Raw genomic sequence first — 72,089 nt, forward strand, 5'->3', positions numbered from 1 at the left:
ATGAATTCCAGGTGAATTCCTAGGATTTTACGTTCAATGATAATGAACGCTTAAAAATGGGTTTTCAGAAAACAAATCGGTTTTAATTTGATCAAAATATTTTCTCGTTCAAGCTCGAGTTTTGATATCATCGAATTCCATGAGTTTGTAATTCTCAATCTTTAAAAGTCAATCTCAAGGATTGAGTAATATCAGTCTTAAAAGCTGATTTTTTGATCTTTAAGGAGATTATCCTTTCTGGGGATCTGATTCATTAGTCTTATAAGCTAATTTACATGGAGCCCCCCATTGTACGAGACAGATCCTCTCATGGTTAGGATAAGTCTGACCACTTGGCGACCCTGTTTGATGCTGAGGTCCGTGGATTTCCAGCTGATTTTCGAGAAAACTTTTCAAGGTTTTCGTAGATTCTACAACTGGTCTGGACGACAACGTCCTGACCTAAATCAAAAAGCGCGTGTCTTTTTCTCGGAAGACTTTACTTCCTTTTAAATTTCATTTATATTACAATAAACTGGGTAAAACTAATTAATATTGTCCAAATCAAAAGTATCTTCAATTATTTTTACAATAATATGTGATATATGTTCTAAATAACTTGGTAAATTTTTCCCACACTTGGCTTTTATTTTCCTTTCTTTGCCTTTTTATCTTCCTCTATTCTATTTTAAATGAATTTTAACATTTTGGGTTGTTTCTCAATTTATGTCCTTTCCGAGGTATCAATAATTTCGGTGTTAACACCTAGTTTTATAGTTCATAAATATGTATAAACATGATGTTGAATTCATTTATTTGAAAATTTTGAAAAATTTTACTAGAATTGGTTAGTCAGTATATAAGACTAGGGCTGTTCTTTATTATCAGAGAGCACTAGATTCTAATACAACTACTACGTTACTGTTATAATAATAATAATAATATAGATATGGATAGTCAATTTTGGTGTATACATATAGTCAATTTTGGTACACAAAGTATGTATTTTTATATTGAGATTTTAGGCTATAAATACTCATGAATGCAAGCATTAAACTTGCACCATTTCACACACTTACAAAGTGTTTCTTTCTTTCTCCATTATCATCTTTGTTCTTACACTTTATTATTAGTATTCTTAATCAAGAATCAAATCACTAAAGGTAGTTATAAGCCTACTGAATTATAACATCAAGAATCAAACCACTAAAGGTAGTTATAAGCCTACTGAATTATAACACGTTATCAGCACGATAATCTTAATACTTGTTGGTCCCTTAATAACAACAGGAGTATTGTAGAGGGGGGGTGAATACAATTCTTTTCTTAATTAACTAGTCAGTTAATCACGTTTAGTATTCTGTAGTAAATAAGATAGAGTCACAGGTAATTTTCAACTGTTATTCTTTATTGATTAAATCAGAAAGAATCACAACTATCCTTGGCGGAAATGATAGTTGGTTGATACAGATTACCTAGATTATAGCTAAGAGATAAACTAAAGCTATTACACGGTTTTGACTCTAACAGATAAACCCACACCACTGCTTTTTACAATAGTGGATACTACAATATATATAGTAGTTCTATTAACTGTGTAATTAGTCTATTGTCCACTAGTACATTGGATGCTTTGTACTTGTGGGGACAATTGTGTCAGAAGGCGTGCTTTCCTTCTTTCCTCTTAGGTAGCTATTTGCTGGAACACACCCATTCGGTTTGGCACTACCATTTGATTTAAACAAATGGAATGTTGTGTTCCCTAGGTATGATTAAAGTATAACACATGTCTGCACATGCGTTCCACTTCTGCATTCCCACGTGGTCTTGTAAGGTCACTTGTCAGCCGCCGACTCCTGTCCTTTTCTGTTCAACTTTGTCTTCGACTTCTGTTGAATAGTGCGTTGATGTAGACCACTCTGGGAAACTACCATGCTTGTAATGGAGCATGGCTGTCTTGTGTTGTATGCTAATATCCAGACTTACTGGTCCTTCATATGCTGAGTCACTTGATATTCTTGATTTGCTGGGTGCACATCCTGTGCTGATTCGAAGAATACATATCTACCTTGTGCTGATAGACTAGGCAGCATACTAAACACTCGACACAGCTATATTAGCTGACTATACATAAACAAACGTGTGCTGGCTGCACATAACACTTTAGTGCAAATAAATATTGTTTTGTCATAATTAAATCCTTAATTATTTTGGGGACTCAACAATCTCCCCCTATTTGATGATGACAAAACCTATGACTTGAAGAGAAAACACTAAAGCCAGCAATTAGGGACCTAGAGAGAGTAGACAGTAAATTCGTCCCTTTAAGTTTGTTTTGGGATCTTTTGATGAGTTATCTATATCTTATAATTTGATATGATTTTGAAGAATAACTCACTTTACTTACATTACAACAGATATATACAATAATTACAAGATAATTCAAAAATAAAAGGTAAATTACAAAGATACAAGTTGAGCACATAGGAGACTATCTATCTTTATCCCTTTCTCTTTCTCTTTCTTCATCAGATAGCTCCTCTTGTTTAATCTTCCAGGCTTCAGGGAACAGGAGAGGTAATTCAGCAGGGTCAAAAATAGGGATGGAAGGAGGTAGAACAATTCGGCTACTCCCAGTTGGTCCTTCACCAGTAGGTTGCTTCCTTTTAGGCTTTTGAGCAAGAAATTCATCAACATCAACTACTGGTGCATTCCCAAACTTAGTTGCCTTCTTGAACAGCTGTTGGAGTTCAGTCTTAAGAGCACTCTTGATAGCACTCTCACCTTTACCAATGAAATACTCCAAGATTTCTATCCATTCACTGAATCCAAGAGTTCTCAAGTCATCAAAACTAATCCTTTCTTGAACATTGTTCTCCCTGACAACATTAAAAGCCCTTTTTGTCCCCCTGTTTACCTTGATAATTCTGCAGGGATTAGATCTTCTATTTATCACATTACCATACCTGCTCTTATAGTAAGTATCAGGAAACTCAATATTGTGATCAGGTACTACAGGAGCAGTGGTAGGTACTTCCTTAGCAGTTTCTATCTTATCAAAAACCTTATCCTGTTCTTTGACAATGGCTCTGGCTAGTTTGAGGGACTCAGCCTGTTGCTTTCTGTCAGCAGCCAATCTGTCTTCAATATCCTGAAGCCTTGAACGTTCAGCAAGTTCAGCATCAGCAGCTTCTCTGGCTTCCCTTTCAGCAGCTAAACCCATCAGATAATCATCATATGAAATGTTCAGGGATCTTACTGCTTCAACCATCTTTCTACCCTCTTCAGTACTAAGGGCAGCACAATACTCCCTTATATCCATACCCATCTGGAGAGCATCTTCAAAATGAATTCTTTCATCAGTAGTGGAGAGCCTGAGACCACTGTTATTCAAGTACACCCTAATGTCAACGCCAAAGTTTAGTGCAGCAATATAGTGTGGCTGATCAAGAGGGTGATGCAGCAGCCTGACTTGACGAATTCTTTCATTAAGTTCAATTTGTCTTTGTTCAAGCAACTCTGGAACAGTGATCTGAAGTCTGTAGGCATCTCTTTCATCTGGATTCATTTTTCTGATGTTTGGCTCACCATGGGTTACTGAGTCATCTTCCCAAGTGATATGTTTGTCATGAACCCTTGGGGAAGATGGAGGATACATAGATGATTCATAGCTGCCAGATGAACTAACTGGATGCTGATTGACCCGGTTATCCTGTGTTCTGTCAAAGTAAACTTGAATCTGGGGAGGAAGAGGAGATAGAACAAATGTTTGGCCGTCTCTTCCCCAGACTGTGAAGTGAGCAGGATCAACCGTTTCATCACCTACTTGTTTAGCACCCAGCTCAACCGACTTTGCTGGGTCTTCAACACTTGTACTACCCAGCAGCACACTTCTGGCTGGGTCTTCTATCACAGCACTCCTTGCTGTGTCTTCAATGCCAGCTGACTGATTAGTATCAGCTGGCTCAACCACATCAGTACCTTCATCAGCTGCCTCGAATAGGGGTCCTTTCCTCAGGGGCTGATTGTCCCTAGGAGCAGATTTCACCCTGTATTTGTCAATAGGCATGGGTTCAGCTGATGGTTCTTGTGTTGGTACTGGTTGAATAGGAGGCAGGTAAGGAACAATAGCAAGATGCTCCCCCTGTCTAATAGCATCATCATCATTAAGGATGATTGTTTCTGCTGGCTGTGTTTGATGTGTAGCTGGCTGAGCAGCAGATGCTGGTTGAGGAGTAGAGCTGGGTTCTAACATAGCATCAACCCATTTCATGAAAATATCAGCTCTAACTCCACCAGTTGACGCAGTAGAATCAAGGTAATCCTTCATCTCAGCAGGAGTCATGTTCCTGATTCTTTCTGCTCTCTGTGCATACAGCTTTGCCTTCTGTTTGTCGAATTTGACCATGAACTTGGCATTTCTTTTTCTTGCCTCTTTTCTGTGTTTATCAAAGGCAGTCAGGTCATCATCGACTTCCAATGCTTTTGGACTCAGCCATCTTCTGTGCATAATCTTACGACGTTTAAGATCAGCAAAGGCCTCAAACTTGGCATTGAAGGCATCATCTAGTTCCTGCTGTCGCTTTTGATGTCTCTCTAACTTCCTCTTCATTTTACGTTCAATAGATTGAGACATCACAAAAGCTTCAGCTACAGCCATATCAGAAACATCACTGGGCTTACTGCCAGAACCAATATCATCCACTGGTGTGGCAGACACACTGGGTTGAGTACCACCAGTTGCCTGTGCACCACCAGCTTCAGTATGAGCGTTGCTGGGCTTAGGGCCAGTGTCTTGACCATCACCATCACCATCTCCATCTCTCCTGGGTTGTTTAGGAGCCTTTTCATGTTCATGCTCCCCCTCAGACTGTTTTCTCTTTTTAGATTTCTTTTGAGACTTTTTCTCCCCCTTTTTGTCATCAGCACGGGCAGTAAGGTGAATAGAAGGGGAGACAGTAGCATCAAGATCACTGTCTGACTGAGGAGCAGAGAAGGCAAAATTGTTCCACTCAGCAACCTCTGGAGTAAGATGGGCACCAGGATCCACACCAAATTGTCGTAGCAGAAGATTGGAGGATCTAACTTCATTCCTTGCTACACCCATAGCCATTTGTTCAACGATGGCCCGAACATCACCTTGCAAAGCAGCCATTCGTTGCATGTTTTCAACCATCTGAACATAGGCAGCAGCAGGAATCATGTTAGCCATTTGAGCTTCCTGCGATTCCAATCTCTCGTGTAACACCCTGTTCTCCTCATTTAAGAAAGTATTTCTGCGGTTAGCAGCATCCAAATCAGCTTGGAGTCGGGTGATATTTTCACAGTATTCATTGTGAGAGATGATTCGCCTTTGAAGCTCCTCTTCATCTTCATGGTGCTTTGTGATAGCTTCGACTGCCACATCAGCAAAAGCACACAGCTGCTGGAGTTTAAGATCAATAGGAGTTGTAACAGCCTCTCCAGCAGATCTGACAGCAGCAGAAACACTATCAACAATAGCTCTGCGGATAGTTTCCTCCAAATTTGGTGTGATCCCTTGCAGTGTCTTATAGACAGCAAAGGTGGAAATATCAGCAACCTCATCTGCATTGAACTTTAAGTATGCAGAGGTTGAAGGTTGGTCAGCACAAGCTAACAGAGGAGTATCACCGTGGGGTGGTGGAGATGGAAGGTCAGGAGCTGACTCATCATCATGATCACCATCGTTTTTACCTTCGCCCGAAGGCTTAGAACCACTGATATCCTTGTCAGCATTACTATCAGCATTGTCATCAGTAAGATCCACTGGTTTGTCTTTGGAACCAGTCACGTTATCATGAGTGACTGGTTCGCCCTTACCAGTACCTTCATCAGCATCCTCATCAGAAGAAGATGAGGAGGAAGAAGCTGAGGAAGAAGAAGGTACTGGCGAATCAGGGACATTTTGCATAACACACTTACCAGTAGCAGGATCGATGACAAACTTGAGAGGCCTCCATGTACCAGGAAATGGCGAAGCAGCTGGAGCCATACCAAAAACATGATAGTAAGGCTGTTCATTGATTTGCTCCAGCAGGGCTATCCTCTCATAAATTTCTTCTCTAGCTGGTCGATCAAGCTGAGATAATAGCTCAACCATCTCTTCACGAGGTAATCTGCTGGCTGAGACTATCGCAGATTCGGGATCAAGGGTCAGCTGATCGACCAGCATAGCAATCTTGGGAGAAATCGAAGCTCCCTTGAAAATGAAGTTAGGAACAACTTCATCTGGATCTGGTACCTGCACAACATATGGCTTTGTTTCCTCAGTAACAGAAGCCTTAGTCGAATCAATCGTTGTGTCAGCAGAGGTACCAGCATCCTTAACATCAGCAACCTCAGCGGTTGGCTCAGTAGCAACCAAAATCGGACCAGTAGGATGACGAACTGCCGACTCTGTAAGAACTTGACGTTCCATAGAAGAAGAATCAGAAGAATCAGCAGGCTCATCAGGCATTAATGCAGGGTCCATTCTTGGCTGGGTGACAGGTTCATCAAGAAGAACATCCTTGACAATATTGTCAATAACCTTCTCAAGAACAGGAGGTTCTTCCATGATAACATCTTCCACACCAGCAGCAGCAGAATCAACAGTACTAGCATCAGCACCACCAGTAACAGAATCAGTGGCACCAACACCAGTAGCAGAGGCAGCAATATCACCAGTAGGAATAACAACATCTTTATTTTGCTCCCCCTCTGCCTGTTCATCTACCCTGCTAAGAACTGAAACAATAGAACAAGTTATGTTAGCAACTGTAGAACCAAATAAATTTGACTCAACAATTGCATCTGTTTTTGGTCTCTGGGGACAGACTTTTGATTTGGTCAGCCCTTCGAATGAGACAGAAGAAGGTGTCTGTAAGTACAGCGGTGACTCTGCTGACTCATTGGCAACACATGTTGACCCAGATAGTGTAAGAGATCTGGCTGGTAATGATGTAGGAGTGCGACTCTTAACAGTATCCGAGTAACATACTGGCTGTGCAGTCACCTGAGCTGGTTCAACACGATGAAGACCCAGCTCAAGCCTGCTTTGGGGGTCAGTTATGTTCTCTGCTGGTTGTACTGTCAGCAGAGAGTATTGCAATAAGTTCATTTCAGAAAAATGTGGAAGTGCCTGGTTAGACGAGTATGGGTTGCTACTCTTCTTGACACAAGTTTTAAAACCAGTCAGCTTGGGAGCCAGGGTTATACCGTTAACTCCCTCAACATTTTTCAAGTCAGCAGTTAAAAATATTTCAATTAAGTTAGATTGTTCTGCTGTTTGGTCTAGAAACGCACCAGGTTCCATAGCTACATCCTTTGCAGGAGCAGCAGCTGAGACTGGTGCAATCTCCCCTGTGGTTCGCTTGGAGCCAGCTTTAGCACGCTTAGGTTTGCCTGTTACTAAGAAATAGATGAGCAACGGATTCCAACACTAGAAATGGGTAGTCAGTATATAAGACTAGGGCTGTTCTTTATGATAAGAGAGCACTAGATTCTAATACAACTACTGCTTTACCAGTATATGAGACGGTGGCTGTACTAGTTGAGGTAGCTGGCTGCTTCCTTCGCGTTGCTGGCTTTCGCTGAGGACCCTCCCCCTCAGCTGGTGCAGAACCAGAGGCAGTCGATTGGGTGGCTCCACGACGAGCAGCAAGATACTCGTTCATTGCTGGTGTCAACTCAGCATATGGAGCAGCAGGTACATCCTTTGGCATACCCCCTTGTTTTACTGGGACCTCAAATGATTGATCAGCAATTTGCTGATAAGCTTCACCCAGTTCACTTTCAAATACCAGGCTTAAGAATCGTGGAAATGGAATCAAGTTGGTTCTTACTCTAGCAGTCACCATTTCCCTTAGCCTCAAATAAATTTCAAGGGCGTAATCGATGTTCCTGTTGAACAACAACCCATGACCAAGCTTGAGCTCAAAATCTGAGCATTGGTCAAAGCTTCCTGACTTTTGACTCATGCACTGAGTCATCAACCCAAAGAAGTAGTACCACAGAGGTGGCATATGCTTTCTCAACGGTGTATGTGCCACTGGTCCAGCAAACCCAATGGTCTCCAACACCTCCCTTCTTAATTCGTCACTAGTAGGTGAAGCAACAAATGGTCCACCGGGCAATTGAAGAGCACGTCTAATAGCTTCGACGGTGACAGAGCAATTTAGGGTTTCAGTCACCATGCCACGAATACATGGAACGTTGCCGGGAGTGGTGGCAACAGTGGCAGTATACCAAAATCGTGCCAAACAGGCAGCATAGAATCGGGAAGGTACACCGGTGATGGCTCTTGCCAGAGGTGATTGACGGATGTATTCGATGAGGGCCTCATACCCTTTGTTAACCTTCGATTTGGGAATAGAGAGGGCATGTGCAGCATTGCCTCTAGATAGGCGAATCAGGGAGTGATCAGGTGCATTGGGAGCCCTAATCAGGTTGGGGTGGAGATTGAACAGTGGTCCTTGAACGACGTGTTCTTGAACCACCGGTTCCTCCGGTGCCGGTGCCGGTTGTGGGGCAGGTTGTGGTTGCTGTTGTGGTTCGATTGATTGAGGTTGTTGTTGCTGTTGTTCCTCTTGCTGGCTTGCAGCACGTGGTGATTGCTGTTGTTGTTCTGCCATTGATGAGTGTAGGATGAAGATTTGAAGATTGAAAAGATTTTGAGAGTAAAAGTGTGTGTATTTTGAAAAATGAATAACCGAAGGTTATTTTGTAAGATGAAACACACTTTTATCCGTTGTGAGTGGGTGAAAAAGTGAAGGAGAGAGAAGATTACTGTCATCTGCAGGCGCGTGAGCAGATGTGACAGACTGGCACGTTTTCAAAGGGAGACAGACGGTTGACATGACATTTATACGGCTTAAACACTCATTACTCCCATACAGCATTAAATGCATCAGATTTTATTTCAAACAAATTGATTTAAAACCTCAAAAATAATTTTTTGTATTAAATACAAAATACTTTTGTTACATTTAATATGTCATGAATTTAATTTAAATCATTGGAAGTAAATGAGTTTCCAGTTTTAAGGAATCGTTAAATTTGGAGAGCTATTTATTATTTCATTTAAAACATTTAAGTAACCAAAATATAAAAGACCTTGCTGTGCTGGTTGTTTGACATGTAGGCAGTAAGTAAATAAATGTGACTTACTGGTTTGCCCTACACGTTGTAGAGCCAGCACACCAACAAAAGTTGTCTTTTATTTAAAGCTCAAGCATACCCAGCTCAGAGATGAGATAGTTAAAACGTTTCTCATCTAATGGCTTTGTAAATAGGTCTGCTAATTGCTGGTCTGTAGAAATAAAATGTAACTCAACATCCCCCTTTTGAACATGATCCCTTATGAAATGATACCGAACATCGATGTGCTTAGTCCTTGAGTGCATCACAGGATTGTTGGTGATAGCAATTGCACTGGTGTTGTCACAGTAGATTGGAGTTTTTGTAACATGAACACCATAGTCCTTTAGCTGGCTTTGCATCCACAGTACTTGAGCAGTACAACTACCAGCAGAGACATATTCTGCTTCAGCAGTGGATGTGGACACAGTATTTTGCTTTTTGCTTGTCCAGCTGACTAGCCTACTACCCAGTAACTGGCACCCACCAGTAGTACTTTTCCTGTCTATTTTACACCCTGCAAAGTCAGCATCTGAATACCCAATTAGTTCAAAATCCTGGTCTTTGGGATACCAAAGACCACGTTTAGCAGTACCTTTTAGGTATCTGAATATTCTTTTTACTGCCAGCAAGTGTGACTCTTTAGGATCAGCTTGATATCTGGCACAGAGACATGTGGCGAACATAATATCTGGTCTGCTGGCTGTGAGATAAAGTAGGGATCCAATCATACCTCTATATTCAGTGATATTGACTGGTTCACCATTTGGATCAGCATCTATTTTAATGGATGCTGCCATTGGAGTCCCTATGTCTTTTAAACAGGTCAGACCAAATTTCTTTAACATATCTTTGATATATTTATCTTGGCTTATGAATATTCCATCATCAAGTTGTTTGATCTGCAATCCTAAAAAGTATTGCAGATCTCTTTGTAAACTCATTTCATATGCCTTTGACATACGTTTTGAAAAATCTTGACAATGTTTTTCATTTTTAGAACCATAAATAATATCATCCACATATATCTGTACCAACAAGAGATCACCATCTATCTCTTTTGAGAATAGAGTGGTATCAATTGTTCCAACTTTAAAACCTATACCAGTGAGATACACATGAAGTGTCTCATACCATGCTCTTGGAGCCTGTTTAAGGCCATAAAGAGCTTTGTCTAGCTTGTAGACATGGTCTGGATATTTACTGCTTACAAAACCAGGAGGCTGTTTGACATAAACTTCTTCTTGCAGCTTCCCATTCAGAAATGCAGATTTAACATCCATCTGAAATACTCTAAAGTTCATCCTAGCAGCATATGCTAAGAACAATCTGATAGCTTCCATCCTAGCCACTGGTGCATAAGTTTCCCCATAATCCAATCCTTCTTCCTGTCTAAACCCTTGAGCAACCAATCTTGCTTTGTTTCTGATAACGACACCATCTTCATCCATCTTGTTTTTAAATACCCACTTAGTACCAATGATCTTCTTTGTCTTATCCTCAGGTTCAGGTACCAAGGTCCACACTTTGTTCCTATCAAACTGAGTAATTTCTTCTTGCATTGAACCAACCCAGCTAGGATCTTGAAGTGCTTCCTCAGGACACGTGGGCTCAATGGTAGACACAAAATTAACATGCATACAAAAGTTACTGGTAGCATGCCTCCGTGTTTTAACACCACTCGCAAGATTACCAATAATCTGCTCAATCGGATGCTCCCTTGTCCATTTGGTGTTATGAACAGGTGAGCTGGTTGTAGAACACACAGCATCTTGATCATCAGCTGGTTCAGATGAGTGAGCAGCAACAGAAGATTGCTGATCAATATCAGTAGAAACAGTACCAGCTTGTGATCTCTCAGAACCAGCAGACCTAGGCTCAAGTTGCAGCACTTCAGTAGAGCCAGTAGGTCCAATTGGTTTAGACACAGATGGAACAGAATGTTCCATTTCATCATCAGAGAACCCAGCAGCATGGATTGGTGAGGGTTGTGCTGCTGGCTCTTCATCATCAAGAGCTTGCTGAGTAGGCTCTTCAAACAGTAACACTTCATCTTCACGATCAGTAGATGAAGCAGAGGCAGTTTCATCGAATGTAACATTGATGGATTCTTCAAAACAACCTCTTCTTTTGTTGTAGACCCTATATGCCTTTGACATGTTGGAATATCCAAGGAATATACCTTCATCAGCTTTAGCATCGAATTTGCCCAGCTGATCCCTATTATTTAGAATGTAACAGGGAGTGCCAAATACATGAAGAAATGAAATTGAGGGCCTTCTTCCTTTGAGAACTTCATAAGCAGTTTTCTGATGTCTTTTCACAATAAGAGATCTATTCTGGGTAAAACAGGCAGTATTCACAGCTTCTGCCCAGTAGGAATTCTTCAACCCAGACTCAGCCAACATAGATCTTGCTGCTTCAATGAGAGTTCTGTTTCTTCTTTCTGCAACACCATTTTGCTGAGGTGTTCTCACAGCAGAGAAATTTTGGGAAAGACCTTTGTCAGCACAAAATTCTTCTAATGTAGCATTTCTGAATTCTGTACCATGATCACTTCTTAGTTGCTTCACCAGTTGCCCATTCAAAAGCTCCATTCTTTTGATAAAATTGATGATTTCATCAGCAGCTTCACTCTTTTGCCTTAGAAAGAACACCCAAGTGTATCTCGAGTATTCATCAACAATAACCAGTGTATACTTCTTCCCACTACAGCTGGCCACATTCACTGGACCAAATAGATCCATATGAAGTAAGTGAAATGGTTTCTCAACAGATGAGATTTGCTTTGATTTGAACGAGGCATGGTGATGTTTTCCCTTTTCACAACCAGGACACAATCTGTCCTTCACATAAGACATTGTGGGTAGCCCAGACACCAAACTTCTACTGGATAATTTGTGAATATCTTTGAAGTTGAGATGTGAGAGTCTCTTGTGCCATAACCACTTCAGGTTGTCTGCTGCCTTTGAATAGAAACAAGTATCAGTTGTTGTGACTGCTGTGTTCATGTCAATTTGATACATGTTTTCATGACGTTTTGCAGTCAGCAGTGGCTTCCCTGTCTTATCAAAAATAGTACCAATTTTCTTTCTGAATTGGACTATCTTATTCTTGCTTGTCAGTTGGCTTATGCTGAGTAAGTTATGTTTAAGCCCAACTACATATGCAACATTTGAGAACGTGACATTCCCATTTGTCAAAGTACCAAAACCCTTTGTGTAACCCAACGAATTATCTCCATACGAAACAACTGGACCATCCTTTTCCTGATAGTCCATCAGCAGGGACTTACTTCCGGTCATGTGTCTCGAACAACCACTGTCGAGATACCAGATTTGCTTGTTTTGAATGCCCTGCACAATAACTTAGAGATTAGTTCTTTTTGGGAACCCATCCAAGGATGGGTTCTGAAGGAGTCACCTTTGATGACTTCTTCTTTTCTACTGGCTTGCTAGAAGAAGCAGCAGATGGGGTTTGGGTTTGAGTACACTGGTTAGCCAGGTGAGCTTTGCTGCCACATTTGTAGCATTTTCTCACTTTTGGCTTTTGTGGCTGGTCATTCACAGATCTAATAAGGGCAGTAGGATCGGGTCGACTTTTAATTACTGCCTCAATTAGCTGGTCAAGCTTGGCTGTCATTATCTCAGTGATAGACAGCTCATCAGTCGAGTCAATTTTTGCTTTTCCCTTATGGGCAGCTTTCCTTTTGGAACCAGTACCATGACCATGGCGAACTGTCTTTTCTTTATCATTTGACAAGTTAGCGTGGGAAGTTGCTGGCTTGTCTTCTGATGCTGATGAACCAGTAGGTATCTTAACTGCTGCCTTAGATTTGCCAGTATTTCGTTTCACTGGCTTGTCTGCAGCTACTGGGTGACCAGTAGATTGGTCATCAGCTGGCTTAGCACTGGTAGAACTCGAACACGAAGGGGAATCAGTTGGTTTAACTTTTCTCAAATTGTTTTCAGTGATTTCCCTTTTAATACGTCTTTCTTTCGGAGTCATGTAGTGGATGCTTGAGGGGTCAGTAGTCTCATCAATTGAGTTACTGGCTTCTCTTGCTCTAACTTCATCCTCCAAAATTTCTTTCATGGCAGGTGGTGGGGACACAGTAGGTCTAACAAATTTGTTTGTCACAACCTTTTTACCTTCAACTATCTTGGCAAAAGTATTTGGCAAGACAGCTTCAGGATCAGTTTCAAGAGTCGGGTCCATGAAAGTAACTTCTGCAATAGCAGCAGCAGCAGCATAGTCACCAGCAAAGAAGGCTTGAACTTGGGCAGGCACCTGCTCATTAACACATTTAGCTGTGCGTTGAGCAGATGTGCACCATGAAGCAACAACTCTTTTGAGATTGTCCAGCTGGGTCTTGACTTCTGCTGCCTCAACGTGAAGAGTTTCTAAAGCAAAGTTTTGTTTTTCAAGTTTGGAAATTGTATCTTTTAAGATCTTAATTTCATCATTTTTGCCTTTGAGTTTTTCATTTAAAGATTTGTTATTAGATTTCAAACTCTCTTCACGTTTGCAGCTTCTGCATAAATCAATTCTTAGGTAGTCAAACATTTCAGCTTTTTCATCATCAGTATAAGTTCGAAAATTATCAACCTTATACATCATTTCAGTTTTCCATTGAGGAGAGTCTCTGTTTTGATCAGCTTCCCTCATATCAGCCAAAAACGTACTACTACCATCATCCTCATCAGACTCCTCGACCTCTTTGGCCATCAAACACAGCTTTTTACCAGTAGCATAACCAGCACCATCATCATCAGTATCACTATCAGAAGATGAGGACGTGCTGGCTTCATCCCAGTCATGATGTTCAGCAACTAGAACCTTTTCTGGCTGTTTACCCTTCTTGTCAGTCTTTGCACTTTCCTTCATCTGAGCTTTCATAGCTTTGTACTTGTTTTTGTACTTATCAGCTTTTGAGAAAGTGTTAGCATGTGACGTGGAAGGTTTCTTGGACATGCATTCAGCAGCAAAATGTCCAACCTTCCCACAATTAAAGCACTCAGATTTAGGACCCTTGACTGACTTGCTGTTGTACCTGGCATTTGGCTTCTTGCTCCATTTGTATGACTTGCTGGTTCTACTACGATTGAACCTTTTGAACTGCCTAGCCAGCAGAGCCATACCTTCAGCAAACCCTTCTACATCACTTTCATCTGTACTGCTTTCTTCAGACCCAGTACCACTTTCCTCAACACTATCAGCTGACTCTTGTTCTGCCAGTAACTTTTGAACCAGTAAAGCTTTTTGAGCTTTCTTCCATTTAGCAGCAGCAATAAGAGCAGCATCATCATTTTTAGATGATTTTGAAGTGGTGGGGGCAGACCTAAAGTTTTCCTTCATGTTAAGTTCAAACTTGGCTTCTGCCTTCTCATGATTCCAAAGGGAACTGTAGAGAGAAGACAGGTTAAAGTTCTTTAGGGTCTGTGTGGTTCTTAATGGGTCAGTAACAGGTTTCCATTTAGATGGCAGTGCATCAATGAATTTGTTCACTTGTTCAAATTCAGTGTAGGTTACATTTAAAGTGGTCAGGTCTGCTATCAAAGAGTTAAACCTAATGAAGGTTTGCTTAAGGGTTTCATTCTTATAGGCAAAGAACATTTCATATTCTCTTTTAAGAGCAATCATCCTGTTCTGCCTAACTTCTCCCATACCCTCATAGGTGACATCTAGGTAGTCAAGCATAAGCTTAGCATTTTCTTTTCCCTTGATCAGTTTGAACAGTGGGTTAGGCAAAGTTATGGCTAACAAGGTTCTGATTTTAGGGTCAAGACCAACTCGACGTTTATCCTCATCATCCCATCTAGAGGGAGTGAGAATAACCTCTCTGCCAGGGATGGCAGGAGTGTCAGCTGTTGCTGGTGCACTACCAACTGTCTCAGTGGGAACAAAAGGGCCATTTTTGGCAATTCCAGGCATGAGTGAATCCACAGACTCAAGATGGAGCATGAACCTTGCCTTCCAGGTTTCATACTCATCTTCATCAAACTTAGGTGGTCTGTTAGACGAGCCATTCTCAAGGTAAGCTGAGTTTGAATACGAAGCCATAAGAGAATTCAGATCCAAGATATTAATTATCAAGACTGATGCTCTGATACCAGTTGTTGGTCCCTTAATAACAACAGGAGTATTGTAGAGGGGGGGTGAATACAATTCTTTTCTTAATTAACTAGTCAGTTAATCACGTTTAGTATTCTGTAGTAAATAAGATAGAGTCACAGGTAATTTTCAACTGTTATTCTTTATTGATTAAATCAGAAAGAATCACAACTATCCTTGGCGGAAATGATAGTTGGTTGATACAGATTACCTAGATTATAGCTAAGAGATAAACTAAAGCTATTACACGGTTTTGACTCTAACAGATAAACCCACACCACTGCTTTTTACAATAGTGGATACTACAATATATATAGTAGTTCTATTAACTGTGTAATTAGTCTATTGTCCACTAGTACATTGGATGCTTTGTACTTGTGGGGACAATTGTGTCAGAAGGCGTGCTTTCCTTCTTTCCTCTTAGGTAGCTATTTGCTGGAACACACCCATTCGGTTTGGCACTACCATTTGATTTAAACAAATGGAATGTTGTGTTCCCTAGGTATGATTAAAGTATAACACATGTCTGCACATGCGTTCCACTTCTGCATTCCCACGTGGTCTTGTAAGGTCACTTGTCAGCCGCCGACTCCTGTCCTTTTCTGTTCAACTTTGTCTTCGACTTCTGTTGAATAGTGCGTTGATGTAGACCACTCTGGGAAACTACCATGCTTGTAATGGAGCATGGCTGTCTTGTGTTGTATGCTAATATCCAGACTTACTGGTCCTTCATATGCTGAGTCACTTGATATTCTTGATTTGCTGGGTGCACATCCTGTGCTGATTCGAAGAATACATATCTACCTTGTGCTGATAGACTAGGCAGCATACTAAACACTCGACACAGCTATATTAGCTGACTATACATAAACAAACGTGTGCTGGCTGCACATAACACTTTAGTGCAAATAAATATTGTTTTGTCATAATTAAATCCTTAATTATTTTGGGGACTCAACAATACTAAATATGGTTGGCTCTGCCACCAAAATGATATATGGTCGGTTATACCACCAAAATGATATATGGTCGGTTATACCACCAAAATGATATATGGTCGGTTATACCACCAGAATGATATAGGTCGGTTATACCACCTGAAAAATATATGGTCGACACTGTCGCCAAATTTTCATTTATGTTTACTAATATTTATATTTTTGTTATATAACATTTATTTATGATTGCTTACACATGGTCGACACTGTCACCTACTTATCATTTATGTTATATTAAATTTATGTTTAATGTTTATATACTTATGAATATAAATTGACTCTAATTTATCATGATGTTTGTTTTAATTTTTGATAATAGAAAATGTCGAATCTGGAAAAGCTTAAATTTACTCCTTTAGAATCAACTGGAAACAACTACATGCCATGGGTTATAAAAGTAAAAATGCATCTTAAATCAATGGGCATTCTTGAAACCATAAATGAAAACAACACTTGTTCTGAAAAAGAACAAGCTACGGCATGTTGCTTTATTCATCAACATATTGATGAATGCTTACAAAATAATTATGTGACTGTAGAAGATCCCCATGTTTTATGGGAAGGTCTCAAAAGCAGATTCAATAATCAAAGAGAAATTTTACTTCCAGCTGCAATGGAACAATGGAGAACATTAAGGTTCCAAGACTTTAAGAAAGTAAATGAATACAGCTCAGCTCTGTATAATACATGTTCACAACTTAAATTCTGTGGACATGAAATTAGTGATGCAGACATGATGGAGAAAACTTTCTCCACAATGAATGCTGCAAACATCACAGTGCAAAGAAATTTGAGAATGCTAAAGTTCAAAACATATCCTGAACTTAATTCATATCTCTTAGTTGCAGAGCAAAATGATGAGCTATTAATGAAAAATCAGCAATCCCGTCCTACTGGTACACTTGCAATCCCTGAAGCAAATACTGCAAATAATTATAAACAGGGACAAGGACGCGGGCAAGGTCGTGGTTATAATAACCATCACCATCATCATGCCAAAAGCCATAACTATGGTAGAAACCATCCTTATGGTAATGGTAATGGGCGTGGACGTGGTCGTGGTCGTGGCCGTGGTGGTCAAAGAAATAGTAATCCACGAAAATATAAATATCAACCACAAAACAAGCCCATTAAACAAGATGTTGAAGAAAATTCTTCTAAAAATTCTGAAGAATCTTGCTACAGATGTGGTAGAATGGGCCACTGGGCTAATACTTGCCGAACATCTAAACATCTTGTTAAGATGTATCAGGATTCGCTGAAAGATAAAGAAAAGGAAGTAAACTTTGTGGATAACGTCGATCCAACAGTCACTGAGAAACCATCTGATTTATATGAAGATTTCTTGAATGTTTAAGTTGTGTGTCTTTCGAAAAATAAACGATTTAATATCGTCTGTCTTTGTCATTATGTTTGCTAAATGTTTCAGTACTATCTATTTGCGTTTAAAATATTGTGTAATATTAATGTACTCACTATTTATTTCTTATATATGAAGTTCAATATGAATTTTGCTGGAATACAACATCAATCAAGTGGTGGAGATCTCTGTATAGCAGACAGTGGAACTACACACACTATACTTAAATCCGAGAAATATTTTATTGATCTAAAACCAACGGAAGGAACTATACATACAATATCAGGACCTGCTAACTTGATAAAAGGGATAGGAAAGGCAAATTTCATACTACCAAATGGTACAAAATTTTTAATAAATGATGCCTTATTTTCTCCCAAGTCAAGCAGAAATTTATTGAGTTTCTCCGACATATACCTTAACGGGTATGATTATCAGTCAGTGACAACAGAAAATGAGAAATATTTAAGTATCACTGACAAGAGTCATGTGGTTGAAAAACTGCCAAGACTTAGTTCTGGATTACATTATACACATATAAATGTACCAGAAATACATATGGTAGTCAACGAAAAATATATTGATCCTGGTGTATTCAGTTTATGGCATAACAGATTAGGCCATCCAGGATCAACAATGATGAAAAGGATTATTGAATGTACTCATGGACATCCACTAAAGGATAGAAAAATCCATCATGATACAATGGTTCCATGTACATCTTGCTCTCTTGGAAAATTGATAACTAGACCCTCACCACTTAAGGTTGAGAAAGAATCACCAATGTTTCTTGAAAGAATTCAAGGTGATATATGTGGACCAATTCATCCACCATGTGGACCATTTAGATATTTCATGGTTCTAATAGACGCATCTAGCAGATGGTCTCATGTTTGTCTGTTATCAAGCCGTAATGTGGCATTTGCAAAATTTCTTGCCCAAATTATTAAATTGAGAGCTCATTTTCCTGATTACACCATTAAAAGGGTGAGACTTGATAATGCTGGTGAATTTACATCTCAAGCATTTAATGACTATTGCATGTCTATAGGAATTGTTGTTGAACATTCTGTTGCTCATGTGCATACACAAAATGGTTTAGCCGAGTCATTGATTAAACGTTTACAGTTAATCGCTAGACCATTGATAATGAGAACAAAACTCCCTGTATCTATATGGGGTCATGCAATTTTACATGCTGCTGCATTGATTCGCATCAGACCAAGTGCAAGTCATAAATATTCCCCCCTACAACTTGCTTTTGGTCAAGAGCCAAATATTTCCCATCTTAGAACATTTGGTTGTGCAGTGTATGTTCCAATTGCGACACCACAACGTACAAAAATGGGTCCTCAAAGGAGGTTGGGAATATATGTTGGATATGAAACATCTTCAATATTAAGGTATATTGAACCTATGACAGGTGACGTTTTTACAGCACGTTTTGCTGATTGTCATTTTAATGAAACATTGTTCCCTAGATTAGGGGGAGAAATGAAAAATAAAGAAAATGATGTTTCATGGTGTGAACCTCAATTAAAGTATCTTGATCCTCGCACAAAAGAATGCGAGACAGAAGTTCAAAAGATAATGCATATACAAGAACTTGCAAATCAATTGCCTGATGCATTTACAGATACAAAAAACGGTGACAAAATCATATATACCAGCAGTAAATACTCCAGCTCGAATTGAAATTCCAAAAGCTGGCAATAACGTCACTCATGAATCTTTGCCACGTCAGAAACGTGGAAGACCAATTGGTTCAAAGGATAAAAATCCTCGAAAAAGAAAATCAGCTGATAATGAAGTAAAAGAAAGTGTTCAAGAAGAACCACAAATCAGTACTCCTACTGCAGAGGAGATTGATGATGTCAATACAGAAATTGCAATCAATTATGCATATTCAAAAATATTATGGAACCGAAATGAAATGAAAAATCTTGATGAGAAATTTTCATTTAATGTTGCATATGACATCATGAATAATGATGATGATCCAGAACCAACATCTATGGTTGAATGTCAAAATAGACATGATTGGGCTCAATGGAAAGAAGCAATACGAGCTGAATTAGAATCACTCAATAAAAGAAAAGTTTTCGGATCCATCATTCTCACTCCTAAAGATGTGAAACCTGTAGGATACAGATGGATTTTTGTCCGAAAAAGAAATGAAAAAAATGAAGTTACAAGGTATAAAGCTAGACTTGTAGCTCAAGGTTTTTCTCAAAGACCGGGAATTGATTATGAAGAAACTTATTCCCCTGTTATGGATGCAATTACTTTTAGGTACTTAATCAGTCTGGCAGTTTCTAAAAATTTAGAAATGCATCTCATGGATGTTGTGACTGCTTACCTATATGGATCACTTGATAGTGATATATATATGAAGATACCTGAAGGATTTAAGGTACCAGAAGCATCAAATGCAAAACCCAAAGAAATGTATTCGATTAAATTACAAAGATCTTTATATGGGTTAAAACAATCGGGACGTATGTGGTATAACCGATTAAGTGATTACTTGATAAGCAAAGGGTATACAAATAACCTTACTTGCCCTTGTGTTTTCATTAAGAAAACAACATCCGGATATGTGATCATAGCTGTTTATGTTGATGATCTTAACATCATAGGTACAAATAAAGAGATCTATGAAGCCATTCAACTTCTAAAGAAAGAATTTGAAATGAAAGATCTCGGAAAAACCAAGTATTGCCTTGGTTTACAAATTGAGCATATGCCTAATGGTTTACTTGTACATCAAACAACATATACTGAAAAGATTTTGAAACGTTTCAATATGGACAAGGCAAAACCATTAAGTACTCCTATGGTTGTTAGATCACTCAATGTTGAAACTGATCCATTTCGTCCATGTGAAGATCATGAAGATATTCTTGGACCAGAAGTACCATATCTTAGTGCAATTGGAGCTCTTATGTATCTTACAAATTGTACAAGACCTGACATTTCTTTTGCAGTTAATTTGTTGGCAAGGTTCAGCTCTGCTCCTACCAAAAGACACTGGAATGGGATCAAACACATATTTCGATACCTTCGAGGAACTACTGATTTAGGATTATTTTATTCTAACGAATCAAAACAAGATTTGGTTGGTTATGCAGATGCAGGTTATTTATCTGATCCACATAAAGCTAAATCTCAAACTGGATATGTATTCCTAAATGGAGGTACTGCAATATCATGGCGTTCTTAAAAACAAACACTTGTTGCTACATCGTCAAATCATGCCGAAGTGATTGCATTACATGAAGCTACTCGGGAATGTTTTTGGTTGAGATCAATGACACAAATCATTACTGATTCTTGTGGACTAGAACGCGATAAAAGTCCAACAATTATCTATGAAGATAATGCAGCTTGCATAGCACAGATGAAAGAAGGGTATATCAAAAGTGACCGAACCAAACACATACCTCCTAGATTCTTCTCATACACTCAAAATCTCATTAAGGACAACGAGATTGAAATGAGATATGTTCAATCCAGCAAAAACTCTGCTGATCTTTTCACGAAAGCACTTCCAACTGCTATTTTCAGAACACACGTTCATAACATTGGCATGAGACATGTTCAAAAGATGTAACAGCTGAAGCGATGTCTACTTGAGGGGGAGTCAACTCCATGCTGCACTCTTTTTCCCTTAGCTAAAGTTTTTTCCCACTGGGTTTTCTTTAGCAAGGTTTTTAACGAGGCAGTAATCTATAGTTGATCTTCAACAAAATAAAATTGCTATCCAAGGGGGAGTGTTATAATAATAATAATAATATAGATATGGATAGTCAATTTTGGTGTATACATATAGTCAATTTTGGTACACAAAGTATGTATTTTTATATTGAGATTTTAGGCTATAAATACTCATGAATGCAAGCATTAAACTTGCACCATTTCACACACTTACAAAGTGTTTCTTTCTTTCTCCATTATCATCTTTGTTCTTACACTTTATTATTAGTATTCTTAATCAAGAATCAAATCACTAAAGGTAGTTATAAGCCTACTGAATTATAACATCAAGAATCAAACCACTAAAGGTAGTTATAAGCCTACTGAATTATAACAGTTACTAGTATTTTTAATGGTAACCAAGTGTTTAAATTTAAAATTTTAAAAATCCGAAAGAATTTAACCCCTTCCCACACTTAAGATCTTGCAATACCCTCATTTGCAAGAAATCAATAATAATTTAAATTATTGAGGGTGATTAGCGTAGAAAAATGATTAAATTTTACCAAAGTTTCCAAACATATTGGCATTTGTTTGTTGAATGATAAATGGTGCACATCATTTGTTCATTCCGTCTTGTTGTTACATCACATTTTTTTTTAGTTTTGTCGTCAAAATTAGTAGCTTTTGCTGAACTTAATGCCAGTCTTTGAAAGTTCGCTGTTTTACCCTGTTGTGTACAATTGACAATATACATACATACAAATAATAACATGCATAGTAATTTGAAATGGGACTTAACATCCCACTTTCAAATCAAATATGAAATATTAGTACAACATAATAAAAATGTTAAAACTTACATAAAAGTATCACAATATTATATGTTTAAACATAAATAAATAAAAATAATAAAAAGATAAAAATCATAGAAATCACCAACGGGAAGTATATCAATCTGGATAGGGGTTCCAGTTCATGTCGTCGGTCGGGTTCCACGGTTGGTTATAGGTGTTCTGATAGGCCTGGTTAGGGTCGTAGAGAGTAAATGGTGGTCGCATATTGGGCTGGTGTGGAGGATAGTAAGTAGGTCGGGTCGGTACGTAGTTATTTGGTACCTGAGGTAAAAGCTGGCTCATGATCTGATGCTGATGATAGTGCCAGCTATCATGCTTTCGTTGCCTGGAATGCTCGTAGACATTCTCGGCATGCCACTGCTCAAACTGACTATATCTAGCCTCGTTTGTCATTTCTACCTCATCTATACACTGATAAACGTCAGTAACACCCTCCCTAATGACATCCCTAATGTCATCCGGTTCGTCCATTTCCCCATCTGAACCTCTCTCTACCTGTGGATGATGACCATCAAATGGTACTGCCTGATTGCGTCTGCTCTTTAATACCTTTGCACCCTGATAGACTTTGAATCCTAAAGTCTCAACCTGTTCCCTACACACCATCAGTGGACCCCCTTGATCCCTATCTACACCCAAATACTCTCCAATGAGAGTAACAAAAATACCTCCTCCTATTATTCCCTCGTCCTGTTTACTGTCACCATTTTGGACAGATAAAAACCAACACAGTAGGGAATATTAACAAAGCTTCTAGTGTTTCGAATACACTTAAGGTAAAATAAATCGTGTAAGGTCATCTTCTCCTTGTTTTTACCTCTTTGTGTAATCGAATTAGCTAAAAATCTATGTATAACACGAAGCTCTGCTTTGTTAATATCTAAATAGGAGTGTCTTCCTCCCAGCATAAAAACATTATAATTTGACATACGCCTCCAGACAGCGTCCGCGTCAAAATTCATATCTACCCTTTCACCATGATAAATCAAATTTGTACAATCAGGTAGTAGTAATTCACCAGGAGTGTAAATCTGTAAAGCCCTGGCCATGTCCAGCATGGACATCCTATACATCCTACGGCCAAGTAAAAATCTAAGAAAATTCCTATCATCTAACCTAACTACATCCGCATCAAGTGATATAGTACTCATAAGCTCAACACACCACTCTTTATATACAGGCCTATGAATGGTGAATAAACGTTCGCAATCGAGAAAAGAAGAGCTGTCATACCTTTGGATCAGATGTTGTCTAACTGAGTTAACTAGTTGGACCCTTTCCAAAGGCTCCAAATCTATTACCCTCGGTACTTCTACATTTTTCATTACCAGTTTAAATTTGTTACTTTGGTACGTCGGGTAATCTCTCCAGCTTCGATCAAATCTCAAATTGGGATGCAACTGTTCTTCATGAATCGTTGGGTGTTCTATTATTGGATGAATCGGAAATTGTACGTAGGCATTAACATATTCTTATTGCGGATCATAGTATGGTATGTGTTGATCATTATGATATTTTTGTTCCTGTTCAGGTTCTGGTTCATATTGTGGCTCATATTGCATTTCTGGTTGTGGTTCTGGAACAGGTTGCCTAGATGATGATGATGCACCATCAGTATTGGTATTTCTCTGCAGAATACATTAAACAAAATTTGTGCATCCAAATATGCATTAGTGTTAGCAAAATAACAAATTAAAACAATTACAATAACATGTTTAATCTATATTAAACTCATGCTCATTTTCACATTTTTATCAATTCTACACTTTTTCAAATAAGCATATATGAAAATATTTACAAAGTTCATAAGCATTCTACTCAAATAACATGTCAAAATAATCATTACTAGCAATTAAACAAGTTTCAAATGGCATTTACATCAATTTAATCAAGTTCATGAATTTTAAACCAAAAAAGTCTACTTTAATTCTCAAAAATCATGTTTAGGATCAAAGTTTGAATCATTTAGCTACCTAAACATATTACACTACTTAATTTAGCAATAATTCATGACAAAAATCGGCCATAATCTGTTTATATCAAAAAGTCCCAAATTGCTCAAGAACACAAACCCTAAATTTCTAAAAATTTTGAAGTTTTTGGCTTCAAATCGTGTTAAATAGCATCAATTCAGGTTATACATGCATAAATACTAACAATTTAATTCTAATTACACTAGAAATTAACAAAAATAAATTAGGTAAAAATTAGCTCATGTAATGACCCGGACTTTTTCGATCAATTTATACTTATAAGATTAATATTTACATAAATTAAACCTTACCAACATGATAAGCAATCCAAATTGTTGAGACTTATGTTTTTGAAAAGAGTTTTATACAACGTTTGACCGTCTAGTTGACCGATGATATCACGAACTATATAACATATGATAATTATACGTTTGTGTATATATATGTATATATACATATTTAACATGATCTAAGGATGTTGTAATACCTCATTTTGTATTAATAACAATAAGTTATAAGTATATTTTGAAACTACTAACTTAAGTTTTCAAAACAATAACCATACGTAACGTTATTTGACATAAATACTTATGACCTATAATGTTTATACATATATCGTATATGTAATGTATTTAATCACTTTTAAGGACTTAAATACATAAAAAAATATAAGTGTATTCACAAAAGATAGCTATATTTGAATCCTCGTTCCGTTTTCACAAGATTTCTATACGTATATCTAGAGTATATGTACTCGTATCATACCTAGCTTCTATACATATTTACTATTGGTATATACACATCAAATCACCACCAACCAGCCCTTGTTCATGCCTTATGTATAAGGTAACTACTTTGTTATCTAGTATGACTAATTATACAAGAAAACAACCTAAAATCTTGTCTTTGTTCATCATAAATCACGCCACCACCATCATTTATACATGCATCCATTTTCAATTTTTGATACATCATTTCTCTAGCTAAACACACACACTTATTAGCCTCATGTATCTCTAAGAACTCCAGCAAAAATCCTCTCAAGAATCACCTTAAACACCACCATAACAAGATCAAACAAAAACACTACAAAAATACAACTTTCAATTCAAGTTTATGTCTTAAGTTGCTTCCAAACTTTCATCCAATTCCATCACTCTTTTGGTTCTAGGTTTTTACTCCTCTTTTACAGCAATCTTGTCCAAGTAACTTGAGGTAGTAACTTTGTTCATAACCTTATTCGATTCATATATATATAGCTATCTTATTTTATGGTATACAATTTTAACAACAAGAACATAGTTTGAATGATTTCAAATTGTTTGCAAACTAAATAGATCCTTCTAACTTAATTTTTAAAATACTTCAAGACCTGTAATATATCATAAATATATGCTAATTTAACAAGGTATAACTTGGTTTTTCAAAGAACACCTTAAAAACTGAAATTACGACGTCGGAGTACAATCGGGGGCTGTTTTGGGTTGGATAATTAAAAACTATTTTGAACTTTGAATTGGAGGCTTATTTTCTGGAAAATTGATATTTACTATGAATATGTTAACACATAAAAAATTTCATGATTTAACTCAAAGTATAAGTATTTTTAGAAAAATAATCATTTAAGGTTGTTTACATGATGGAAAATGATCAACTTCATGAGTTTCACTAAAGTTTGACCTATGACCTGTGATTTCGAATACAAACTAAGGTATTTACAGTTCATATTCTTAAAGAAGGACTCGATCCAAGGAAGTGGCAAGTTGAACCAACGAAAACGGAGTTGTAACGAAGAAACTATGACTAAAACAAGATCGGATATCCAAAACTAGTTTAGCCACGAAAATAATTGGAGAAAAATTAAATAAATCACATCTTTCTAAAATAACATGATATTTTATATATATGTACTCATAATTTAATTTTATATATTTCAGGATCACCCGTAAACAACACGAGAAGATTAATCATAAGACCTCATGTACGTACGCAACACTTCATTTGACAACACCGGTACTTTATGTACGTAACACGTCATTTGACAACACGGTACCATGGGTCAAGATTAATCCCGACCAATACGATTACGATGGGGGTTTTATTTATTTCGATGGGGGTTTTATTTATTTATTAAACACCTAAATATGAACCATTAAAAAATTGAATTGCTAACTACGGACTAAGAAGACATTAAAAGTATTATAAGTATATATATGTGACGATTGTTTAAAATGAAAATATATTGATAAATTATATGGATAGGTTCGTGATATCAACCGGAGACCAAGTCAAAATATATATATCTTCAAGGCAAAAGTGAGTATATAGTCCCACTTTTAAGCTCTAAATATTTCGGGATGAGAATACATGTATTTTATGTTTTACGATATGGACACAAGTAACTGAAAAATATATTCTACGTTGAGTTGTACCACTGGCATACTTCCCTGTAGCTTGGTAACTACTATTTACAGCGGTATTGGACTGGACAACCCCAACCGGACTGGACGACCAGTATTCAACGGTTGCACAGTACTTTGTTTCGTGACTATACTTGGTACGGTGTAGTAAGATTTCATAATAAAGGGAATATGCGACGTGATTAAATGTTAAGTATGGTTACCAAGTGCTCAACCACTTAGAATATTTTTATTAAAATGTTTATATATGAAATCTTGTGGTCTATATATATATATATATTGCTGCCGGCATTAAACCTATATCTCACCAACTTTATGTTGACGTTTTAAGCATGTTTATTCTCAGGTGATAACTAAAAGCTTCCGCTGCAACATGTTGAATTTAAGCAAGATCTTGAGTATGCATATTTGTGTCAAAAATAAAACTGCATATCCGAGGAATTGTAATGTAAAATATGCTAGAAATCGTATTGTTATCATCACATGTAAAGTTTGTAAGTCTAAGATTATCGCTAAATGATAATCATCTTTTTATTGTCTAAAGCTTGTATTAAAATAAGAGTTATGGTTTGTAATGTAAAATAAATGCAGTTGTTCTTTTAAAAATGTCGCATATAGAGGTCAATACCTCGCAATGAAATCATACGTTATCTAACTCGTTCTTATGGTTAAGGGCGGGTTATGACATGTGGTATCAGAGCGGTGGTCTTAGCGAACCAGGTTTGCATTAGTGTGTCTAACTGATAAGTCGTTTGGATACATTAGTAAGTCTGGACTTTGACCGGGTCTGATTTAAAAACCATTGCTTATCATTGTTGGTTAAAATTTATATGTAAATATTATGTAGTACTAATGGGTTAGTTGTTGTGTGATAGATGTCGGGCTCAAAACTTGTTATCACATTCAGCGACTCCGAACCAGAATCTTCAGATGGTGTTCCAGTCATTAACCTATCCGATGACGAAAATAATATCTTTGGGGAAGACTCACAAATTCCGGATGAACCGACTATAGAGAACCCGGAAAGTGAACCCGAGGAGGAAAGTGAACCCGAGGAGGAAAGTGAACCCGAGGAAGAAATACAGGAAATTACAAAAGACGAGTTCGAACTAGGAAAGAAACGAAAGGCTAATGAATTAGAAAATTCAAATCCCGAGTTTAGTAAGGATGATGTGGCACCAACTCCACTAGACACTACCACCCCTATTCCCGCTATTCCTATTCGTTCTATCCCGACATCCAGTTCTTCAGCCCCACAGCCAAAATATAGGCAGACAGCCAGGATAAGAGTTAAGCGATTCTTTGAACCTAAACGTCCTAGAAAATAGACCAAACGATGCGCTGCCGTATTAAACCATGGGATCATATAATGTTTTGTATAATATTATTAGTGTGGTTTGCTTAATGTTCGATGTAAGATAAGCATATGTAAAATAGTGAAGTATGAAATGCAATAATTTTCCATGGTTAAGTATTATTTAGATGGTAGTAATTGGTTCTGTACTAAGCTATTAAGTATGGACATTAACGGGTAGGTACTACCCTAGATATAATTATAAAACGCTAATAAGAAGAAAAGGATTTTATAATAATACCTGGTTCATATTATTAATAAGCTATAATGTACTGTAAATATACACTACATCTATAATATTCCATGTGAATAATTATTTTCTTTTCATTCTTATAGAAGAATATGGCGCGATTGAATCGAATGACGGAATAAGAAGTCGAGGAATTCATCAACCAGCGAGTGAACGACAGAATGTTATGGGTCGAGGCTGCAAGAGCTGCTGCAGTTAACCCAAATCCTCGTGTAGGATGCACCTACAAAACTTTTCAAGCTTGCAAGCCCTCATCATTCAGTGGAACAGAAGGACCGATCGGTTTAACCCGGTGGATAGAAAAGATGGAGACTGTGTTTAAAATCAGTGGTTGTGTTGAAAAGGACATGACCAAGTATGCATCGTGCACTTTACAAGATAGTGCACTTACGTGGTGGAAAAATTATGTGAAGGCTGTAGGAGGAGATGTAGCTTATGATACTCCATGGGAAGAATTCAAAATAATGTTAATCAATGAGTATTGTCCAAGGAACGAGGTTAGGAAGCTGGAAGATGAATTACGAAGCCTGAAGGTTGTTGGTACTGAAATCATCAACTACAATCAGCGATTCATGGAATTAGTTTTGCTATGTCCTGAATTGGTTCCAACCGAAGAATGGAAGATTGAAATGTACAAAGATGGTTTGCCCAAAAAGGTCAAGGCAAATGTTACAGCATCGAAACCTAAGACAATTCATGAAGCTGTAACCATGGAAAACGAGCTAATGGATCAGGTCATCATGGATAAGAAAGTATCCAATACTGATGTGAAGGTATCAGGTAACAAAAGAAAGTGGAATGGAAATTATGATCGAGGTAACCAACAACAATCTTTTAAGAAACAAGAAATCACGCAAGGTGCGGGTAGTAGTTTAAGCTTTGATTACAAAGGACAAAATCCTTTATGTAACCGATGCCACAAACATCACTCTGGCTACTGTAATGTGGTATGCAACAAATGTAATCGAAAGGGTCATCTTGCTGAAGATTGTAGGGCTCTCGTTACAAATACAAATGGTACCAAGACTCCTGCCACCAATGCAAATAGAACTGCTTTGGCTACCATTACTTGTTATGGGTGTGGAAAACAAGGTCACTATAAGAGCCAGTGCCCGAATCCAGAGAAGAATATCGGACCTGCACGTGGGAGAGCATTTATTATTAATGCTAGAGAGGCATGTGAAGACCCGGAGCTTGTTACGGGTACATTTACCATTAATAACTTATCAGCATCTATTATATTTGATACTGGTGCCGATAGAAGTTACGTGTGTAGAAATTTTTACACTAAATTGAATTGTTCATCATTACCTCTAGATGCTAAGTACATGATTGAGTTAGCTAATGGTAAACTAATTAAAGCCGATAAAATTTGTCGTGATTGTAAAATAAATTTAGCCGGTGAAACATTTAAAATTGACTTGATACCTGTAGAATTAGGAAGTTTTGATGTAATAGTCGGCATGGACTGGATGTCCAAAGTAGGAGCTGAAGTTGTGTGTGCCAAGAAGGCAATTCGCATTCCTTGTAAGGATAAAATGCCGGTGATGATTTATGGAGAGAAGGGTAACTCAAAGCTAAAACTCATTAGCTGTTTGAAAGCCAAGAAGTGTTTAGAAAAGGGATGTTATGCTATTCTAGCACATGTTAATAAAGTCGAAAAGAAAGAAAAAGAGAAGTGCATCAACGACGTGCCTGTGGCAAGAGATTTTCCTGAAGTTTTTCCGGAAGAGTTGCCGGGATTACCTCCATTTAGATCTGTAGAATTTCAAATAGATTTAGTACCAGGAGCTGCACCAGTTGCCCGTGCTCCATATAGACTTGCACCGTCCGAGTTAAAAGAACTTCAGAGTCAGTTAAAAGAATTACTGGATCGTGGATTCATACGACCAAGTACTTCACCGTGGGGAGCTCCGATTCTATTTGTTAAAAAGAAAGATGGATCTTTTAGGATGTGTATAGATTATCGTGAATTAAATAAGTTAACTATCAAGAATCGGTATCCACTACCGAGAATTGACGACTTATTTGATCAACTGCAAGGATCATGTGTGTACTCAAAAATTGACCTAAGATCGGGCTATCATCAATTACGCGTCAAAGAAGAAGATATACCGAAAACTGCTTTTCGGACACGTTACGGTCATTACGAATTTTTGGTCATGCCGTTTGGATTGACGAATGCGCCAGCTGTATTCATGGACCTCATGAATCGAGTTTGTAGTCCATATTTAGATAAGTTTGTTATTGTTTTCATTGATGACATTCTTATCTATTCCAAGAGTGAGCAAGAGCAAGAGCATGAGCAGCATTTAAGTTTAATATTAGAGTTGTTGAGAAAAGAACAGCTATACGCTAAATTTTCTAAGTGTGATTTCTGGTTGAAAGAAGTGCAATTTCTTGGTCACGTTGTTAGTAGCAAAGGAATTCAGGTTGATCCAGCAAAAATTGAAGCCATTGAAAAATGGGAGACTCCTAAGACACCAATGCAGATACGCCAATTTTTGGGTTTAGCCGGTTATTATAGAAGGTTTATCCAAGATTTTTCCCGAATAGCTAAGCCGTTGACAGCGTTAACGCAAAAAGGGAAGAAATATGAATGGACTTCTAAGCAGGAGAGTGTATTTCAATTACTGAAAAAGAAGTTGACTACGGCGCCTATTTTATCATTACCAGAAGGGAACGATGATTTTGAAATATATTGTGACGCTTCGCGACAAGGTTTTGGTTGCGTTCTTATGCAACGGAAGAAAGTTATTGCATACGCATCCCGACAATTGAAGATTCACGAGCGGAATTATACGACGCATGATCTAGAACTGGGAGCAGTCGTGTTTGCATTGAAGATATGGAGACACTACTTGTATGGGGTTAAATGCACTGTGTTTACTGATCATAAAAGCCTTCAACATATTTTTGATCAGAAACAGCTGAACATGAGGCAACGTAGGTGGGTCGAGTTAATAAACGACTATGATTGTGAAATTCGTTATCATCCCGGGAAAGCGAATGTGGTGGCTGACACACTAAGCAGAAAGGAACGAGAACCAATTCGAGTACGAGCGATGAACATAAAAATTCGCATGAATCTCAACTCACAAATCAAAGAAGTTCAACGAGAAGCACTTACTAAAGAAAATATAGGAAATGAAATAATGAAGAAGTATGAGAAGCAACTCGTTTTGCGGGAAGATGGAATTCGATATTTTGCAAATCGTATTTGGGTACCGAAGTTGGGTGGATTAAGGAAGTTGATATTGAACGAGGCACATAAGACAAGATATTCGATACATCCTGGAGTTGGAAAGATGTACCAAGATCTTAAGACACATTATTGGTGGCCTAATTTAAAGACAGACGTTGCAACATATGTTGGGGAGTGTTTAACTTGTTCCAAAGTCAAAGCAGAACACCAGAAGCCGTCAGGATTACTTCAACAACCAGAAATCCCAGAATGGAAATGGGACGGTATTACCATGGATTTCATCACGAAGTTACCAAAGACTGCCTGGGGATACGACACCATTTGGGTAATTGTTGATCATCTTACCAAATCTGCACATTTCTTGCCTATAAAGGAAACGGATAGAATGGAGAAACTATTACGATTGTATATAAAGGAAATTGTTTCAAGGCATGGAATACCTATTTCCATTATATCCGATCGTGATAGTAGATTTACCTCAAAGTTCTGGCAATCACTACAGGAGGCACTAGGAACTCGTTTGGATATGAGTACCGCATATCATCTGCAAACTGACGGGCAGAGTGAAAGAACAATTCAGACTCTTGAAGACATGCTCAGGACATGTGTAATCGATTTTGGAAACGGATGGGATAAATATCTACCATTAGCAGAATTCTCGTATAATAATAGTTATCATGCGAGCATTAAAGCTGCGCCATTCGAAGCATTGTACGGAAGGAAGTGTAGATCTCCTATTTGTTGGAATGAAGTAGGAGATCGACAATTAACTGGTCCCGAGATCATACACGAAACGACTGAGAAGATAGTACAAATCAAGGAGAGATTGAAAATAGCCCGTAGTCGCCAAAAGAGCTACGCCGACGTCCGAAGGAAACCATTAGAGTTTCAGATCGGTGACATGGTTATGCTAAAGGTGTCACCTTGGAAAGGTGTAATACGTTTCGGTAAAAGAGGTAAACTGAACCCAAGATATGTAGGCCCGTTCAAGATCATCGAACGCATTGGACCGGTAGCTTATCGACTCGAGTTACCGCAACAACTCGCCGGAGTACATAATACATTTCACGTCTCGAACCTTAAAAAGTGTCTTGCAAAGGAAGACCTCACCATTCCTCTTGAAGAAATTCAAGTTGACGAGAAACTACAATTCATAGAAGAACCAATCGAGATCATGGACCGTGAAGTTAAACGGCTCAAGCAGAGCAACATACCGATCGTTAAAGTTCGTTGGAATGCACGAAGAGGTCCCGAGTTTACTTGGGAGCGAGAGGATCAAATGAAACAAAAATACCCGCATTTGTTTCCCGATGACGCAAAATAGGTACGATTTTAAATTTCGGGACGAAATTTATTTAACGGGTAGGTACTGTAATGACCCGGACTTTTTCGATCAATTTATACTTATAAGATTAATATTTACATAAATTAAACCTTACCAACATGATAAGCAATCCAAATTGTTGAGACTTATGTTTTTGAAAAGAGTTTTATACAACGTTTGACCGTCTAGTTGACCGATGATATCACGAACTATATAACATATGATAATTATACGTTTGTGTATATATATGTATATATACATATTTAACATGATCTAAGGATGTTGTAATACCTCATTTTGTATTAATAACAATAAGTTATAAGTATATTTTGAAACTACTAACTTAAGTTTTCAAAACAATAACCATACGTAACGTTATTTGACATAAATACTTATGACCTATAATGTTTATACATATATCATATATGTAATGTATTTAATCACTTTTAAGGACTTAAATACATAAAACAATATAAGTGTATTCACAAAAGATAGCTATATTTGAATCCTCGTTCCGTTTTCACAAGATTTCTATACGTATATCTAGAGTATATGTACTCGTATCATACCTAGCTTCTATACATATTTACTATTGGTATATACACATCAAATCACCACCAACCAGCCCTTGTTCATGCCTTATGTATAAGGTAACTACTTTGTTATCTAGTATGACTAATTATACAAGAAAACAACCTAAAATCTTGTCTTTGTTCATCATAAATCACGCCACCACCATCATTTATACATGCATCCATTTTCAATTTTTGATACATCATTTCTCTAGCTAAACACACACACTTATTAGCCTCATGTATCTCTAAGAACTCCAGCAAAAATCCTCTCAAGAATCACCTTAAACACCACCATAACAAGATCAAACAAAAACACTACAAAAATACAACTTTCAATTCAAGTTTATGTCTTAAGTTGCTTCCAAACTTTCATCCAATTCCATCACTCTTTTGGTTCTAGGTTTTTACTCCTCTTTTACAGAAATCTTGTCCAAGTAACTTGAGGTAGTAACTTTGTTCATAACCTTATTCGATTCATATATATATAGCTATCTTATTTTATGGTATACAATTTTAACAACAAGAACATAGTTTGAATGATTTCAAATTGTTTGCAAACTAAATAGATCCTTCTAACTTAATTTTTAAAATACTTCAAGACCTGTAATATATCATAAATATATGCTAATTTAACAAGGTATAACTTGGTTTTTCAAAGAACACCTTAAAAACTGAAATTACGACGTCGGAGTACAACCGGGGGCTGTTTTGGGTTGGATAATTAAAAACTATTTTGAACTTTGAATTGGAGGCTTATTTTCTGGAAAATTGATATTTACTATGAATATGTTAACACATAAAAAATTTCATGATTTAACTCAAAGTATAAGTATTTTTAGAAAAATAATCATTTAAGGTTGTTTACATGATGGAAAATGATCAACTTCATGAGTTTCACTAAAGTTTGACCTATGACCTGTGATTTCGAATACAAACTAAGGTATTTATAGTTCATATTCTTAAAGAAGGACTCGATCCAAGGAAGTGGCAAGTTGAACCAACGAAAATGGAGTTGTAACGAAGAAACTATGACTAAAACAAGATCGGATATCCAAAACTAGTTTAGCCACGAAAATAATTGGAGAAAAATTAAATAAATCACATCTTTCTAAAATAACATGATATTTTATATATATGTACTCATAATTTAATTTTATATATTTCAGGATCACCCGTAAACAACACGAGAAGATTAATCATAAGACCTCATGTACGTACGCAACACGTCATTTGACAACACCGGTACTTTATGTACGTAACACGTCATTTGACAACACGGTACCATGGGTCAAGATTAATCCCGACCAATACGATTACGATGGGGGTTTTATTTATTTCGATGGGGGTTTTATTTATTTATTAAACACCTAAATATGAACCATTAAAAAATTGAATTGCTAACTACGGACTAAGAAGACATTAAAAGTATTATAAGTATATATATGTGACGATTGTTTAAAATGAAAATATATTGATAAATTATATGGATAGGTTCGTGATATCAACCGGAGACCAAGTCAAAATATATATATCTTCAAGGAAAAAGTGAGTATATAGTCCCACTTTTAAACTCTAAATATTTCGGGATGAGAATACATGTATTTTATGTTTTACGATATGGACACAAGTAACTGAAAAATATATTCTACGTTGAGTTGTACCACTGGCATACTTCCCTGTAGCTTGATAACTACTATTTACAGCGGTATTGTAAACGCGAATCCTGTTGATAGATCTATCGGGCCTGACAACCCCAACCGGACTGGACGACCAGTATTCAACGGTTGCACAGTACTTCGTTTCGTGACTATACTTGGTACGGTGTAGTAAGATTTCATAATAAAGGGAATATGCGACGTGATTAAATGTTAAGTATGGTTACCAAGTGCTCAACCACTTAGAATATTTTTATTAAAATGTTTATATATGAAATCTTGTGGTCTATATATATATATATATTGCTGCCGGCATTAAACCTATATCTCACCAACTTTATGTTGACGTTTTAAGCATGTTTATTCTCAGGTGATAACTAAAAGCTTCCGCTGCAACATGTTGAATTTAAGCAAGATCTTGAGTATGCATATTTGTGTCAAAAATAAAACTGCATATCCGAGGAATTGTAATGTAAAATATGCTAGAAATCGTATTGTTATCATCACATGTAAAGTTTGTAAGTCTAAGATTATCGCTAAACGATAATCATCTTTTTATTGTCTAAAGCTTGTATTAAAATAAGAGTTATGGTTTGTAATGTAAAATAAATGCAGTTGTTCTTTTAAAAATGTCGCATATAGAGGTCAATACCTCGCAATGAAATCATACGTTATCTAACTCGTTCTTATGGTTAAGGGCGGGTTATGACAGCTCAAGAACACTAAAACTGAAAATTTAAAGAGTTTAGGGGTGAAATTTTTACCTTCCTTGAAAAACTTCTGAAGAAAGACATGATTGTAGTTGATTTTAGGACGAAATTTGGTTGAATTTGATGAAAAATTGGTGAAATTTGAGGTGTTTATGTGTATGTGTTCGTGAATGTGTGTGTAGAAATGAGGAGCAGCAGCAGCTCGACTGCCTTTTTGATCCTGTCCAGTATTTTGCCTCCATGCGATCGCATGGAGGTGTAGCCTAAATCCCAGGCGATCGCATGGATCCCAGGTTTTTTTTTTTAAACATTCACTTAATAAAACATAAATTAATAAATTTTAAATTTTTTTTTTTTAAGAATGAGGGCGTTTCGGATCGTTTTCCTAGTCCGTCTCTCGACAAAATTTTAAAATTTGTCACTTTTAAAGCGTTGTTTTAAAAGCAAAGATTTTTGGATTTTTTAATGTTTTTGGCATACTTTAATTCAATAAGATTAAAAATAATGATAACAAAATTTCTCGTCCCTCCCTTGGGTAAAGCAATTTCGGTTCAACGACCTACTCTTCAACTCACGACGAATTTTTAGATATCAAATTTTTAACTTAATGAAATAAAGTAAATTTTTGTTTTTAAATTCACACCAAACTTAAATTTAAAATGCATAAAATTAAAAATTCATATAAATTTCATTAATATTCTTATACATTAATTTTACAAACTTATATTGAAAAAATTAATTTTTAAAATATTTAAAAATTTAAATATTTTGATTTAAAAAGATTTACAATATTAATTTAATATTTATATATTAATTTTAAAAACAAGGTAAAAATTAAAATTAAAAATCTTTTTGGTCTTTTATCCCACTTTAATCAATCAAATATTATCAAAAATATACGCCCCTCTTTTCGGTAAAATAATTTCGGTTTCATAAACTAGTTTTACTCCTGACGAAGTTTTGAAATATTTTGGGTTGATCGATTAAAGATATTTATACCTTAAGAATAAACGGTAAATTACGTAGTGATGTAATAAATTTTTGTATGATATCAATAATTTCGGTTTCGCATACCTAATTTTATTGAATATCAATTTAATACTTTATAGCGAACGATTTAGCGTTTATTATCAAAAGGTTAAAAGCAATAAAATAAAAATAAAAACTGTACATACTTACCTATGAGATAGAATTCTCAGAGACCTGCTATAGCCGACTCATAGGAGAGTCGTGTGATTTGGTTTTCCATAGCTACATAAGCGTAACCTCAATTCTTCAATAACTTGTCTTCTAAACATATGAACGGTCCTTCTCTGCATAGAGTAACAAATTCGGTATTTGAATATGTTTGATTGTTCGAACATTTACCTTCGTGTGACCATTTTCCGCATTTATGACATATTTCAAGGTGTCGTGCTCTTCTTTTTGTTGCGGATTTTGATTTTCCTTTACCAAAATGTATCTTATGATGATTGTTCCTGAGTTCTTTTCTTACTCCGTCCATTTTGCCTCTTATGAATGATACCAATCACTCGGAAGGGTGTCATTATTACTCTTAGTAATCATAGCGTGTAGTAGTAGACAATGGTTCAGATCAAAGGAATTCTTCATCTCGTAAAACCTAAAAGAAATAAAAATTCAAAATGGTGGAAGAAGACTAGTTCTTTAGGGTCTGCTAGGGAAAGACCATTCGGATTCCATTTTCGAGAACTACACGAGAACAGAATATCTAACTCTAACAGAAATACATATTACCCTAAAAAGATTCGAATCTTCTCACACTTAGTTAGCTGTGGTGTCGAAATTGTGATTAACTTCATCTTCAACTTCCATTGGATTTTCTATGTAATGTTTAACTCTGTGACCATTAACTTTAAATTCAATCCCATTTGAATTTATTAATTCTACTGTTCCGTACGGGAAAACTCTTTTGACTATGAATGGTCCAGACCATCTTGATTTCAATTTTCCAGGAAATAGCTTGAATCGTGAATTGAAAAGAAGAACTCTGTCTCCTTCCTTAAATTCTTTTAAACTTCTGATTCTTTTATCATGCCATTTCTTCGTTCTTTCCTTATAGATTAACGAAATTTCGTATGCTTCATGTCTTAATTCTTCTAATTCATTTAATTGACTTAACCGTAGACGTCTGGCTTCATGTAAATCAAGATTACATGTCTTCATAGCCCAAAATGCTTTGTGCTCAATTTCTACTGGAAGGTGACATGCTTTTCCATAAATGAGTCTAAAAGGTGTGGTTCCAATTGAAGTTTTGTAGGCTGTTCTAAAAGCCCAGAGTGCATCCTCCAATTTCATGGACCATTCCTTCGGATTTGATACTACGGTTTTCTCTAGAATACGTTTTAATGCTCGGTTGGTATTTTCAACTTGTCCACTTGTTTGTGGATAATAAGCGGTTGAGATTTTATGAGTTACTATATATCTTTTGAGAACTTTCTCAAGTTGATTATTACAAAAATGAGTACCCCGATCACTTATTAAAGCTTTCGGTGTTCCGAACCTTGCAAAAAGACGTTTTAAAAAGTTGACTACAACTCGTGCATCGTTAGTCGGGAGAGCTTGTGCTTCCACCCATTTAGATACATAATCAATGGCAACGAGAATATAGAGATTATTATGAGATTTTGGAAATGGACCCATAAAGTCAATACCCCAAATGTCAAATACTTCACATACTTGAATGACATTTTTTGGCATTTCATCACGTTGACTTATTTTTCCGGCCCTTTGACAAGCATCGCTGGATTTACAAAGAAGGTGTGCGTCTTTGAAAATTGTAGGCCAATAGAATCCAACATCGTAAACTTTTCTTGCTGTAAGTTGAGGCCCATAATGCCCTCCTGTTGGTCCTGTGTGACAATGGTTTAAGATTTGATTGGCTTCATCTCCGAATACACATCGGCGTATTATTCCATTGGGACAACTTTTAAACAAATGTGAATCTTCCCAAAAATAGTGTTTTATATCACTAAAGAATTTCTTTCGTTTTTGGTACGACAACCCTTTTTTAAGGAATCCACATACTAAATAGTTAGCATAGTCTGCAATCCATGGAATTTCATTATAATCTATCTTCAATAGATATTCATCAGGAAAGTTATCTTGTATGGCTGATTCATTTAGAACTTCTAATTCGGGATTTTCAAGACGAGAAAGATGATCAGCGGCGAGATTTTCTGCTCCCTTTTTGTCTCGGATTTCAATATCAAACTCTTGTAAGAGTAAGATCTAACGGATTAATCGTGGTTTGGCATATTGTTTTGAAAATAAATATCTAAGAGTAGAATGGTCAGTATAGACCACCGTTTTAGCTAGAACTAGATATGAACAAAATTTGTCAAAAGCAAAGACAATAGCAAGGAGTTCTTTTTCAGTAGTTGTGTAATTCGTTTGTGCTCCTTGTAACGTCTTACTAGCATAATAAATAGGTTGAAATCATTTTTCAATCCTTTGTCCTAAAACGGCTCCCATTGCAAAATCACTTGCATCGCACATGAGTTCAAACGGTAGATTCCAATTTGGAGTTATCATTATCGACGCATTAGTGAGTTTTTCTTTAAGAATATTAAAAGATTTGATGCATTCATCCGAAAAGATGAATGGAGCATCCTTTTCTAGTAGTTTATTCATAGGAGTGGCAATTTTAGAAAAATCTTTTATGAAACGTCGGTAAAACTGGCATGCCCTAGAAAACTCCTAACTCCTCTAACATTGGTGGGATGTGGAAGTTTAGCAATTACATCTACTTTAACTCTATCCACTTCAATTCCTTCCTTTGAAATTTTATGACCAAGAACGATGCCTTCTCTAACCATGAAATGGCATTTCTCCCAATTAAGAACTAGATTTGATTGCTTGCATCTAATAAGCATTCGTTCAAGATTAACTAGACATGATTCAAATGTATCATCGAAGACTGAAAAGTCATCCATGAAAACTTCCATGCATTCTTCTATCATGTCGTGAAAAATTGCCATCATGCACCTTTGAAAGGTTGCAGGGGCGTTGCAAAGTCCAAATGGCATGCGTTTGTAAGCAAAAGTACCAGAAGGGCACGTGAATGTGGTTTTCTCTTGGTCCTCGGGTACTATTGGAATTTGAAAGTATCCCGAAAAACTATCAAGAAAACAATAGTAACTATTCCCGGCTAAACTTTCCAACATTTAATCAATGAAAGGTAAGGGAAAGTGATCTTTTCTGGTGGCGTCATTTAATTTTCTATAATCAATACAAACACGCCATCCTGTTATAGTCCTAGTAGGAATAAACTCATTTTTTTCATTTGTGATGACAGTCATGCCACCTTTCTTAGGTACGCATTGAACTGGGCTTACCCATGGACTATCAGAGATTGGATAAATTAAACCTGCATCTAGCAGTTTAATAATTTTTTTCTTAACAACATCTTGCATATTAGGATTTAGTCTTCATTGGCGTTGCACATAGGTTTTATGACCTTCTTCCGTAAGGATTTTATGTGTGCAATACGAAGGACTTATGCCTTTAATGTCATGAATATTCCATGCAATAGCTGGTTTATGAGCTTTTAGCACAGAAATGAGTTGAGATTTTTCATTTTCAGTAAGAGAAGATGATATTATTACAGGTAATTCAGATTCACTATGTAAATAAGCGTATTCCAAATGGTTTGGAAGTGGCTATAACTCTAATGTCGGTGGTTCTTCTATCGATGATTTGTATCGATATCTGTCTTCCTCTTTTAGCATTTGAAGTTCTTCTGTTGTTGGTTTGTATCCATTAGCCATGAGTGTAGCTAACATTTCAGTTTCATCAATTGGTTCAGTTCCTTCTCCTAAAGAACATTCTCCTGTTCCTTGTAATTCTGGAAATTCTTCTAACAATTTTGCATGTGAATCTATAGTTTGAATATAATAACACGTATCATCTGCAGATTGCGGTTGTTGCATGGCTCTATCAACAAAAAAGGTAACACTCTCGTCCTCTATACTTAGGGTCAGTTTCTTACCGAACACGTCTATTATTGCTTTAGCCGTGTTTAAGAATGGTCTTCCTAATATGAGAGGAACTCGAGAATCTTCTTCCATGTCCAGAATAACAAAATCTACTGGAAATACTAAAGTACAAACTTTAACTAGCATGTTTTCCGTTATCCCTCTAGGATATTTTACTGATCGATCGGCTAGTTGTATGCTTATTCGTGTTGGTTTCAATTCTCCGAGGTCTAGTTTAGCGTATAGTGAATACGGCATTAAATTTATACTAGCACCTAAGTCTGCCAATGCTTCTATTGAACTAAGACTACCCAGAAAACATGGAATTGTGAAACTTCCTGGATCTGATAATTTTTCTGGTATCTTATTCAACAGCACTGCAGAACAATTAGCATTCATAGTAACAGCCGATAGTTCTTCCATTTTCTTTCTATTTGTGATTAGATCTTTCAGGAATTTAGCATATCTTGGCATTCCTGAAATTACATCAATGAAAGGAAGATTTACATTTATTTGTTTAAACATATCCAAGAATTTGGATTGCTCGGCTTCAAGTCTTTCTTTTCTCATTTTACTCGGGTAAGGAAGTAGTGGTTGTTATGGTTTAACATAAGGTTTAGCCTTAACTGTGTTATCTTCATTAACCTTTTCCACTACCGGTTCTTTTTCCTTATCTTGCTCAGGTTGTTATTCTTGTAGAGTAGGAATAGAGTCATCAAAAATTACAGGTATTTCAGGTGGTTTAAGTGTAATACCACTTCTTGTGGTAATGGCTTTAGCTGTTTCATTCCGGGGGTTAGCATTTTTATCGCTAGGTAAACTTCCCGGTTTTCTTTCACCTATTAACCTTACTAGGTTACTCACTTCTTGTTCCAAATTTTGAATAGAAGCTTGTTGATTTCTAAATTCTTGAGCATTTTGTTCATTGGTTTGTTTCTGAGATGCGAAAAATTGAGTTTGAGATTCAACTAGCTTCGACATCATATCTTCTAAATTTGGATTTTTATCATGGGTTTGTGGTGGTTTGTTTTGAAAAATAGGTCTTTGCTGATTGTAAGTATTATTGGATACTTGTTGATTGCTAGGACCTTGTTGGTTGTTGTATGGAAAATTTCGGTTATAATTCTGATTTTGATTGTAGATTGGTCTTGGCGGTTGATAATTATTCTGATAATTATTTCCAGGCCTTTGGTTTATATATGAAACATTCTCTCTTTATTCCATTGTTTGTTCAATACTGAGATAATCTTTTGTCAAATGTGGTCCTCCACACTGCTCACAACTAATTCGTATTGAGTGAATATCTTTAGTCATCTTTTCCATTCGTCTCTCGACAGTATCTATCTTTGCAGACATGGAATCAAAGTCATGGCTAGAATCGGCTCTAGCTGCTTTAGATGATCTAACGATATCTGTTTCTTGATGCCACTCATGTGAGTGGGAAGCAGTGTTATCAATAATTTTGTAAGCTTCACTTGTGGTTTTCTTCATAATGGAACCACCAGCTGCTATGTCGATGTCTTTTCGTGTAGTGATGTCGAATCCTTGGTAGAATATTTGTACTATTTGATAAGTTTCTAAACCATGTTGCGGACATCCTCTCAATAACTTTCCAAATCTTGTCCACGCCTCATATAGAGTTTCATTTGGCTTCTGCGTGAACGTAACAATTTCTCCTTGAAGTCTAACGGCTTTAGATGCCGGAAAGAATTGTTTAAGAAATTTTTCAACAAAGACATCCCATGTATCAATCGCCCCTTCAGGTAACAATTCTAACCAATCTTTGGCTTCTCCCTTTAAAGTCCAAGGAAATAACATGAGATATATCTGTTCATCCTCAACTTCTCTGATTTCGAATAGAGTACAGATCCTATTAAAGGTACGAAGATGTTAGTTTGGATCTTCTTTCGGCGCACCACTAAATTGGCATTGATTAGTTACCATGTGTAGGATTTGTCCTTTAATTTCATAATCTGGCGCATTAATGTCTGGTTGAGTAATTGCGTGACCTTGGCCAGTGCGTTTAGCTCGTATTCGGTCTTTCATACTTAGAGGTTCCAGATTTTCCATGATTGAATTTGTTGAATCTGAATCACTAGAAGATTCTGACTTAATGGTTTCTTCCTCGACAATCTCTGGATGAGTGATTTGTGGTTCAGGAGGAATGATTAGTGGTTCAGGATCTCTGAATTGTCCCTGAATATCCTCCGAATTCTCAATTGTGAGGTCTGGTTAAAAAAATGGATTATCAAAATTTTGAATTGGAGTACTTGGTCGACTGGATGACGATTCTAAAGAAAAATCAACGGCGACAATATTGGCTAGATGTCTTGATCGAGTTACAGGTGGTGAACGTTTTGCTCGGTGCATTCACTGAATATCCTATTAGTTATAAAAATAAAAATTATATAAGTTATCAAATTAATAGACTTTTCTGATTTTGCCCACGTTTCGAATAGCCAATAGATGCAGCAGGTAGCCAGGACCCTTTAAATCGGAAGCTCACAACTCGCCACTAACAAATCCAACTATTACTACCAACTATAACCACTTAAAATAATTTTTCGTTTTGAAATTTTAGAGAAGAAATAGAAAATTCTATGTCCTAAAAACTAGAGCGTCGAGAAATAAAAAAGAAAAAGAGCGCGTCGAAAAACGTCGAAAAATAAAAGGTTGAAAAATAAGCGTCGAAAAACAAATGTCGAAAAACAGTCGAAAAATAAAAATAAGAAAATAAGCGTCGAAACTTAGAATTCTAAAAAATAAAAATTAAAACTTACGTCTAAAGGTATTAAAGCTTAAAGGAATTCTATATCCAAAACGGCAATAACTTAAAAAGTACTAAAATCTTAAAACGGCGTCGCAAAATTCTAAAGCATCTAAATCTTAGTCTAAAGAAAAAGCACTTAAGGGATTTTACGGCAAAGTCTAAAAATCTAGAAATATAAAATAACTATGGCAAAAATACTAAGTTACGAACTAATTACGAACGAAAAATTATAAAATTATGCTTTAACGATTAAAAATATACAAAATATAAAAATAGGCTTAAAGTTATAAAAATACAATTTTTACAAAAATATTATTTTTATATTATTTGTTTTATAAAAGTATCAATTTTAAAACTAATAAAACTAATTTAAACTAAATATTACAAATTAATTAAAACTAAAATTAATTAATATAATAATTAAACCTAATTAGGGTTTATAAGAATAATAATTAAATTATACTCCTTAATTAATGCAGTACCAGGTTCAGACTGTCTCATGCGGTCGCATGAGTTTTAGCCTACGGGTTCATGCGATCGCATGTCCCAGATATTCAGATCACAAATTGGGCTGCTACAGTGTAGCCCGAATACTTATATATATATATATATATATATATATATATATATATATATATATATATATATATATATATATATATATATATATATATATATATATATATATATATATATATATATATATATATATATATATATATATATATATATATATATATATATACATATATACATATATACATATATATATACACATATATATATATATATATATTTTAAAATTTATATAGAATATATATATAAAATAAATAAAAACTTAATTTAAAAAAAAAAGTACCTATTAGTTTTTGTTACTAAAAGAAAATACAAACTTTTTAATTTTTTATATTTTGAACAACTCTTAAAAATATATATATTTTGTTTTTATTTTTATATTTTTGTATTTTTAATATTTAAAAACGTATTTTTACAGAAAGAAATTAAAACTTATTAAAAATCTTTTTTTTATATATAGCGTTTCGCTTTCGGCGTTTAAGAGAGTCGCTGGCAGCGGCGCCAAAAAATACTTGATGTTTGCAGAGGTGTATACGAAATAGTTATATTTTTATTGCGAAATACTATTAAATACGATACAATTTTACACAAGTTATTTATTTATAGAGTGGATATACCTAAACCATGCTACAACACTTATAGGCAGTGTACCTAATCGTACAGTAGTGTAGTTTTTAGTAAGTCCGGTTCGTCCACAGGGAACTAGCCAAGTTTAACGCTATATTTTTAAACTATATTTGTATAATTATAAATATATATATAAGTAGTATTATTATTATAAAAGGGGGTTTTTACCGTTTAAAGACCGGTTTGTCGATTTTAAAACTTTAGTCGCAGTTAAAACCTAATATAAAATATTAAAAATAAATATAGCTTAATTTAAAGCGTAAAGTAAATGACAATAATTAAAGTGCGATAAATTAAAGTGCGATAAATAAAATGATGGTAAATAAAATTGCGATAATTAAAAAGTACGATAATTAAAAAGTACGATAATTAAAAGTGCAATAAATAAAATGACAGTAAATAAAAGTGCGATAAAATATGAAATAAAGGAATTATGCTTATTTAAACTTCCATAATCATGATGTTTGACGTGTTGATTTTAGTTTATTACCATGGGTTAATTGTCCTTTTTCCTGGATTATTCGATATGTCCATCTGGTTTTTGTCCATAACAATCCATCAGTCATAAATATAAAGTGCGAGTGTCCTCGTCAAATTATCCTTATATCCGAAGTCAAATATTCCAACTAATTGGGGACTTAAATTATAACAAGGATTTAATACTTTATTATCAATTACACCAAGTGTCCTTGCATGTAATCCACCATTGTTTTAATGAGTCCATTGACTATTAATCCATTCTCATGTCCGGTTAAATGAACGATTATTAGTACTTATAAATATCTCGCCCATCGTGTCCGATCGAGTGTATGTGGTTATTTATAGGTACGTCCAATTGTAAATCATTATATTAAATTAACGAACTATCATTCAATTAAACAAATATAAAGCCCATTAATAGCCCATAGTCCAATTTCCACAAGTGTCGGTCTTTTGTCCAAACCCCAATTATGGTACAAATCCCAATTACCCCGTCTTTAATATTTTAGCCCAACATCACGATTACTTTGGCTTAAATAAGCATAATAATAACTTAGCTACGAGACATTAATTTAAAAAGGTTGAACATAACTTAAAATGATTAATAATAGCGTAGCATTACACGAACAGAATTTCGACTTACACACTTACAACATTCGCTAACATACCCTTATTATTATTAATCTTAAATTAAAATTGTAAATTATAAATTATATATATATATATATATATATATATATATATATATATATATATATATATATATATATATATATATATATCGTGAGTGAGAGATTGATGAAAAAGGAGTAATATTTTTGACTGAAACTGCTCCTTTTATAGCAATGTGGCCAACCTTTTTGCTCTATGCGATCACATGGCATTTGTGCCTTTTGGCCATGCGATCGCATGGCCTGGGAATCCAGCTCAGAATTGTTTGTTTGCTAGTTTGCCGACGTTATTTAATACAACAACAACAACAATACCCAATCCCACGAGAGTAGGGTATGGGGGAGGTGGAGTGTAGACAATCATTCCTCGAACCCTAGATTAGAGGGAAGTCACTACTCCACCCGCGGGTATAGAACCCGCGCCTAGATAAGATCGTCCCACCTTCTACTCGAGAGCCAAGAGATTGCTTCTTAAAGGACCTCCGGCCAGGAAAGCTCATTAAAACGAGAAAGTGCGGGCATACATACCTGTAAGCGTTATGTGCGTCTAGGAAGATGAAACCATACGAAGAAGCCAAAAAAGAAAACACATATAGCAGTAATGCACAACAGTAAGACAGATATCATGAATAATATAATGCGCAATAATAAGTAATTTCAGGTAATATATATATATATATATATATATATATATATATATATATATATATATATATATATATATATATATATATATATATATATATATATATATATATATATATATATATATATATATATATATATATATATATATATATATATATATAGACATACATATACACTTAAATACATACATACATAGACAAAAACAAAACATATACATGTGACCCTATATATATAACCTAAAAAAAACACACAGATACTGTGATGCAATATACAGCTATACAAAGAGAACAGATACCATGTAAAGGAATATGTATATATATATATATATATATATATATATATATATATAAATATGTAGTGTAGCTATATATTATATAGTTATAGTTAATATAAGGTTGTAAAATAAAAATATATTACCCAAAAAAAAAAAAAAACCTCTAGCGCCTTTATTAGTTCTAATATGCCTAAAAAAGAGTCCTACTCAATTACACTAATTCTACTCCTCCACAGGCTCCTATCAGAAGTCATGTCCTCTGTCAGTAGAAGCTCTTTCAGGTCAAGCTTCAATCTATCCTCCAACCTACGTCTGGGTCTACCCCTTCTCCTTACGCCCCCAACAACGAGGGTCTCGACTCTCCTAACCGGGGCTAAAAGTTATTTAATATAATATATAATATATAAATAATTTATATAATTATTTAAATATAATATTATATTCTCGTGCATAGTTGACTTGTAATTTTAGATCCGTTACGTCGCGCGTTGATAGTTGGCTCAGGTCCCGGTTCCGGTTTTTCGAACGTCCTTTCGTATAATTTAATATCTTGTACTTTGCGTTTTGCGACTTATACTTTTGTAATTTTGAGACGTTTCTCATCAATAATTTGAACAACTTGGATTGTACTTTGTACTTTTTAGCTTTTTGGTCGTTTGCGTCTTCAATTTGTCAAATCTGTCTTTTGTCTTCACATTTTATTATTTTAACGAATATCACTTGTAAATAGAACAATTGCAACCAAAAGCTTGTCTTTCTTGAAGGATAATGCTATGAAATATATGTTCGTTTTTAGCATTATCAGCTGTCTTTATCAATACCCTATTCTTTCTTTCAGCAACACCATTCATCTGAGGAGTGTATGCAGAACTGAACTGCATATTGATACCCTTTTCAATACAAAAACCTGCAAGATACTGATTCTTGAATTCTGTACCGTTGTCGCAACGAATCTTTCTTACCTTTAAATTGAACCCCGTCTCTAATCGATTGATTAGCACTTTCAAGTTCTCAAATGTATCAGACTTCTCTTTCAAAAACATTACCCAAGAGAATCTTGAATAATCATCAGTTACTACCAGACAATACTTACTTCCATTAATGCTTTCAAAACGAATTAGACCGAAAAGATCCATATGTAACAATTCAAGTGGAGCAGAGATTGGATTATACTTCACCAGCTTATGAGCTTTCTTGCTCTGCTTACCCTTCTTACACGGAACACATGTTCCTAGAATCTGAAAAGATCAAAGATCAACACCTTCTACAAGATCGTTGTAGACAGGGTGATTCATTTTCCGAAAACTTAAATGACCCATGTGTTTGTGCCAAGTAATAGAATCTTGCTCAGTCGCTTTAGAAACAAAAGCTTGATGATGTTCAACAGTTGAAGTAGCAACATTCATATCTATCATATATAAATTAGCTTGTCTAGGAGCCTTCATCAAAATCATTTCATGCGGAATCACACACTCTGGCTTCAAAATGTAGCTGAATTCGTCATCAAATGCTACCTTGAAAGATTTTTCACAGATTTGTGAAACCGACAACAAATTGTTTGCAAGCTCTTGACAATAGTTCACTTTGTCGAAACTAACTTTTTCATTCTTCAATAAACCTTAAGCAGAAATGTGACCTCCTTTATCTCCAGCAAATGCTACATAACCTCCTTTAATTGGGTGTACATCCGAAAGAAGAGATAGATGTCCAGTCATATGTCTCGAAGCACCGCTATCCACTATCCAGGTGTTGTTTGCAGGTACCCTGGTCCCCTGCACATCACATTAAGAAAATTAATTGATAATGGGAACCCACGCCCGGACGGCAGTAGGTTGTCCATTAACACCTATAGCTTGAACTTCCATCCATTTCCCTCTTGAGTCAGGTGGAATCTCAACATTAGAAACCATAAACTTAGACAGTTTAGAAGTAGCAATATTGCTCTTCTGGTTTTTCACATTTTGCTCATTTTTAGAGCGATTCACTCGTGGTCTGGTACGAGAAAAGTATTTTCGACGACTAGCTTTTTGCGAAGGCGATCATGCCTTTGGTTCAAAAGCTCTACTAGGATCACTTGATTTGGAAACTCTTGCCTCAGTATCCTGTTTAGGAACCTTAATCTTCACAGGAGAAATTGACCTATTGAAGTTCTTTCTCTTATACTCTCCATAGACAACATTTGTCGTATGATTATTAACACAAACTTCATCATTAACAGGTGAACCTGTTTTATGAGCATAAGATGATCTGCGATCATCATATGTGAGATCAATCTTCTGTCTGGGTGATCTATATCTTCTAGGACAATTAGCAGCAATATGTCCAAAAATAGCACAATTAAAACATTGACGAAACTCCCTATGTCCTCTAAATTCATACACATTATTAGAGTTTGAAGATGACGGATCTTGTGTTCTTACTAATAAAGGAGAATCATTTTTTTTATTTCTTGAAACAGGCGTAGGTGTAACAGGAGGAACTGGTCTGTTAGCAAATTTAGGATTTCATAAAATTTTAACAGGGCCTTTCGGTGTTCTAACTCTACTTGTCTTAGAGTTATCTCCTAACCCAGTTTTCCTATCTTCCTCATGATCTAGAGCACCTTCAGCAGTATCATCAGAAGTTGTATTCTTAGTTGAACTACATTTTTTATTCTTTTCAACATAATCTTCATAACTAGGAGGGATACAATCTTCTGGTCGACCGTCAACTACGTTTGCATTAACAAATGTGTTCTGAAAAGGAGGAGATGCAGAACTATATCCAATACCCTTGCCCTTGGTGTCATTAAGTTCCACCATTAATGCATTCCATTGTGATGCACTTGCCCAACACTGCATTTTAATTGAAATTGCTTCTAAATCAGCTTTAACGTATTCATTTTCTTTCTTTAGTTCATTAATTGTGTCAACACGTTTAATTAAATCTTGATTTATGTCAAAGTTATAACATTTAAGATCGTGAAGTTGTTTTTTATAAAATTTGATTTGCTATTTCAATTCATTTTCAACCTTAGTGGTCACATGGTCTGCATGCCATTTTTCTTTCATCTCCGCATATGCCTTTGTTAAATTATCTATTGTTACCTTAGATTCAGCGCATTTTTCACATTCAATAACAGTTGATGGATCAGAAGATACCTGTTGAGCGTCATTTGATGAAGAAGTCTCATCCATAAATGCAAAGTAATCAGTCTTCTTCCCATCATCGAGCTCATCTTCTGATTCTGACGAGTCTGTAAGGAACTCTGATGTATCATCATCTTTACCCAAATGAATCTGTTCAAGTCTGTCCCAAATTTCTTTTGCTTTAGTTAACCCAGAAACCTTCTCAAGATCACTTTTTGATAAGCAACTCCTTAGTAAGTCTACTGCTTGCTTGTTCAATGCTTCAAAATCAGTTTGGTTAACTCCAGTAATATCAGTTTCATTTTCAACTTCTGAGTCTGACTTCTTGTCTGAATCATCATCTTCTATGCTTTCACTCTCAAGATCTGAACCTTCACCCATAAGACTTTCCAAGTCTTTGGCAATCATTTTACCCCATTTGTCTAGTTCTTTATCAGCATCAACCAATGTTTCTTTACTTTGATCAGCTTCTAGACTTTCTTCAAATACTGAGGTATCACCATATTTGCTCTGATACCAATGATGAAACATGACTAGGAACTTCGAAATCAACAGGTTTAATTCACACAAAGACGGAATTAGTGAATCAAACCATAAACTATTGAATATGTGAAGCTTTTTGGGATTAATTTAGTTAAACCACAAAATGATTGTGATTAGATTAACACCTAGAGCTGTTATTCACCTCTTGAGTGATTTGGGTTGAGAGAGAATTGGATAAGACAAACCAGATCTGAGTGATGTGTGTGTAAAATGAGAGGCTTAACCTAAAATGAAGAACAAAACACTTATATATCCCTGCTGTTGACTCACCCGTGCGAGTCATCCATCACTCGTACGAGTTGGCTTCCTCAGCCGTACGGGTGATCACTCACTCGTGTCATATCATTTAGGTTATATTTGTGACTTAGCTCAGCATCAACCGTGCATATGAGCCTGTCAGCCGTACTCGTACGTCTGACTAAGTCTAACATAGTCAAACTTCCTTATCGCGTTCCTGCAGTATCTGTAACCACATACAAATACAGATAGGATAATAACGAGCGATCATGGTAGCCTGTAAACTGTAGTACCTGCAATGGACGTGGGTTAGATGTCTAGAGACTTACATAAAATGCATCAACAATTACCTCGTGTACTTTTTGGTGATTTACGTTCCAGTCTTCGAATTCGTCCTCCGCTCACTCATACTGAGGGGGAGTAATAGACGAAATAGTTTCCTAGTTTAATATTATTTTGTATTTAAAATATAGTAAGTCGATATTTGATTATACTTTGGACTCTTAGCCTTGGTGAATAAGATATGTATTATGTATAAATACCCCTTATGAGAACATACGACTTATATATCTTTCATCACATATACACAATGTTAAAATATTTATTTTTGGATTTACTTACTAAGATAAAAGGATAATTTGCTAATGAAAGGTGCAACTCTGAAAAAAAAAAGTAATTGCACTAAATCTATTATTTACATGGTCTTTTACTATTTTGTAAGCACTGATGCTATAGATCTTATTTGGATGAATGTTAGAGCATTTCTAAGTTCCATCATGTTGCGAGAGCCACTGTTAGGAACTTAAGACCCAACAAGACAAGTGATTTAAACCAATCACTGACCGAACTAGCTAAAACACACGAACGATAAATAAATGCATAAAATAACACGGGATTTAACATGGTTATATCCCAACTCCAAACACGAGGAATAGTTTATACTACAGGCGCAAACCATATATTTTCATTTATAGTTCGTGTGCACACAATTACAAGTTGCATGGTTATGTATTTAGAGTGCTATACTAAGACGAATTGGAACACAATGATGACTACAAATTGCATTCCAATTCTAACCGCCTTGACGCTTTTTCGTGATCGCGAATCTTGGCCCGCTATAGCCCTCATGGTAACAAGCTTCAATCAAGAAGTCCAACTCCTTGTTTAATTCAACTTCGCACTCAACAATCTCCCACTCGAAGGAGACATTAAACATGCCTTCGTAAAACCCGTCAACTATGTTTATACAAACCAACAATAATTCTAGATTAACTGATTAACAACTCCTTTTGATACCGCTGGATGAGACAACCGAATCACGCCACATTCATATCGATCCTACAATGGAATGAAGTCCTTCGATACCAAGAACCACCGCTGAGCGATAATCTAATCTCATAGTTACTATCATGGGTTCTTTAGGTTTTTTACGCCACTATCTTCTTATAAGACCATCTTCTTAAACTAGAAGATACATTGAAAGATGTGACACTTCAGTTACATGATTCTTTCATGAGACAATACCGCCTCAACCATCACTCTAGACATGTTCAATCTCGAACCCACATGTCGACGATCACTCGTGCATATCATCCTCGTCTATTTATGATTTTTCTTTACCAAAAATAAGAAAACCCCAACAGACGCCTTTTGTAGACCATTAATCAAAGTACCCTAGTGGGAACGCAATCACCAGCTTGAAATCTATCACATTATTTAACTTTCCGCTTTCTCGATGGTGCTCTCACCTTCACATAGCGCTATAAATTTCACAAACCTCATATTCTCTCCCAAACATGCTCTGACTGTACGAGTAAGAAATAAACCACGGCTATGATATCGGCCAAAAAGTTACATTTTTACCCCCAATATTAAGCCCTAGAACAATAAAGATTCAAACATTGTCGGTAAAATTATCTCGTTTTCAGTTGATTTTATAGATTAAGTAATTACGAAGACGATGCAAAAAGAATAAAGTAAAATGGAGCTAAAACGAAGATTCTATAGCGAAAACGGTGAAAGACAAGAAATCAAGTTACGATCCAGTGAAATCAGCTGACCAGGCAGACCAAACGGCTTGCCAAACGGCCTGCCTGGCTCACAAACGGCCTGCCAAACGGCCAGAGCAAACGGGCACCTTAAACGACTTGACTTGCCAAACGGCCTGCCAAACGGCTTGCCAAATGGCCTGCCAGCCGTTTGCAGGCAAAAATCAAGTCTATTTACAGGGCTTTCTCCATCCATTTCAACACTCACTCAATTTGCAATTCATTTTATATTTTCAAGCTTTTAGTTAGTTTTTAGTAGTAGTTAGCTTAGCTTTTTTTTTCCGGAGGATATCCCGGCGAGTCCCTGTGATCTCAGGTAGATTTCTTCGACCTTTTTCAGGTTTTTATTCGAAATGCTTGTCTTTTGTATTAAACATGCGTTCTTAATTTTTATGTTTAATAATGCGTTTCGATATTACCATGATAGCTTAATTAATCTGTATGTTGCCATGATAGAAGTTTGGGTTACCGTAATTATGTTAATTTAGTACGATTACTGTTATAATACTGAACTAGGAAGTCTGATAGATTTGTATGCTAGCATCTTAAGGATTGACCAACCTAGGTTGTGATCAGGACTTGTCCACCTATATGAAACTAGCTACTTCATAGGATTAATATCCCTGGTTATACTGTATCTGAAGATTCTATGAACTCGGTATGACCGGAGTTCCGGAGAGGCATTTAATGCGCTTTTAGGACACAGAACTTAGGAATTGAGACATGAATGACCTAGTATGCCTATTGACTATTCTGAAGACACTTCTTAGGAGCTGTTAAGATATAGTTAGTGTCTTCACTGTGTGACCCAAGTCTATTGCATGTTCTTGTTTGATTTTTGCCTTAGGACTTAGTCATATCAACTGTTTAGGTATTCATTAGGTTTCTATCTGCTTTACTATCAGTATCTTAACTGTAATGCTGTATAATGTTTGAATTGATATGATCTCATTAGAATGATGGAATGGTTGTTAGTTTTCACTTAAGGTTTTGCCAACTTAAATTGACGGATTCCTTCCGTTTGTGATCAGTGTTCAATCAACACGGCACGTTGTTATTCAGTTAACTAAACTGATAACGAGGGTTAGGATTAGAGCTCAACTCACTAATAAACCTAGTACTTTACTGAGGATAACCTCCGAGGTATAGTTACCTTTCAATTATACGACCAAGTAACATACTTCTCACTGCTCAAAGAGAACTCCGAGAGTTCAGAGACAAGTAGGTCTGTGTAATTGGCTCATCCAACCAGATCTACATCATTCCAAGCATAGTCTTAACATAAGCATAATTACCTTTCTCTAACCCAACACTGATATCTTAGTCAACATTTCCCTGATCTGCATACTCCAGATATCCTTCCACTTATTTAGTTTTCTGCATTTAGGACTTTTAGCTAAAACCAACTACTATCTTTTATCTAGGTAATTTAACTAAAAGACAATTATCCACTTGATCTTTAATTCGTTAATCCATAAAAAAACACGACACTAGGTTAACTTACACCTTCTACACCTTAGAAAGTAAAAGTAAATTTAGGCCCTGCACAATATAAATAAACAAAACCACTGTGTGCTACTTTGTTCCACCGAACCGGATGTCCTGCGGCCTAACGACACCGCACGAATAAAGCCATCCGTTAGTATCATATCAGAGAGTTTTTCTGGCGCCGCTGCCGGGGATCGAATATTTTGATTGAGAAAGATTTTAAACAGACAAAAGTATTGTTTGGTGGTGTCTAAGAAAGACAATTATACACGGACTTGGTTGTTGGATTTTCAGAATAGTCTCCAATTATATTGGAACCAAAAGGATCCTGCCTCTCCGTAGTTGGCCTGGCCATCTCGGTACAAGAAATCTATAAGAAAACCCATCAGTTAAGATATCCGATTTGGTTAGCGACCGAATTTTAAGAATAATTGTTTTTATTAAATTATCGATCCTTTTAGTAATTTTTCTAAAAGTTACTTTTAAGTCTTTTTAAACAGAAAATCTAAAAAAATGGAACAACGAGATACCCTTGCTTCTATGCATAAGTCGTGCTTAGAAGAAAGAGGAGGGCCAATCACCTTAGGAACCGAACGAATTCCTGAAATTAGTTCACACATGATTAAACTAGTCAGTATGATTTGTAATTTTCAAGGATTACCGACTGACGATCCAAACTTTCACTTAAACAAATTTATCAGTCTGGTTGACTCTTTTAAGAAGGAAGAAAACGAGAAAAATATTTTGAAACTTCATCTTTTCCAATATTCACTTTCAGCACACGCTTTAGTATGGTTTAACGAACTTAACCCGAATTCAATACATTCATGGGAGGATTTAGCCACTAAATTTCTAAAAAAAATTTATCCACCCTCCCTACAAACCTGTTTAAGAAATGACATCACAAATTTTTCTCAAAAAGAAAATGAGTCATTGTGTCTAGCATGGAATAGAATAAAGATGATGCTTAAAAGATGTCTGAATCGTTCGTTAAGTCAGGCAGACATAATCTGAACGCTTTACAATGGTTTGACCAAGGATGATAAGTCTCTCCTAGACATGGCCTCGCAAGGCAATTTCATGTCCCGAACAGCAGACGAAGCATGGAATCTCTTGGACACAATAGCTGCACAACAGGAAGATTGGAGCAATGAAGCAGCTCAGAAGGATGACATCTTCGATCATACAGTAAAAATGCTGAAAACCAGGTTACAAGATCTCACCCTCACTCTTCAAAGTTTACCAATTCCTAGAAACTCCGATGCTACTAGAACCAATCTAAGGTATCCTTACCCTAGATGGGCACACAAGCAGCAAAATAGCTCGGATCATAATATAATCTTCCCATTACACAAACTTACTCTCCATTCTAAGGAAATTTTAGTTGAATTTATGAAAAAGTAATACATGATAAACCTTCAAGTCATAGAATGCCAAAATAAGTTCGACACTTTGATAAAGACTTCCGTTGGTTACCAAACTCACACCAAGTCTCAACACCCTCAACAATCCTAGAAAGCTCAAGTGTAGGGACATACAAGATTATCCACCCCAATCATCACCTAAATATTTCTAACCAATCCCCCTCGAAGAAAAAAAACCGCTCCCTTTGTTGAATCATCAACCAAACCCGAGAAACTGTCGAACGCGTCTATTCGACACCTTTTGATAATCAATTTCCTTAGTAATAAATGACTCTAACATGCCTGCATACTGCATAAACACTGAAATATCCGACTAAAAACTTTGGTCATCTCGATTCAAACCCGCAGGTGCTAAACTTCCTCGATAACTCCCGTTGTCGACTTTCAAACCGATGCACCCCATTAATTACAAGACCGTCAAAATCTGAGTTAAAACACCCTACCGATCTCCTGTAACAAACCAACATCCCTGAAAAATAGGCTTGAACTGTATCACGAGACAAAACCGTCTCGGATTTGCGCTATCAAGCCAAGAAAAATTCATCCTGAAACTGCCCAAATTCTAAATTCATATATGAAAATCCAACGGTCCGATAAACCTCAAATTTTTATCACTTGTAGAACCATGTGTCTGCTAACAACATCCAATAATTTAAGTCTATTAAACGATTAACGAACCCACTTTGAAAATTCTCCTATAGCTGCGCATGAACATCTGAATTTTGCTCAATTGTTCCTTTGCACGGGATAAAGTATAACAAGAATCCAGATCCAGTTACCCAGATTCCCCGAAAATCTCTCTGCAATGAAGCCATTGACCTAACCCCTGACTCTGTAACCCTTCGTAAACAAAAAATAAATCACCATCATGATACAACTTTTCTGATTAGTTGCATCATAAAATTGCCACAACCATAGAGCAATTATGATGTGATAAAACCTCCCGGATACATTGATATACCTCATGAGTTCCCCGCAAAAAACTGTGTCCCCTGGTCTCGATACGTGTTGCAAAACAACCGGATGATATAACCCTAATCATAAATTTATCGAAAACATTGCTTTCAATTCTCCATCGTGCCCGATCTCGTAGTCTTTAGCTCTGATACTACTTGTTAGGAATTTATGACCCAACAATACAAGTGATTGTAATCAATCATTCACCCATATACGAAAAACGAACTACCTAAAACACACGAATGATAAATAAATGCATAAAATGACACTGGATTTAACGTGGTTATATCTCATCTCTAAACACGAAGAAGAGTCTACTCCACGGTCGTAAACCAGAAATTTTCTTTCATAATTTCCATGCACACAGTTACAGGTTACATGGGTTTGTAATTATATAGTGCTAAGCTAAGACGAATCAGTACAAAATAAGGACTCCAAATTACATTCCAATTCTGTCCGCCTTGACACTTTATCACGATTGTGAATCTTAGCCTTCTATAACCCTCGCAGTCAGGAGCTTCAGTCAAGAAGTCCAACTCATTGATTATTTCAACTTCGCACTCAACACCAACTGAATTCATGCTAATAATTGAGGAAGCCTTTTAATATGTTGATAATTGTTTTCTCCTCTTCAATAATCAAAATGGTAACCAGAATCTTTACATCACATACAAAAAGGCGGGTAACAGATGTATGGCTTTCATTCGAAGTCTAGAGAAAGATTGTACTCGGGATATCGTAAGTAGCGTGATCGAAAATTGGAATTAATATTGGATATCAAGTTTTGGACTCATCATAGGTACGCCTTTTTGTCTTATCATTTATTGGCTATGCTTTTTTAGCGCGCGGGGGGGGGGGGGGGGGGGGGGGGGGGGGGGGGGGGGTTCTTTAAGCGGGTCCAGTGTGTTTGGATGGTCCATCTACATGGATTGACCTTTGTGTCATGGCACGTTCTTTTCCAGGACTCGAAATCAGTCCCATGGTATGTCTAGGTTGCTTTTAAATCTTGTTCCTAATGATACGGTAGTTTTTGTACTAGATCTTAGCTTAATTATCGTTGATTTTGTGCCTTTTTCAGACGATAAATTAAACGTTTATTGTTAATCGAAAAGTGTTGGTTACTTACGCTTGTAAAATGTGCAAGTTTGGTTTTGTTTTGCTATGCTCGGATAAGGAAAAAAGGGATCTCAATTTCCAATTTTGTCCGCTATGGTTCATGACTTATTATCCTTCCAAGCTTCGACGGTAGCTTCTGAATCAATCTTTTCTACTAGCGGTAGAATTAAATCGAAAAGAAGGTGAAGACTGAAGACTAACACCTGAATCCGTGGAAGTATGTGTATGCTTGAAATATTATTTGGATAGAGTAGATAGATACCAAATGTGACATCGTTGGAAGATCCAATATTAGAAGACGTTGAAGAAACTATACACGGAGAAGAAGTTGAACTATGCATGTCACATCCGTATACCAAATTGGATAAAAGTGAATTTAAAGACCTTGATGTTGAAGCCGTAAATGAAGTTTGTGACATATACCTTAGTATAACAGGTGATCGCCATGACGAAGATGAACATACTTTGGTACGCTAATACATTTCAGGGTGATGGTCATGTTGAAGCTCAAAATGTATTTGTATTTATATTTTAGTTATATAATTGAATTTTTTTAAATATAAGTTAAGACTTTAGTAAGTTATAATGAGCATACTGCATTTTAAATTTTATACTTATCGAATAATTTTTATGTTTTATACCGACATCAAATCTAGAAAAAACTGAACCAGTAAAAATCAGTTCGAAACCGATAAAATGGTTCCAGACATTTAAAATCAAAGAAAATGTATCCCAAAAAACCGAACCGAAACAAATTTTTTTAAAAATTGATTTTTTGAAATCTTGTTTTTAATCGAGCGGAAATGTCCGTGGACAATGGAAATTGTCACAATGGTTGGCGCATTGTTGTGGGAATTTGTTTCGCTTTATACCTTAAACATTGTTTAGTTGCTTTATAATTATAATACGCTAGTGGACGATTGATACAAATCTTTTATTAAACTCATTAAAAAATGGGGAAAAAATATTTATAAATGATTTCGATGTAAATCACATTGACGATTGGTATAAAAAAAAAAATTAATAATAATAATAATAATAATAATAATAATAATAATAATAATAATAATAATAAACAATAGTAATTAATAATATAATAATAATATTAGTAATTAAATAATATTATAATTAATAATAATCTAATAAGGTTGTGGCACCACCCAGATTATCCAATCATAAGCCTTTATAAATTAAAACATTTTGAATAAAATATAATATAATATAATAAAATCAATCAAAACCAAGAAAACCAGTAAACTTGCATCTCTAGGTTTTAATAACTAATTTAGTAGGGCAAATACTTATTACCAAACCATTAGAATAATACAAAGCCCAAACTCACAAGAAAAATAAATTAGTAGTATGATTTTACAATAATACATGTTTTGAAAAATATAAGTATAGGTATTTATTTAAGTACAACAGATTAGTAGTATGTTTTTACAACAATACATCTTTTTAAAAATATAGGTATATAGTTATTTATTCAAGTACATTATGTACTTGTGAATTGATGATGAGTAACGATATCCCACCTAAAAAACATCACAATAAAACGTACAAATACAGTTTCACTTAATTTAAGTGATTACAATGGACATTTGTAAATGACCTAATCGCATATTTTATAACCATTATTGAAGACTACCTCAAAATATTTTGTCACTAAAAAATCAAAAGATCGTTTTTCCAATTTGTTTGGACTAATAGTACATAGAAAACAATGTTTACAATTTTTTCTTGAAGTTGTACAATTTAATGGGTGAACAAAGATATACTTCCTGATATCAAAACTTCATGATAGCTCCATTTTCATAAGTAAAGTTAATTCAGCTATCCAAAATACAATCGTGCTCATAAGTATCCTGCGATAAACGAGTGTTTCTTGTGCACTCGATAGATCATTCACTACAAAAGAAAAGTTTATAACAATAGTGAGCTCATATACGATTAGCAATCGTAATCAAACGACGAGGTTTAGAGCTTATCTCATTATATTGCTCAAATTACATATGCTTTCAGTCGCAATATCTATTCTTATCATTATAGTTTCAAAGCGGATTTGGGGAGCTATTAGTGCATATTTAGTTAGAATGTTTTGACGACCGAGAGTTGATTAGATCATTTGTGGTTGATACGGTAAAGAATTATAGCTCAAAAGTGTTAAAGGTATTAGATTAGTGATATGCCCGAATAGGACGGTTTATTTATGCGGTGTCGTTAGGTCGCAAAACGTCAATTCGGGATATCAAAAGACGAAGTTCATTGTTTAATTTATATATGCTGGGCCTAAATCTATTATTCCTTCCTATGGGTTAGCAAGGGCAAATATGACCTAGGGTCGTTCCTTGAGCGGTTGAATTTGAAACGGAGCTTATTCAGATAATTTAGTGATAAAGATGGGTATGTACACAATTGAGTATCCAAGACTAGTGGCCAGGCAAACCTTGTGTGGAGAGGCAGGATTCTTTTGGTCCAAATAAATTGGCGACTGTTCGGAAAATCCAACAACCAAGTCTAACCGGTTTATTCTAGACACCACTTTATCAGGAATATCAAATTGTGTAAAGGCAATAGTTGGGTTGATTTGATTTAAAATTGTATTTAAAATATTAAAGCAATATAATTAAAATAAGATAGCTAGCATGCAACAGCTAAGGACAGAGAAGACGTGGTTCACCATGATTTAAGATAATGTAGTGTCAGGATGATTGCGAGACACTCATTGGTTAGATATACCTTGGTGTAAACACTAGATTCCCCACTAATTGATTTCTCGATTAGCATGTCACGAGGAACTAGGCTATTGATATGGCTTAAACGGACGGTTTTTATTTGCGCGGTGTCGTTAGGCCGTGGCTCGCCAGGATCAGCCACTCGTGGGAGAGGGTACAGTTTTAAATTTATATTTAGCGGGGCCTAAATCTTACTACTCCTTATGAGTAAGGGAAGTATGACCTAGAGTCGTATTTTTGAGATATCAGTAACATTGAACCTATATTTTAGCCTAAGATAGTTAGGGAGTAGTGAATATTTATTTTGGGATTTTCTAGTTTATAAGATAGATAAAGTAAATGCGATAAAATTTGTAATTCAGATAAGGTTAAAGTAAGTGCATACTATGACTTCATCAGTTATTCTGCCGAGATTATGGAATGCTGACTCATGAATAGGCAGAGGCCTTGTATTCATTACACTGGTCCTAAACGCCCCTGTCATAAGACATGTCACTGGGTACTGCGTTAGGCTTGAAGATTCTGAATAGACAGCAACGTCCCTTACCCCCGGCGCCCGTGCAGTCTGACTACAGGCATACACGTTCAGACGGCTCATCTAATTGAGCGACTCGGTTGAGTGACGTATTAACATTCCAAAATGGTCTAAACTTTCTTAAGCATAATAGAATACATGGTTTACCATATCCGAGAGATGTGATGTGTTTCAATGCTTTCGTTAATGATTGGTAAAAGATAGTTAGGCCCTTAAAAAGAGTTCAACCATAAAGAACACCATGGCCAAGTCAAGATGACTTCCATGAACACATTTGGTTATCCTAACGGTCCAATCCTTTATGTGTCTGAACAAACAGTTCCTTAATTAACTAAGAATCCCTCAAGTGGGGTGCAATGCTTGAGACCGCGTTATGGTGCAGTGTACTGGTCAACACTAAACGTGTTCCATGGCCTTACTTAGCAGAGGTACAGCTTACAACAACCGATGTGCTTCAGCGTGCACGTACGAAGTTTATATGCTTGGTGACTACACTAGCATGGTCTAGGACCGACAATGTACTAAGGGTCTAGTCAGATGTTTCACTACGAAAGAGTCCTCAGTCGGAGTTCAAAGCTTGATAGACTTACTACAACCGGTGTGCCTCAGTTTTAGCTCCGATTCTCTTGATTCTTTTTGCACCGCCTTCATAATTACTTGTTCTTCAATTCTAACCGACGAAGTGAGTATTTTGCCGATAAAGTTCGAATCTTTCTTGTTTTTGGGCTTTAATACCTGGGTGAAAACGTCACTTTTTAGCCGATATCAGCTATCGTGATTCTGATCAAATGGACTATGCTCGACTCCTGACGCTTTATTCGGTTTAAGGATATAAGCGGCCCATCTTAGATGCAATGCATACCTTGGGCGCAGGAATAAAGTAGCATAGCCTTATATTGATAATATCCAACCTTTCTTAACACCTTAGTGTATCACCCAAGTGAGTGGCTATAATTGTGTTTCGAATTCCTTTCTGTCAAAGGTTTGGTAAAATCTAAAGGTTTGTAGACAAATTAGAACATCTGATAGTTCGCAGTCATCCTTAAAGATTTATAAGCTTAGTTTGTATTGTAGTGCGTTAAGCTCTCATTTATGACTTAAACCAGCCCTTACTTAAATCTACCCAATAAATCCCTTAGTTATCCACCATGTACTAGACTTATAGTGGTTCCATAGCTTCTAACCTTGACCATGCTCAAGTGGTCCTATAGTACATCAACACTGTACTCTACTGTGGCAACAGTATTTCCTCGAGTCTTATACTCTTGACCAATGTCTTGATCTGGTCCTACGGTAATTCCCCATGTACTTTATAGTATTTCCGATGGGTTCATACATTGACCAACGTATAAACACAGATAATTAATTACCTTATAATTGTTGACTTTATAAAAGGTTTTAATCACGTTTATTGGTGGAAGGACGATAATAACGAGGTTTAATATCATAGATAGAAAGCGAGTACGAAACGATAATCATTCCTAACTAACATTATTAAATCATGGCAAACAATCAAGCAATTACTCACACATCATGGCAACAAGCATTTCTAATATTAATAAATTACAAACATCGAACAAGAATATTATAATAAATTAATAAAAGAAAGGATAGATATTACCGAATAATGTCGGCAGAATAACACTTGTATTTCTTCATAATATCCATAGCGTTACAATGCTTGATAGCTTCTACTACTAACTACATACTAATCTCCTATTGATCACTAGATATCGACAATAGAGAGATAATTACATTTCCTAATCTCTGTACTTTTTTCTATCTAGAATCTAGAGAGAGAAAGTAGAGAGAGAACTAATCTCCTATAGATCACTAGAGAGATACTATAGAGAGATGTTTTAGAGAGAGAAGTGAAGAAAGGTGTGTGTTGAAATGGTGGGATGTGCCACCTATTTATAGGAAAGACTTGATGGCAAAGTTGTAAATAAATGGTGAGATGCGTGAATTAATTACAAGCCATTGCCAAACAAGAGTTAAACGGTTCTTATAGCGCAAACCAGAGTAGGAGAAGAAATCCTAAGTGAATATGTTCGTCTCGTACTAGTTAATATGTTATTTTTTATTTACTGTTTTAGTTTAATTCAAAATCAATTTAAAACTCCCCTTTTCTAGAATAATAAATCAGTTAAATTTCTTAATCACACTGATATGTGTTTCTAGGAACGAATTCGTAGTCACACTAGTAAATGATTGAACTCCACAAACTAGAAATGGAATTGAATCACAAACCGAAATTGCATTGAACCAAAATTGATTTACAATTACAATGACAGGGAATTGGGAGAGAAATGTGTTACACACACCACAATCAACAAGCTAGCTACACCACAATGACTTATAGTCTTATTTATACTACCATACACAACTAAGGACTAGGCATGTGCATAGCACAGGCGAAGCTAAGATGATTCATAACAATCCCCTCCTCTTCGAACAATGCTTGTCCTCAAGCATATAAAGCGTTCAAGTCCAGTTGGGGAAAACATTGCCAAAGATCTTCCATAAGTTCCCAAGTAGCATCATCTGGAGTACCACCGGTCCATTGAATCAAAACTTGCATTGCTGGATGATTTTTACGCTTAACCTTTTCCCGATCAAGAATTTTGTAAGGTTCCGCGATAATCAAACCTTCGGGTGAAATATTAGGAAGAGTGCCCATGGAAGGTTCCTTGAAACTCTTGTGTAACTTCAGCTACGACATATGAAAGACATCATGCACTTGAGCTAGAGTAGGTAATCACAACCGATAAGCAACTTGTCCCACCTTTTTCGCAACCTGAAAAGGACCATAATACTTTGGTGATAACTTGTGTTATTTCCCGCCACGTAAAGTTACTTGACGATGGGGTTGAAGTTTCACGTAAACCGAATCGTTAACTGCGAAAATTCGGTCAGAGCGTTTCATATCAACAAAACTTTTCATACAATCTTGAGCACGCTTCAAATGAAATTTCAACAATGATAAAGCTTCCTCCCGAGCCATCAAAGAACGGTCCAAAGCACCCACATGACTTTCGCCCTTAACATACGCGATCGGCAGAGGAGGTTTCTAGCCATAAAGAATCTCGAAAGAAGTACAATTGATGGTCGTGTGATGGTTGGTGTTGTACCAATATTCTGCCAATGATAACCACTTAGTCCAACTCTTAGGCCGCTCTCCTGTCATACAACGCAGATAACACTATGATCCCTTATTCACAATTTCAGTTTGATCGTCAGTCTGTGGGTGATACGTCGTGGAGAGATGCAACGTCTGCGGGTGATACGCCATGGAGAGATGCAACGTGACCTTTAAAAGTTTGAGGAGATCTTTCTAAAACAGACTGATAAACACTATATCCCGATCGCTAACAATTACTTCCGGTAAACCATGCAACTTGTACACATTATCCAAAAAAAACTAAGCCACCTGAGATGCCGTATAGGGGGTGTGACAATGGCATAAAATGAGACGTATTTGCTTAAACGGTCCAACACCACGAAAATGACCATCTTTCCATTGGAGGGTGGTAAACCGTCAATGAAATCCATAGAGATGTTGGTCCACACCCTGTCTGGAATAGGTAATGGTTGCAATAATCCCGGATACTGTGCTAGATTTGGTTTGCAGCGTTGGCATATGTCACATGCGCGAACATAATGCTTTACTTGCTTTCTCAACTTTTTCCAATAGTACCGTTGAGTAATTTTATGTATCGTAGAATTCACACCTGAATGACCACCGGCGGAGTCATCGTGGAAATGCTTTATGATAGTAAGTCTCAATGCTTCATCAGCTCCAACCACAATTTTACCTTTCCGTGTTAACACGCCATTTATACAATCATATTGCTTTGAAATAGTGGGATCTATACCCAATTTGCAATGAATTGCTGAAGATCGACGTATGCTTATACACTATCTTTGACCTTTTGTTCCACGTCACCAAAAATAGTAGTCGCGTACGTTTGATACAAGTTGCAGCTACCAGGGACTCGTGACAACGCGTCAGCTGCCCCATTATCGGTACCCTTCTTGTATGAAATTTCATAATCGAACCCCATGAGTTTGGGCAACCACTTCATCTGTGTTGGTGTGGTTATTCGTTGCTCTAGTAAATACTTTAAACTGATATGGTCGGTTTGTATTTTAAAGTGGCGATCAAGAAGATACCCACGCCATTTTTCCAACGCTAAGATAACAACTAAAAATTCTTTATCATAGGTCGATAAACTTTGATGGCGAGGCGCTAGAGCTTTGCTTAAAAAAGCAATAGGATGTCCCTCTTGTTGCAGTACCGCACCAATACCAACTCCAGAAGCGTCAGTTTCAATTATGATTTGTTTTGAAAAATCAGGTAAACGGAGTACAGGAGTTCTCCAATACATTTCTTTAATATCTGAAACGCCTCTTCAGCTTCGTCGTTCCACCCAAACGAATTCTTTTTTAACAAAGTCGTGAGAGGTCTACTCAAAGTAGCGTAATTTTGAACAAATCACCTATAATACCCTGTTAAACCAAGAAAACCACGTAATTGCCTAAACGTCGTAGGTGTCGGCCATTTGGCCATAGCTTCTATCTTGGACGTTTCCATAGCGACGCAATAAGCTGAGATAATATGTCCCAAATATTCCACCTTTGCAGCCGCAAATGTTCACTTTGAACGCTTAGCATACAAGGTGTTGTCACGCATAACTTGTAAAACCGACCGAAAATGTTGGGCATGCTGCTCGAGATTAGCACTGTAAACCAAAATATCGTCAAAAAAGACCAACGCAAACTTGCGCAAAAATGATTTAAACACCTCATTCATCAATGCTTGGAATGTTGAAGGTGCATTAGTAAGACTAAATGGCATAGCCAAAAATTCATAGTGGCCTTCATGTGTTCGAAATGCTGTTTTAACGATATCATCCTCATACATCCGTATTTGATGGTATCCTGAACGTAAATCCAACTTAGAAAACACCGTTGACCCACTTAACTAATCAATAAGTTCCTCTATTAAAGGAATAAGAAATCTATCCTTAATAGTGTGATTGTTCAGCTCACGGTGGTCCACACACATGCGCCATTTACCATCTTTCTTCTTAACCATCACAACTGGTGAATAAAATGGACTCCGTCTTGGACGTATCACCTCAGTAGTCAACAATTCGGACACCATTGCTTCAATAACATTGTTTTATGTTGGAAGATGTCTGTAAGGTCGAATATTAACAGGTTATGTGCCTTCTTTGAGTGGAATGCGGTGATCACAAGGTCGATGCGGAGGTAAGTATGTGGGCACCTCAAATAGATCCGAGTATTCATCTAACAAATTTATTAAGTAATCTGGCAAGGTATCATCCTTATTCACCGGTATTCCTTCTAAAGAGCATAGAGTTGTGGGATAAACGCAAAGGAACATGGCATTTACACTTTCCTTCGGTTGTTCCATCGTCTTGTTCAAACGTTTGCTTTCGAAGCATTGTGCATCAGACTTCCTAGTGCCTCGTAACTGAACTTTCTTATTGTTGTACTTGAAAAGCATTTGCAAACGGTCAAAATTCCACACAAGATCGCCCAAAGTTTTGAGCCATTGAATACCCAAAACCATGTCACACCCTCCGATTGGAAGAACGAATACATCACTCACAAAGTCTATTCCGGCCAAAGTCCATCAAAAATTCTTACATGCGGTTGCACTGACCAAGTTATTACCTCTAAGTATGAACAGTTTCATTGGTTCGACGTTTTTGAACTGACACCCCAAATGTTTAGGGGCATTAACATCAACAAAATTGTGAGTGCTTCCCTAATCAATAAGGATATACATGTTTTGGTTATTTACTTGACCAAGAACTCGCATGGTCTGATGTGCAGTGGTATGCATAAGTGCATTTATTGAAATATGAGGTTGTTTTTCTTTATGACAATCTGTAACAATTATTGTAGAGTCGTCATCTCTTTCAGTAACTTGCTCAACAGTAAAGTCATTTGCCCCTAATTCGATGGCAAATAATTTCCCGCTACACTTATGGCCGGGTGTATATCGCTGATCACAGTAAAAACATAAGTTTATTGCACGTTTTTCCTCGTATTCCTTGAGTGATAATTGTTTCCTCGCTGGTGTACTTGTACTTTCTTTAAGTTGGCTATTGTAGGGAGTTGTCAGTAACGCTAATTGTTTAGTAGTTGAAGGTAAAGTTATCGGAGCAGCATACTTGTTTATCGTTGTTGTATTCCTTGGAGTATAGGTCAAGGTAGTGCTCCAGGGTGTAGTAAGTATTCCCGAATACCTATTTTTACTAGCAGCCAACATATCTTCATGGAGCTGAGCCAAACAAAACGCATCCTCCAAGGTTTGCGGTTTAAATGTTCGGATCGATAATTCAATTTCTTTTTTTAATCTGCCGAGAAATAAACTGATAGCATGCTTTTCGCTTACTTCCAACTTATTCAACAATCTTTCAAACTCATCTTGGTACTCTTAGACTGTACCAGTTTGTCGTAAGTTTTTCAACTCAGACAGTGGATCATCGACCGTTGACCTAAATCTTTTAATGATCGCCTTTTCGTAAACATTCCATTCTACATTTTCACCATGTAACCTCATAAATTGTTGGTGCCATCTAAAAGCTTTTCCATACATGTGAATTGCGGCGACCCGAATCTTTTCGCCATCACGAATGTTGTCCACTGAGAAAAATTGGTTGCTGCGATACACCTACTCTTTTACCTCATCTCCATTAAATCGTCGAAATTCAATCTTTGTCAATCTGGTAAGAGCTCCTCTATTACCCCCACCATCGACATTTCGTCGTAAGAGATCCGTAGTAATGACTTGTTGATGCGTAAGCAGTCCATTCATGCGTTCGTTAAAATGACCTTGCATATTATTCATCCGAACATCCATATTTTCCATAGCACGATGAAGTGCATCCATTGAAGCTCGTAACGCTTCCATCGGATCAACTTCACTACTCCATGTAGTGGCTACCATAATAACCCTCGAGCTCGCTGATAACCGAAGTCAACAACTTCCCCGCGCAGGTTATGTCTAAAATTTATTAAAAATTCTCGGGCGTACACCAAAAACTCTTGTTGCGAAGCAAAATTGTAAATCTTTTTACAAGGGATATCTAGTGTATCAAATTTTGAGGCCAACAAAAAACTACAATTCAGTCAACATTGTGCTAAAATTTATATCAGTACACCCAAAATTTACGCAGCCCAAAAATTATGTAATCCACTTACTTGAAGCCCACTAACAAAATAGAACTGCACCTAATCCACTTGTAAAAGATAAGCAACATGATATGTACGTCTTTTCCTTCTTCTACCTCTTCTTCAATAGAACATGAATCCTAAAAAAAATTAAACTGACGTAGATCTACTGAAACGTACGAGTCATGCGTTGGGTCTGGTGGACCGTACGGTTCAGTCTACGACACAAGTTAGGCGTACGAGTCAATCAAATCAAGAAATCCGTCCGGCACATGGCAGTCACTCGAATAGCAATTGTCAAACGTATGAAATCTGACGCGAATGAATCAACCGTGTGAACAGCGGTTACTTTCCTTCAACCATGAAATTCTGTTAGAACTCCGGTGCGGCGGTTGACGGCGGACGGCGATGGCGAAAATGTAAAACTCGTCGAAATAAGCACATTCAACCACGAAATTGCGCGGAATTAGATGCTACACTTCCAATTTACACTTCTCAATCACAATCGAAGCAAAAACACAGTAAAATGATAGATTGAAGAATTTTTGTTCGAAACTTGAAGAACACCAATTTCGGTCAATATTTGATGAAATCACCGAATTCAACCGTAAAATTTGGTAGAGGTGATCACTGAACCTTCATGAATCTTTCCGTAACATCAATTTGATTCACAATCAACAAAAATAATTCCCGCCGAAATTTGTTTTTGATTTTTATGATTTTTTCTGACGAACAGTAACTGTTTTTTTTCAATTTTTTGATTTGAAACCCTAGGATACGAAACTTGAAATCTGATACCAATTGATATGTGTTGCTAGGAACGAATTCGTAGTCACACTTGTAAATGATTGAACTCCACAAACTAGAAATGTAATTGAATCATAAACCGAAATTGCATTGAACCAAAAATGAGTTATAATTACAATGATAGAGAATTGGGAGAGAAATGTGTTACACACACAACAATCAACAAGCTAGCTACACCACAATGACATATAGTCTTATTTATACTACCATACACAAGTAAGGACTAGGCATGTGCATAGCACATGTGAAGCTAAGATGATTCATAACACACACGTTTCCTGCTAAACGAACTGATATTACATTACCTCGTTATGAGTAAGGGCCATATGATATTTCTCCTTCTCAAGTTAGGGATGAAAAAATTACATAGTAATTTGTTATGATTACTTTGCACTCAAAATTGGATGTATTGAAAAAGAAATTATCAATCAATTTCAAAATGACTAATTTATCAAAGATAATATTATATATTAAACATAGAGTTATAATCCCTTAAATTCAATAATTTACTTGAAACTCAGCGGACCCAATCAGACGCCATGTGACGCGCCAATCATATTTGATTGAAAAAAAAAATTAAAAAGATTTTTTTTTTTGAAAACTTTTTTTTTCAAAATATTTTTTTAAAAAAAATCAGCATGTCAAATCTAATCACATGTGATTGCAAAATCCAATCACATGTTATTGAAAAAAAAAATTCAATTTCTTTTTTAAAATATTGTTTTTTTCAAATATTTTTTTTCAATCACATGTGATTAGATTTGACATGCAGAATCACATGTGATTGGGTTTTACTGTGACGACCCGTCCAAAACCATCATGTATGGATCATCAATAACAGGTCCATTACACGGTATAATACTATATGCTGTTTTAAAACAAGTTTTGCATTCATGAAAAGGTAACATTTTTACCAACGTCAAATGTTTTACAAAGGCAACATGCTTCTACGAATAGAAAGCATTAACAAAAGTACGTGACACTAAGGTCATTACAAAACCATGGTTCAAAAATAACATAAGTAGTGAATGCAAAAATAAAAGTCCATGCTTGAGACATCTCTAACAATGCAGCGAAAGTCTAACACAGCGAGTCTATAACAGCGGAAGCAATTTCATCTAAGCACCTAAGAAATAACATGCTTAAAACGTCAACACGAATGTTGGTGAGCTATAGTTTTGTTGTAAACAATAATGTAATGTAGACCACGAGATTTCGTATTCAAAACATTATGAAATAGTATATGCTTAACCGTGGGCACTTGGTAACTAACTTAACGTAAAATAATATGTCACCCCTTAAAAGTACACTTTGCGTTAAAACAGACGAAGTATTAAACACCCATTAAATGCTAGCGCGACTAGCTCGAGTGGGGATGTCAAACCCTATGGATCCATATCTAAGATTCGCGTCTGCCGGTTCATAAACCAATAGTTAAACGTTACCGAGCTAAGGGGAAAATGTGTGCCGTTATATCACCCACACATATATAAAGTTTAAGTACTCGTGTCTAGTATGTAAAACATAAAAAACACATGTATTCTCGGTCCCAAAAATAGTTAAAGTAAAAAGGGAGCTATAACTCACAGTGAATGTGCGGTAAAATCGATACGAAAACGTAAGCAAGTAGTAAGTCGGTCCGAAAGGTCCTCAACCTAAGTCAAAGGTTACTAAGTCAATAAATCATCCCAAAAGGTTTAAAAGTACGGAAGTTAAGTCTTAAGCATCATCATTATCATCGTTATCATTGTACATAAAAGATAAAGTAAAGTTTCAACAAGAATAGAGATCGAAACGAATAGCTGAATTCGTACAGCCGTTACGACCTCTTAAAAACTGAAATGACGTGCGGCCAGTGGCCAAGGCTCCGTTTGTGAGTACTCTTACTGCTGTCCAATTTTTAGATCCTAACTCAATGTCGTTTGACCGTGGCGATGGTTCAAGCGCGAGCAGGTCAGAAATTTTAGCACGTCGTTACGAAGGCGTAGTGATTTTCGGAAGGCTATAAATCCTAAACCGTATATCGTATTTAGGCGAGTCTTAAATGAATAGTCATCTACTCAAACCGAACTATCTGGAAATCAGCTTTTCAGAAGTCCCAGGAGTCTGATCAGACCCTGAAAAACAGAAACAAGTGCTCCGGTGGGTTTCTCGGTGTTTGATGCTCATCACGGTTCTCATCCTTGATGCGTATAAGCCTCAAGTGTACAACTCTTTGATGTTTTAGCATCATTATGACCAAGTTTTAACCATCAACACACAACTAAAAGTAAAAGCTAACTTTCTACGAGTTTTGAACATCAAGGTCGTCTCTTTATTGTATAAACACAATAAAGCTTCAACATTTGTCCTTTTGATACAAGTTTATGCATCTTCATCATATGAGATGATGAAGACTTGATTTGTATCACCAATAAAATCATAGATGTAGTGACCCGAACTTTTCCATGTTTATATATATTAATTGAGATTGATATTTACATGATTAAATGTTTCCAACATGTTAAGCAATCAAACTTGTTAAGACTTGATTAATTGAAATATGTTTCATATAGACAATTGACCACCCAAGTTGACCGGTGATTCACGAACGTTAAAACTTGTAAAAACTATATGATGACATATATATGGATATATATATAGTTAACATGATACTATGATAAGTAAACATATCATTAAGTATATTAACAATGAACTACATATGTAAAAACAAGACTACTAACTTAATGATTTTAAACGAGACATATATGTAACGATTATCGTTGTAAAGACATTTAATGTATATATATCATATTAAGAGATATTCATACATGATAATATCATGATAATATAATAATTTAAAATCTCATTTGATATTATAAACATTGAGTTAACAACATTTAACAAGATCGTTAACCTAAAGGTTTCAAAACAACACTTACATGTAACGACTAACGATGACTTAACGACTCAGTTAAAATATATATACATGTAGTGTTTTAATATGTATTTATACACTTTTGAAAGACTTCAATACACTTATCAAAATACTTCTACTTAACAAAAATGCTTACAATTACATCCTCGTTCAGTTTCATCAACAATTCTACTCGTATGCACCCGTATTCGTACACGTACAATACACAGCTTTTAGATGTATGTACTATTATTATATACATTCCAATGATCAGCTCTTAGCAGCCCATGTGAGTCACCTAACACATGTGGGAACCAT

This window comes from Rutidosis leptorrhynchoides, chromosome 9, assembly GCF_046630445.1.
Source record: "Rutidosis leptorrhynchoides isolate AG116_Rl617_1_P2 chromosome 9, CSIRO_AGI_Rlap_v1, whole genome shotgun sequence".
Taxonomy (NCBI): domain Eukaryota; kingdom Viridiplantae; phylum Streptophyta; class Magnoliopsida; order Asterales; family Asteraceae; genus Rutidosis; species Rutidosis leptorrhynchoides.